This window comes from Melozone crissalis, unplaced genomic scaffold (genome assembly GCF_028551555.1).
Source record: "Melozone crissalis strain CALT ecotype California unplaced genomic scaffold, PUWL_Pcris_2 ptg000005l_1, whole genome shotgun sequence".
Lineage (NCBI taxonomy): Eukaryota > Metazoa > Chordata > Aves > Passeriformes > Passerellidae > Melozone > Melozone crissalis.
Window position 1 is genome coordinate 64,673,500 of NW_026535783.1, and position 72,089 is coordinate 64,745,588.

General features: G+C 39.6%; 1 protein-coding gene across 1 annotated transcript; it reads right to left on the reverse strand.

The window, feature by feature from the left end:
- Positions 1–15,787: 15,787 nt before the first annotated feature.
- On the reverse strand, positions 15,788–29,030 carry SLC25A46 (solute carrier family 25 member 46). The gene is made up of 8 exons (XM_054285997.1): positions 28,703–29,030; positions 26,865–26,907; positions 25,547–25,604; positions 24,975–25,052; positions 24,173–24,273; positions 21,472–21,528; positions 20,957–21,014; positions 15,788–17,907 (listed from the first exon to the last, which is right to left on the reverse strand). Exons 1-8 carry the CDS (start codon positions 28,953–28,955, stop codon positions 17,329–17,331), a joined length of 1,227 nt encoding a protein of 408 aa, XP_054141972.1. The 5' UTR covers positions 28,956–29,030; the 3' UTR covers positions 15,788–17,328.
- Between the last annotated feature and the right edge of the window lie 43,059 nt (positions 29,031–72,089).

The following is a 72,089-nucleotide window of genomic DNA, read 5'->3' on the forward strand; positions in this document are numbered from 1 at the left end:
GCTTACTAGAGGTCTTGGAGGGAAAGGATTAAACCTGAAAGCAGACATGCTTTAGAGTTGCCACAATTGTTTCCTGTAAATATAATATGGGAGAAGGAAAGGTGGAGAAGAGAAACAGAGAAAAATAGCTCTACACTGGCTCACATAAACCTTTGGGCAAAGGCTGCAGGAGTTTGAGAGAAATAGTTAGATATATCTTATATTTCCTAAACCTGATGCAAAAATTCATATTGAGTAAGAAAAAAGAATTACAATTTTTTAACTTTGGCTCACACTTTACATGGCTCACACATGAAAAGAGTACCTGGGAGGGTGATTAATACTGCATGTGTGAAAAGCTGTCTGAAGAACAGATATATGAACCCTCACAATACATTTATTGATGATCTGTATGCTGCAGTTGGACACACCATTACCAAGATTTCTGATGCTACCAAACTAGGAGGTGATCACTGTCTTGAGGGACAAGGTGCCTTGCAGAGGAATCTAGACTGGAGGAAGAGTTGGATGATTTTCATCAATGTGAAACTGAACGAGCTGTTTCCAGATTCAGAAGGAGGGCAAGTCCCATCCTGGGTGCATCAAACACAGCGCAGCCAGACAGTCAACAGAGGTGATTGTGCTGCTGTATTTTCTGAGAGCACTTCTGGGCCTCACACTTGAGGAAGGGTGTGAAGGCGCTGGGCTGCACCCAGAGGAGGGCAGTGGGGCTGGTGGAAGGGCTGTCCAGTGAGGGGCAGCTGAGGAGTTGGGGTTTGTCCATTTTGGAGAAAAGGAGGCTGAGGAGTGACCTCACTGCTCTCTGCAGCCTCCTGGGGAGGGGAAGTGGAGAGGGAGGGAGGTGCTGATCCCTGTTCCCTGGGATCCAGGGACAGGACACATGGGAAGGGCTCACAGCCGTGCCAGGGGATGTTCAGACTTTCTTTGTTGAAAGGAACAGGCTTCCCAGAGAAGTGATTGATGGCCCAAGCTGGTCACTGTTTAACAGGCATTTGGACGTTGCTCTTAATAATTTACAAAAAAAACACACACTGAATCTGAAACTTAATTTAAGGTCCAAAGGCATAATATATCAAAAGTGCTTTTGCACTTGAAGAGTTCAGAGAGTATTAAATTCACATCTGTATCACAGAGCACTAATTAATTACCCTGACTCGGGGAAGGAGATTTGTCCAGCTGCAATCTATGCATCCTGGATCATGTGATTTCTGGCTGGTTTAAGAGCCATCATCTATTATAAAGGTCTAATTTTTTTTGTCTAATTTTTGAGATTTCTAGGTGGTGTCTGTCACATAACCTTTTAGCAGGCCCCTTCAGTACAGTCATAAGTCTCACCATCACACCGACATTGTTAAATATGAAGAAATTATGTGCAAGATGAGTTCAACCTCCTGGTGTTTCCTTTTTGCTAACACACTGATGGGTTCCCAGTATTTGCCCTGGTGCCACAGCTGGGTTTATGTTCTCTTAGTTACTATTATTACCTTCAGAGTATAACTGGCATGGCACTGTTCCTGTCTTGAAAAGGGATAGATAGTTGCTCTTGGATGAATTGCCTTTTTACAAGCTCAATGAAGTGAAAATTGTTGCCATGAGACCACTCTGCTGCACAAAATATTCATATGCAACTTTCTTTGACAGTCCTCTACCATCCAAAAAATGTTTCTGGTATGATTTAACACATTTGCCCAGCCTTTTGATAAAACTACAAAATAGCTTTGGCCAATTGTAATTTCTTTCTGCCTTTTTCGTTTACATTTTTTTCTTTTTTCCCTATTTTTTTTTACATTTTTATGGTTATTCTTAAGTGATTCCAGTTTCTAATTTATTTAATATCATCTGCATCAGTCAATATGTTGTTAGCTCAGTAAGTCTTCTAGATCAGTGAAGGAGGAGAGTAACGGGGAATAAGACAACTGTCATAGAAATTAAATATCATAGTGATGATTTCTGTAACATCTACATTTAAATTTTTACCTTAGAAGTCATACGCACCTTGCTAAGTAAAAAACTCATAATATCATGTTGCCTTAACATTGATCAAAACACTATTATCTGTTCACCATATAAATTTTTTCATCTGCTTATTCTGGAATGGTAGACTAATTTTACTACAATTTAACACACTACAGAGATATTTGCTCTTCCAAGTTATAAAAAATTTATATTGTAAAAGCCTTTTTATAAACTACAAAGGGTATTTTTCTTAATGCCCAGCTTAAAACTATTAATAATTAAAAAGTATTCCAATCTGTAGAATTTCTAGTAGTTATTGGTGTGTCCTCTTTCAAAAACTCTGCTTGCAAGTAATTTCTATGTGTTTTCAGCAACTCTTGCATGCAGTATGCTCTGCCAGTGTATGAGCCAAAAATCCTGTGTAAAATTCAGAGATGTGAGAGCATTGTCCAAACACTTCTGGAACTCTGTCAAGCTGGTGCTGTGACCTCTTCCCTGGGGAGCCTGTTCCAGTGCCCAAACACCCTCTGGGTGAAGGACCTTTTCCAATGTCCAACCTAATATCCAACCTAAACCTCCCCTGACTCAGCTTCATGCCATTCCCCCTTGTCATGGCTCTGGTCATCACTTCCTCTCTGGTCACAAGTTGCCTCAGTACTAAAAAAAAATTATAAACTGGCATGTAAGTGGCATAGTAATAATAAGAATATGCCATTGAACATACATAGCACAGAAAAGCCAAATTTAGCTGGGCATAATGCAGATTTAACTGGGGTAGAATTTGGTTACTGCTCTCTGCCAACTGTTCTTTAATCTACATCTCCCTAGTGCACAGTGAGACCTAAAGGAGGGAATCCCAGTGTTTCATGTCTCCAAGCTTTTAATCTATTTGATCTTCATGAAAGAAAGACCTGGTCCTTTGCTTGCTCCATGGAAAACTTCCTGCTCATTTAAGACCTTGATCTCCCACTGTTAGAGGTTTTCCAATTAATACACCTATTTGTGAACACATAAAGAAACTTTTCGTTTGGAAGTGGATGATAGTTGGAATTGAGTTCTTGAAATGAAGAGGGGGGAAGATGTGGAAGGGAATTTGTTTTGGTATTCTTATAGCTGCTGCCATGAAAACTCTGTTTTCCAGGTAAAGGCCATCTAAGTGATGCACAGGTAAGAAGATGAAGGATCAGAGTAAATTGCATTCCACAAAAATACCAGAACTCTGAGACACATGATATGGAGGACACTAAATTACTAACCTGTAATGAGGACATCAGTTTAATTACCATTCTTGGGGACTAGAGACAGGAACATGAGCAGAGTAAGGCAGCCACTCCTAATTTATATGCCAGTGACAGCATTGATCAAGACGTCAATGTTTAACACAACCAGTGACTTTGTTTCTCAGGAAGAAAGCAAAAAAGAAACATCCTACAAAGCAAGAAGAACTCAGTGAAAAGTAAAACGTAGACCATGTGAACAAATGACACAGTAAAGGTAAAAGGAATTGTTAAAAAAACACCTTTTGAAAAATTCTAGTTTCATTACAAATTAAAATAGATGACATCACAATCAGAGATAGAAGAAAAGTGAAAAACATAGCACAGAGGTCTAGGGAGATAGAGAAATATCTCAAAAGGGACATAAGAAAAGAATAATCAGTCATCACCTCAATTTCCCTCCAACAGGAAGCCTGTCAGAGAACACGGAGCACCAACAGATCAGGAGGGTGTGAAAAGGATAGCAGAAAAAGTGGCCTTCTCAGAAGACAGGAAAGTTGTCTGTGTATGTGCTCACAGTGGAAGGGCTTCCAGCATTTTCAGAACCTCTTCTCTGTGGGTGTATATATCAGAAGTGGTAACTCAAACTTAGGCAGCAACAAAAGACCTTACAGAAAAAGCAAACAAAATAAATAGCAACAACTGCCACACTTATTTCCAAGCAATTAAAGAAAGACAGACAATGAAATAGTTGAATTAAGTGGCTTCAGTACATCACCTCTTAAACAATTCTTTGGTACCTGAAGATTAGAAAGTAGCGAAGATGATGTTTGCACTTTTTTCAAAACTCCATAAGGAGTTACTCAGGAACCTACACATAGTAAAGACAACTTCTATTCTGAACAAAATAAGTTAAAAAATCAGTAAAGAACAGAGTTAAAGGTCTTGGCTTTTGAATATTGCTTGAATCCCTTCAGATGACAAAGCCAACTCCTAATCACAATCTCTGGAGGAAACTTCCAGGTCAGTACAGGTTTCTCAGACACTGCCATTTGATGGGTTCTAATGTCACCATGCAGCAAAGTAGAAGGCAAGTTCCCTTTGTAGTGATGACTTGATACCCTCAGAGTGGGAAAAGACTGTGGCTGTACAGTATCGGTATAAAAGACAGACACACTTTTGTTTTCCTGCGCCAAGATGACAGAAGCACAGAATTGTGCTAAGCACAGCTGTTCCAGCTGTTTTTCAGGAAAGTCAGCACCTGCATTCAGACCTCATCTGATGCTCTTCCTGATGCATTTGGTAAATGACAGGCAAGGAAGTGCATGCACTGGACTGAAAGGAGAAAGGGGTCAGAAGAGTGCAGGAGGCACTAGTTTGACTTGTTCCACATTGGCTTGTCCAGACATATAGAACAGTATACCAAGAAGAGGAGAACGATTAGACTTTGAACCTTTAACCTGATCTGGGCACTTTGTGGAGCAAATCACGAATGAATTTGTCTTGATGTCAGAGAAGAAACTCGTTGTAAAACTAGAAGCAGGACACGAAGTCACCTCTGGGTGACTGCGCCTCTGCTCTCAGATAAAAGCAAATGCCACTCCTTCTGCACCTGAAACCTCACTCGTCACTTCTGCCCAGACAATCATATTCATATTTCATACAAGACATTCCATAACCTGCCTCTGCTCCTCCACCATAAAAAAAGAAAGTAAAAAATATTTCAGAGCCACTATGTCCTCTACTGAAATTGTAAATTAAGAATGCTAACACATTACCTACCAAGTGGTGGGTAGTCCTCTTGGCATCAGACAGTCACCCATTATGGAAAAACTTTGTGAATTGCAGATCTTTGATCAGCTGCTGCTCCTCACTGTGGTGAAGAATGACCTACACAAATCTTTCTTTCCTGTTTCTTGTGTTAGTGCCTCCCTCCCACCCGAGTGCTGGCAGCTCTGCTCTCCAGTTAGTTATTGACTCTGACCATGTTTCCAGAGCAACAAAATAGTCCTTCCCCAGGGCTGTAGTTGTTGCAGCAATTGTCATTCATTCTCTAGCAGGCAGTAGTCATAAATATTTAACTGCCCATCCCTGATTTAGTACCAATTTGTGTACATACTTCCAGGTTGTTACCTACATGTGTACCTACTTGGTGTGCTACCCACAGATTTGGTTGAGGTGCTAGGTACAAAAATGATGGAAAATAAAAAGAAGCTTCCATCCTGCCCACTCATTACAGAAATTATGACTTGGCATCTAAGAACCTGGTATTTGTTTATTGCTATGGTTAGTAGTGAAAAGGCAAAGTCCCACTGAATATATGCCTGAAGGTGTGTTGATAGGCCAGAAATTGGTTTAAAATGGAAAGTTTATCTATTTTAAATAGAGATAAGCATACATTGGTTATCTGGGCATCATTGTCATGCAATGCCTCCTGGTACTTGGTGCCTCCTAATGCAGTGGCTCATGATGACAAGGTTGTTGAAAAGCTAAATGAGGAACACGCATTCTACTGTTCTTTTCATAAGCCAAAGAATTAGTGTCTTTTAGAAACATCTTCAAAAGTCAGTGAAGTTTTGAACAACCCCAGTGGATTTTTGAAGGAAATTACAACTGTGTTTCTTTCAAACTACTATCTCACTTGTTCCTAAACTCTTAATCCATATAATCTCTGTGAACAGATTAAATTAGGGATTGGAAGACAAAGGGATTTAAGGAGACATATATGTGTCTGGAGAAGTGGGCAAACAGTATCATGCGAGCACTGGATAAAAAGAAAACCTCACATTAATGTCACAAGACAGAACACTACAACGTTCTTTTCCCTACAAGGCAAAATCACCCTGTTATACAGTTGTTGCAAAAATGCAACTTCTTTTTCCCCCAGTGAAATGCATTTTGGTTTACGTGATTCCATCATTTATAATTTTTTATGTAATCAATCACTAAGCCACATTACTTTTAAATCTAATTAGTCGCAGTTCTTTTATAATTAACCAGAAACAGAGTTGCCCCAAAACTACCAGTTTAGCATCATTATGATGTTGCTCTGTTTGGCCTGATTAACCAGTTTGATGACATCATTATAGCTCTGGGTAATTCCCCAGGATTGATTTAGCATGGACAAATTGCTTCTTCTGGTTTTGTCTGGGGTAGAGTTAATTTTATTCATGGTAAACGAGCATGGGGCTGTGTTCTGGATTTGTGCTGGAAAGTGTTGATAGCACAGGGATGTTTTTGTTATTGCTGGGCAGGGCTTGCACTGGGCCAAGCCCTTTTCTGCTCCTCACCTCCGCAGTGAGCAGGATGGGGGTGCACAAGAAGCTGGGAGGGGACAGCCAGGACAGCTGATCCCACCTGACCAGAGGGATATTCCAGAGTGTCTGACATCATGCTCAGCATATGAAGCTAAGGAGAAGCAGGAATGGAAGGACTTTGAGAGCAATGATGGTGTTTGTCTTTCTGAGTCATCACTACCATGATGGGGCCCTACTCACCTAGGGATGGCTGAACACCTGCCCAGCCAAGGGAAGCAGTGAATGAATTCCTTGTTTTGCTCTCCATGTGTGTGCCTTCTGTTTTTCCTATTAAACTGTTCTTATCTCAATCCATGAGTTTTGTATTTTTTTTCTTTTCCAATTCCCTTACCCATCTGACTACAGGGGAGTGAGTGAACAGCTGTGTAGGGCTTAGTTGCTGGCTGGGATTGAACGATCAAAGTACTTAATTAACAGTAAAATATTGCTTCTGGTGCTTGAAGAGTAGTCAGCTGCAAGGTGCTAAGTCAGAACTCCTGTGGAAAAAGAAATAGACACTGAGGGCAGCAAACTAAAGAGCGCAGGACACCTGTGACCACACCACAAGCAGCATTAAGCCAAAAGAGACTGTACTGAATAGAGTCATTAACAAAAACGCCTCCCTAAGAAAGGCAGACAGATCTCAAAAAGTAACTGGGGACCAAAGAAATGGTTATTGCTCTAGCTCCTCTCAACCACATGCTTTTTTTTTTAACAGGTGCAGTCACACAGAAAGTAACTGCACATTGTTTTGTTGCTCTGAGGAGCAAAATGTAAATTAAACAGCTTCTGGCCAATGAGAACTTTTATTTCCCTTATTGAGGGCTCAGCAAATATTTCTGCACCCCAGCCAGATTTTTATAATCCCATGACAGAATTTGTTCATGTGATTGTTACACATCAGTACTGGGAATGTTATTTCCCTTCTTTTTGCTACAGCTATTTAAGTAAAATAATTGCAGACAAAGACTGTAAATGCAGAAAGTTAGGCACCTTTTAGAAAATTGCCCCAATAATTACAAAGAGTATGAAACAAACTTCTTTTTAATATCTGCAAAACTATCCTTACCCAGTTCCTGCATACCTGCATACTTCCTGTTACAGCTGTAATGCAGCCATTTGCATATATGTATGTACAGTGTATTTATATATACATATGTTTATATGTAAATATATATATACATATATGTGTGTGTGTGTGTTAAAATACAGCTGTAGCTGCCAACAGAACATTATTTAAGACCAACTCAGCTACATGACCTTTAATCCCAACCATCTGAAGTGTTAAGGGAAGGTTCATCACCCTGTGAATTCATCAGGGCAGAGGATGCTCAATTTGTATGTCCAGGTGACAGTTTCTGGCAAGTACTCTACGAGCAGCTGTGGGCAGCATCATGCACAGTGATGAGTACCCAAAGTGCCCTTCATTTAAAGGAACATGAAAATAGGGGCTGGATGTTTCCCTGGGGAGACATACAGAACAAAGACAGAAAAGGCACCTATGAAAACTAAAGAGACAGAGAGAAAAATTAGAAAAAGGTGAAGCGAGGGTAGACAGCTAGTACATAAAGAGGTACGGAAATGATATATTAAGCCAGACAGGAAGAGGAACCCTAGAAAAGAGAGGAGAAACCAAGTATATGGAAAGTGTCTGCTGTCAAGTACAAATACTCCCTCTAACAGAAGTCATTAGTTTAATAAATCTTACTATACAGATGCTTTCTACACAGATGTTTTCACGGGATTTTAACTTTAAGGATCAAAATGCAAGACTCAATTTTCCCCGCTAAACATTGAAGCTATTGACCAATCCTTTATACCAATCCATGGTGCACACAAAGCCATGGGCAATGATCAACAAGCCATCCTGGACACTTGCACAGAGAAAGGAAGCAGATGACCCCTGTGCAAAAGAACAGATATCAATCATTTATGACTCTGTCATTTGCACTCCATGTCATATGGAGAACACAGACCCAAAATGCTATGGACAGTGTGCAGGAGGCACAAAGGAGAAAAAGTAGTGTTTGTACAAACTCCAGAAGAGGTATGTTCTCATTTCTTTGGCAGCTCTGCTTCCCTTTGAGATCACTGCCAGCACACCCACCTCATCCTTCACATCCCTCAGCTCTGCAGGAGCTTAGGAAATCCAGCCACCACTCCCAGTGTCATTTTTGTGATGATTAATACATCTAGAATTATCCTGATCTGGTAACTGCACAATTGGCAAAGTTTGAATATGTGAGGAGTATCCATTGACATTTTTTTTTGATAGAGGGGAACAAAATACCTGACAGATGACTAAAAACTTGCAGCTACAAAGACAGAAGGAGGTGTACACCCAACCATCATATTTTGAATTCCCTTTTCTTTCCAGAGATGAGAAGACTGCATATCTGATGCACATGCTGATATGTGTTGGTATGTGCTGATGGCTGTCCTACTGTGCAAGCAGGAGCTTTAGAGTGCCAAGCAGTTTCAGTTACAGAGCTTCCCAGTCAGTCCTTAAGTACAATTCCAACTTCTTGTATTGCACACTCTAAACTTCTACTAATTAACAGGGCAAGCATATACTGATCTTTGTTCAGAAATTCAAAAATTTTTAAGTTGCTGCAGGTCAGCAGCATGTTTCCTTTACAACCTAAAATATCTTGGTTTTTATTCCCATTGGGAAAAATTCTGTGGAATCACAGAATGGTTTGGGTTGGAAGGAACCTTAAAGATCATCTACTGTTGGTGAGGACACCTTCCACTATCCCAGGTTGCTGCTCCAAGCCCCATCCAACCTGGCCTTGAACACTTCCAGGGATGGCGCATCCACAGCTTCTCTGGGAAACCTGTGCCAGGGCCTCACCACCCTCACAGTAAAGAATTTTTTCCTCATCTCTTATCTAAGCCTACTCCCCTTCAGTCTGAAGCCATTTCCCCTAGTCCTGTCACTACATGCCCTTTATCTTTCTTGTGAGCTTCCTTCAGGTACTGGAAGGCCATAGTTAGGTCACCCCACAGCCCCTGTTCCAGGCTGAACAATCCCAGTTCTCCTGGTCTTTACTTGTATGTTGAAACTGTATTTAAATACACAAATATTTCCCCTTTTGTAAAGTAATTGTAACCATTTCTCAACAGCAGTTTTTATGATCAGATCAACAGGTGTCACATTGAGGAAACTCCATTATTAAAGAGCGCTTATCAGACACAGATGTATTAGAGGAAAAAACACACAAATGAGTTTCTAGACCCATTATGTTGTCAAATTAATACAAATAAACTGCTTAAGAGAACACGACACATTAATTCCCTTGATAAAAGTAGGCTTTATAAAGTAGCTGCTTTTTATTAAAAGAAAAAAAGTATTAGCCAAAGTGAATATTATTTAGTTAACTTCAAAGAATGTCAAAATTGTTATGCAACAGTTACCTGCTTCACAGCAAACTTTTTGCCAGGTTTTTTTTTTTTTTTTATTGTATTGGAAATAAAAAAATCTCCATCTTTCAAAGAAAACATTGTAGGCATTTTTAAGCTCCTGAAATACAAGTAGCTACATGATAAGTCTCCTTCCCCTCACTGTTCTCGAGTAGCTGTTGAAGTGACACGTATCTCCTTGTCAGGGTGCCCTCAGAGGTAAGCACATACTTGGTTTCAAGAATCCCCTTTTCCATGCCTTTGTTTGGGTTTTTTTCATGTATCATTTTGCATACACAAAGCTAATCCATGGGAAGAGTGTCTAACAATCCTGCCCCTGCTTGCATTTTGCAACAGGTTTAGACTGATACCTCTACCCACAGAGACCATAAACTTGTCAGGGGGCTGTGTGGACATCAAAGGTGTCACATCACTTTGAGTGGCACGGAGCTGAGCTGGTAAGAGCTAGGAGCTAAGAGTCAAGGCATCTGTGTATATTGGTCTTTCCTCCTACAAATAATGCTCAAATGCATTACATACATGAGAATGTATGTAAAGGTATTACATACCTTTACTCAAAGGTATTACATAAATTCAGGATCCTATTTCAGATATCAGAAACTTCAGTGAGTTTCGTTCACTGCTGCAGGAAAAGCAAACCTGCTGTTTTTCTTTTCTGCAGACATCCTGAAACCAAGAATCAGGAACACCAGTTTACAAGTCTGTTGCTTGTAAAAATTCATTTTGGGAAAGACACGAAGCACCTTGGCAGAACAGTCAAGTTCCAGGCAAAAGGTCCTTTGCTGTGGACTTGCCTGAGTGCTAAGCATAAGACTGTGAAATAAGAGCAAGACTCAGAATTTCAGGTAAAAGCTAAAATATCTCTTTCAGTTTTATTACTTTGGTAGGTAAGAGTCATGTTCTGCTCCTATGTTTTGAAAACAAGGGAAGAGTGATGCAGTATTTCACCCAGATCAAGCTGTTACAGGCAATATGTACTGCAGCCAACTCATTAGCAGTTTGAATAATAACAAACAAAAAAATCTGTAGCTGACATATTAGACCACTGTATGATGGTATTTGCATTCATTGAAAGAGTGCCTTGATTTGAGTGGAAGATGTAGAAGACCTTTTTTTTCCTGTTGAAAAAGCTGAAAAAAATAGCTGGCTTTTTAGTCGAGTCAGTTTCCAAGTATCAGGAGAAAAAAAAGGTATATCAGGGGTTAACACATTTTGTGATTTTAACTTATCTTCAAAAACACCATTTGAAACATAAAGGCTGAAGTAGACTTCCAAATGAAACCTGACATAAATATGACATAAATACACATAAAAATACATTTGGACATAAATGCTATACATATACATCTGGACATTTCTACACTTTATTAAGCTTTTGCAACTGAGAACATTAATCACAGAGTTTTGTTTCTCTGCATTTATGGACAGTCTCTAAATTCCATTTTCAATATTGCTCCTTTTCTGCCCTGAAATTGTGTTCCCAATTTGCCAGGCTGTCTGTGGGGAGGCTGGAGAGCAGAAAGTAAAGAACAAATTATCTTTATTCTATCAAAAATATCTGAAGATACAAGTTTTTTCAAGTCCTTAAATACAGACTTGCTTTTGAAGAACACATGCTAGCAGCTTTGATAAAATTAAGATATTCCCTTCTTCTGCCCTTGCTGGAGATATGTATTACATATTCAGAAGCAAAATCAAACAAACAGTTTATTCACATTTTCCTACCACCTCTTTTGTCATTCCAGTGAGGGAATGCTCCCATTATATATTGCTCTCAAATCTCACAGCAACAAATCATTTAGACAAAAAATTTAGTGTGTGACCCCTTCTCCTTGGTTATCACTGAGGAGGTAAATAGTTTAACAGTGACCACTGCTAGCCCTGAATTATACTGATAAAAATCTTAGAGCTCAGCAAGAAGGTGCATTAATGGAGGGACAGGCCTCATTTACATCATGTACATTGATTACGTTTTTCAGGTGGTTTTCAGTAACTCCCAAAATAAACTTCCCTTCCCTATATTTTCACTAGGTGCTGAATGTGTGACTGACAGGCCTGCAGTTTCCAGAGTCATGCTTCTTGCCCTTCTTGAAAACTGGAACAATGTTCACCAGTTTCCAATCAACTCAGACTTCTACAAATTCTCAGGAATGTTCAAAAATCATTGAGAGAGGCTCATGATGACATCAGCAGCTCTTTGAGTATTCTCAGACGAATCCCATCAGGCCCCATAGATTTGCAGGGATCCAGCTGGAGCAATGGAACCTGCACAGGCTCAGGGCCAGCTGGGAGTTTGTCACTCTCACAGTCGTGGTCCTCCAGCTCAGGGCACTCGGACCCCCTCAGCCCATCAGCACTGTTGGAGACAGAGGCAAGGACAGCATTAAACACCTCTGCCTTGTCTCTGTCCCTGTTCAGGAGGTGACCACCCTTGGCCTGTGGTGGGCAATGTTACCTCAGCACTGCCTTTTACCATTAATGATTTAAGGAAACTCTTTTCATTTTCACCCACAGTTCTGGCCAACGTCGTCTAGCCAAGTTTTGGCTACATGAATTTTCTTCCTCACAGCAGCATCTCTATTTTTCTCCCATGGCACCTGACCCTGCTTCCACCGGCCATACATGTTATTTTTCTTGCTTTAGCTCCAAAAGACCCCTGCTCAGCCAAGCCGGCCTTCTGCCTCACTTGCTTGACTTCCAACATTCTGGAATTTCCTGTGCATTTAGGAGGTGGTGCTCAAAAAAGTGACCAGCACTGATGAACTCCAGCACCTTCTAAAATGTTTTCCCAGAGACCTCAAAACTAGTTCCTGAAGTCTGCTCTCCTTATGTCCATGGCTGAGGCTCTTTTCTTCCTGTCTAGAGATTTTAAACTCAATCACTTAATGGTCACACAAAACCCCTTCTGGAAATGAGCAACAAATCAAGGAGGGCACTTTTCCTACTCAGTTCTTTTACTATCTGTGATGCCTTGGTACCATGAAGCTATCACCCAGGAGCTTTAGGAATATTCTGGACACATGAAGGACAACACAGTCATCTGTCACAACCAGCATGGCTTCATGAGGGGATAGTCCTGTTGATCAAGTGTGATTTCCTTTTTTGACAAGGTAACCCACCTGGCTGATCAATGAAAACCAGTTGATGTAAGTTTTTTGGACTTCAGTGAAGCTTTTCATACTGTCACTCACAAGATCCTTCTGGACAAAATGTCCAGCCCACAGCTGGAAAAAACACATCATGTGATGAATGAGCAACTGGCTCACCAGTCAGGCACAAAGGGTTACATACAGTGACTGGGGTGACATTAAACTGGTGACCTGTCACTTGCAGGGTTCTGCAGGGCTCCATCCCTGGCCCTGTGCTCTTCAGCATCCTCATAAACAATCTGCAGGCAGGACTGGAAGGGAGAATCAGCAAATCAGCAGATGAGACAAGACAGGGAAGAGCTGTTGACTCCCTCAAAGGTAGGGAGGCCCTGCAGAGACCTCGATGAATCAAAGGGCTGGGCAATCACCAACTGTGTGCAGTTCAACAAGGAAAAATGCTGGACTCTGCACCTGGGATGGGGCAACCCTGGATGGATGGAAAGATTGGGGAATGAGAGGCTGGAGAGCAGCAACATGGAAAGGGACCTGGAGATCCTGGTCTGTGGCAAGCTGAAGATGAGGCAACAGTGCCCTGGCAGCCAGGAGGGACATCCCTGTCTTGGGGGCATCAGGGACAGCGTCACCAGCTGGGCAAGGAAGGGCATTGTCCCACTCTGCTTTGGGCTGGGGTGGCTTCACCTTGAGTCCTGAGGGCAGTTTTAGGTGCCACAATATAAGATATAAAGATATAAAAATATGAAAGAGTGTCCAAAGGAAGGCCATAAAGGTGATGAAGGATCTGAAGGAAGAGCTTTATGAGGAGTATCTGTGGTCACTTGGTCTGTCAGCCTGGAGAAGACTGAGGAGAGACCCCATTGTAGTCTTCAACTTCTTTGTGATGGGAGGAAGGGGGCAGACATTTAACTTTGTCTGGTTACCAGTGACAGAAAACAAGGGAATGGCCTGAAGTTGTGCTGGGGAGTTTCAGGTTTAGTATTATGAAAAGGTTCTTGCCTCCAAGGTGTTTGGGCACTGGAACAGGCTCCCCAGGGAAATGGTCTCAGCACCTAGTTTCAAGAAGGTTTGGACAATGCTCTCAGGTACTTAGTGGGATACTTGGGGTGCCATGAACTGAACTTCGATGATCCTTGTGGGTCTCTTTCAATTCAGCCTATTCTATGATTGTACTCTGTGTTTATAGCTGCAGGCGTATATCCAGCTGAATGACCATGTGAGATGAATACCTTCCATACACTTGCTTTGAACTTGCTGTTAAAGTCAGAGGAGCTAAGAAAAACATGTAATTTTGAGTCTTACAAATTCTGCATAGATCTATAAAACTGGACACTTCACTATTATTGCAGTGCCCAGAGGCAGATCAAATCATGTGTGCCTCAGAGGAGAGCTGCTAAAAGGAATGAACACAGCTGGAACAATCCTGGAGAATTTAGTATTGGCAGCAACACTGGATCTAAAAGCTCCATTGTAACACAGCTAAAAGCCAAGTGTCATCTGTGCACTGTCCATGAAAGAACAGAGGCAGATATTTGCCTGCTTCCAGGAGGCCTCCTAGTTCAAAGTTTTCTGTCTGGACTTTGCCAGTTAGGGGACATGAAGGCTTTCCTTGTAAGAGACATGGAAAAGAAGCCACGTAATGCTTTGGCGAGGGGAAAACATCAGAATCTGGCTTTCTTCAGGAACACTGACCTCCTTGAAATCAGCTCTCTTAAGGTATTAAAAAATGTAGTAAGAAAAACAAGGTACAAAAGATTGTTTGCATCAGGCACAAGAATTAGAGCAAGAATTCTTGAAAAGAATTCTTCATATTTCACCACAAGCTTTCTACAGACAATTCAGTATTTTGTAGTTTTCAGTGGTATCTATTGCTGAAACCACCTACTGGCCATTTGTGTGAGCTAAAAATTGAGTACTTCAGATTTAAAATCCAAATGAAAACCAGAAACACTTAGGATTTAAAAGGTTAAAATTACTTTTTTCAGCCCATACTCATTTACATTTTTGCATGGGCAAAACCTTAGCAACTCTGGACAAAATGTATTAAGTGTTTTGGAAGATAAAAAAAGTATACATGAAAAATCTAAGCATGCTCATTCTGGAAAGAGGACCAAAAAAGTATAGCCATAACCAAAAGGTTTTTTCCACCAAAGAACAACTGCTCTACACTGACAGCATTCTTTCTCAGCCTGCTTGTAGATCTGAGAACCTAGACTACAACTGCAAAACTGTCAGCATTGAAAGCAAGTCTTTGATGCAATAAAATATTATAGCAGTCTCTAGTGTCACTCTTGAGAATTCACCTTCCCTCTTGAAGGATATATCAAGGCAAGTCCTCCATTTCACAATGGAAAAAGGCCTAGAATTTTATTCCTAGAAAAACAGGGCTGGCCAATTTTACAGATACAACTGGACTGCAAGATGCACTTAGTTATTGCTTCAAGGCAGTTGTGATAAAATTGTTGGCTACAGCTGAATTTAACACATTTGAAAAGGCCAGTTTCATATATTAGAAACTTGACTGGACAAGGGCATGTATAAGACAATGCTGTCCTTGCTTAGAGCAGGAATTTGAACTGCACGACATGCTGAGGTCTTTTCCAGTCTGGATAACTTTCTGGCATGGCCATCTTAATACTCAGAAATTTTTCAAGAAACCAACCCAGGAACTGAGTATTTTACCTAAGCTCTTGCATGTAGTTTAATTCATCATGTTCTTGCACTTGCGAAGTTGAGGAACTTGAGAATGCCACCCTGGAATCTATACAGTAAAACAACACACAAAACAGGATTCCTTTACATGCCTCTTTGGTGAATTATTTTATAATACTTTCAGTGAATTCTCATTTTATTTAATACACTATACACTAGAATTGCAATCAACAGTATTTCAAAAGAATCCAGTTTCCAAGTTCACCATACTTTCCATTTTAACACTTAGGCATTTAAAATACATGAAAGTTATAGATTAGTAATAAAGTAGACCTGATATGAAGTCAGAACTTACAAAGAGCAACATCTTTGCATTATTTCACCATGACTACTTTCCATAAGTGGTAACTACACAATGATTAATGATTAAAATGCAGATCAGTTTACAGCATTCACAAAAACAGACTTGCCACATGAATGTGAAAAAAGCAGCAGCCTCTCATAATTTAAAAGTGACTTTCCACATGCTTGTTCTATTTGCAAAAAACATCTCCCAACCCCCATTATTACCGATGAAACCAAGGATTAGGATGTTCAGAATGATTAAAAATCATTTCAGGCTGAGTCTGAAGAGGGAGAGGGCAAAAATGATTTATTTCAATAGTTCCCTTGCACATGAACAGACTTAGCTCTGCTCCACGGAATATTTAAACTAGCAGAGATTTTAAATTACAGACATCAGCGCTAAATAGTTAAGGAGACAATTTTATACACACACCCCTCCAATCTAACAAAATAAAAACTCTAGGAACAGCCAATTGTTTTCTTAGGCTTTCTGTACACTTTGAACACCACTACAACTACTACTACACAGATTTGTATGATTATTACACTCTCATATGGAGCATTAGAGTAAAACTAAACCCTGAAGTTGTCAGTGGAAAGTCAACTAAAAATGGCACTTACACATGCACACATCAGTTTCTATTTTGCTTTATTCACACACTTAGTTATTTTAAGCCTTGCAAACAAACTGCAAGACAGTCAAATTTGCATTCTGGGCAGCTTTGCCCCAGACCCATTTTTTGTTGTTTTTATACAAAGCAAGAGATTCCTATTTGTCATCTTCTGCCACACTGCAGCAAAATAAGTCTTCTACAAACCTGTAAATGATAACATTTAAGTCTACTTAAGTCACTTTTACAGTTTATATTTTACTCACAGCTCCATTAACAGTGAAGTTGGAAACATTTTTAAAAGACCATCAGTCCCCTAATTGCAAGTTCTTATAACTTAAGAAAATAAATTCCTTTCAACTGCTTAACAGTCCATATTAAATATCAGATGTGATGCTTACAAAGCAGATACTAACAATTCATATCCATTCCTTATGTCAGTGAACTGGTAAGAGGAAAAGTAAATCCTCAATGCAATCACATTTGAAATCTGATCCCCTTTGTATGACTGCATATGACATATTCAATTTGTGTCTGTAATTTTTAAACAGTCTTTTTTAATTACACTTCGGAAACTATATCCCCATTTTTAAAACAAGTTGTTCTACAGTGTAAGGAGAATCCATAGAGTGGATTCTCCAAAGTTCACTTTCTAAGCCATTTAAACAATAACTAGGTTAGCAAGTCAATCATGTCCAATGTGCGGGATCCAGACCTGGACAGATTAAGAAACATTTTGAAGCAGTGTTGAGTAAATAATTTTGGTAAGCTGTAAAACTGCCACATGCAAGGTATACTGTACTATAACAGCTCCAAATCCTTTATAAAAACCTTGCACTCCTTCTTCCCGTTTTATAGTATTTATGCAGTCTTTCATTCCCTCATACTGAGTATTGATTGGAAGCACTTCATAGCCAAGGTCTGTATTGTCAATTATTGTGCGTGTCCCTTGAATATGAAGGCGGTGCAAAACTGTTTCCAGTGGGTAAAGCATGACATCAGCACAAAGGCTAGCAGCAAAGCTAGCAATAAGTTCTGGAAAATACGCATCCAGCATGCTCTGCACAGAAGTGGAGCTCTCAGTTGGAAGATTGTGGGAATTATCCCTTTTCAAAACAAACAAGACAAGCTTCTGGACGATGGAACTGATTACGTAGTGAAGAACTCCGTGCAGAGCAGTGGGAAAAGTGAGGACCATCAGAGGAAGGAGACGTTTGCTATGGGGTACTCCCAAGCCTACAACTCTCCCAATTCCTTCTTTCACGCAGTCCAGGATGCCAGGGTTGTCTCGAATGATTTCACTCTACAAGAACAAACAAGGAGTTACAACTCGTGCTGAGCAGTTCAAAAACATCCCGACATCCACTCTGACACTTTATCACTGCTTAGCGTTTAAAAAGCATTAAACACTTGCATGCTATTATGTCTATACAGCTGTACAAATAAAAGCCGCTTTTTATAACACTCTTCACAGCATTCAATTAAGCTTTTTTTTAAAGAATGAACCCATCTTGAAGAAGTGAGGGTTTTTTAATTTATATTGCGGTTATCTGTGTTTCTAACAAAGATATGCAACCTTCAGCCTATTGCTGAAAGTATCAGAATGCAAAGCAGTCATGAACTTGCAATGTCTACATCTGGAGCAAAATGCCAGGAAGGATTTATTTAATTCAAAATTCCTTTACTTTAAAGACTGTGACTATAATCTTTGAACTTGAATCTACATAGTAAAGATTTCTATAACTAGTGTTGAAAGCTCATTTTCTATATTAATTGAATAGTTTCAGTTTTGAATGTTTTCATGGCATTATATGCATTTAAAGTAGTATTCTTTACCCATGATGTCTCTTAGTGAAGAGAGAATCACTGTATTCATGTGCTAAAAATAAAAATTCTGTAGTAATTATTTAATCTGTTACAATCCACCTGTGAGGGTAGCATTAAGTTAAAAACATTATTTCCCCTACTAATAGTGTTTTATCCTGTTGTTTACATCCAAAATTCAAGATTTTGGTGTTCTCCTAAATGTCCAAGTCTCTGAGTCCATGTGGTCTATGTCCTGACCTCAAGCCAGAATAAACCACCAGAATATTCCTCAGTATTTGAGGAAATACTAAACAGCCTGCAGAGCCTTGATGGTCTTTTCTGTGTGGGTGAGAACTAGTTTAAATGCCTGAGAACATAATGTTGTTGCAGACTTTAAGTATGAGTTAAGCAGCACAACTCCTTTTCTGTCCCACATCACTACAGTCACTGCAGTTTAAACCATTCCTGCTTTGGCCTAACACGCCACCATGAGGTTTGAGATGCTAATGACAAAAGAACAGCTAATGACAAAATGTGATAGCTACAAATTTCCACTCTTTACAGCTATTTTGGTGAAATGTACACTTGGATAAGTGTCAAACAGACACTGTTGAACACCATGGTTTACCAGAATTAAGACAGTTAAAGTCAACATAAACCTGCCAGTAGGAAATCTAACAATCCCGAACTTTTCTGGTTTGCCATTGGTCACTGCATTCTTGCAGCACAGGAATGTAATTCAAACCTGGCAAGCCAAGCTGCTCCCCTGCACCGATTAATACAATATAAAAATCTTCACAAATGCTATCATTACCTCTGCTGTGTTTCTAATAAGTTTATGATGATGTTTCCAGGAACTCAAGAACACATTTTGTACATAATATATAATATATACATAATATATACACATACACACGCTTGTTGAGTAAAATATTTGCAAACAGCTGAAGCTACCAATCTTAAAATCCTCAGATCTCAGTGGAATTTTCACAACCAATCCATTACAGAGATCACCTACCGAAAAGGCCAAGAGAGATGCTATTTTGGTTTTTTATTGTTTTCCTATTAAGTTGCTTTCTAGCAAAGAAACTTTATACTTACTTTGCAAACAGAAGACAGGCTCTAAATCATGTTCTCTTTTATTGCTTAAAAATTTACCCATGCCCAACACCACAGGTAATGCAAAATCCTTTCAGACAAAAATACGAGCAGCAATATATAGCATTCCATTCTGTGGCTGGCTATGACCTCCAGAAATATTAACAGTGTTCCACCACTGTTTCTAGTTCCAAAATTATGGCATGGTCAGGGTAGAGCCATTCCCCACCAATTAAGAATTTGAGTTCCAGCCAGGTTCCCATTATGACACCAGCTAAGTCTCCCAAATATTCCCCAAACCAGAGATCCCAGGAGGAAAGATGGTTTCTAACATACAGAGTATCTTCAGAGGAAGTGAGTTTGTGGTTGAGAGTCTGTCTATAACTCTCCCTGCGCAGACGCTTAATCCCACCTGCCCTGTTAATCCATAATGCAGCCAGCTCAGACAGAACAGCTCTCCTAGTACCTTTCGGCTCATTTCAGCTTGGATTGTCTGCCCACAGCAGGATCCTGCCCCTGTCCATGCCTCTAAAGACATGCTGAAACTGAAAAACTGCAGAAGTCAGCCTTCTCCCCAGAAAAAACACCATTTTGGACACATACACCAGCAAACTAGTCTTGACAGTACATACAACTTGCCCATGCTATAAATGAAAATTATTATTTTGATGACTCAGTGACACAAGAGTGACTATGCTGCATGCTCCATATGGGAGCTCAATCAACAGAGCTCCATTAGCTGCACAGAGACTCTGTCACGTCATCTAAGAGCAAGTCATTATACAGACAGGGCTGGGAGAATTACCCTGGACGTTTCTGCACAGCTAACCCTTGCCTTTCTCCAGAAAGAGATGCAACATCTCACTGACAGGCAGTCTGCAACACAGCACTATGGCCCACTCTTCACAGTTACAGAACCAGCTAAGACATACTCTAAGTGACAGATTTTAATTTTTGTGGCTAAGGAAGAACTAGATGAAGATTAAAACTAAAAACCTGATTGAATGAAAACAGTCCTGAGAGGGTAGAGTTGAGTATTTAATTAAAAATCTCCAGTGAACTACTGGAAAAACCTTTACAGTTGTTGTAGGGGACAGATGTCACTGTAACAACATGCCTAGGAAAGCAAAGGTTAAAAAACTTGAGATTGAGAAAAACTTCTTTCTGTTTTATCTGCTGGAACACATAAATATAGCATGTCACTCTTTCATATACAATATATTCCAACTATCTACATTAAATGTCCTTTCTAATTCTAGATTTAGAATTACGATACACTGATACACCCTACATAGGGAACATCCATTTCAGCTAAGTCACACAGCCTCAAGCAAAACAAATGCAACTACTGCAACACAAACCAGAATTCAAAGATTCATCTCTCCGCATAATCTAATCTATAAAGTCTAACAGTATCTCTTAAAATGTTCCAAACATATTTAAATTACCTGTACAGTTTCAATCAGGCTCGCAGAATAAAAAGGCATTGCTATCACATGTGTTAACCTGTAGAAATTAACAATGTAAGAATTAACATAACGACAATATTAGAATTTCAGCCAAACAGGCACCTGTAAGTTCATAAAGCTATCTACCAAATTATCCCTGAGAGAAAACTAACCAAGTATAACTCAATTACCAAAATGCAGATCAACTAGTTGAGGTAAACTCCAGTCAAAAGTTTAGTTAAATTCTATTTCCATGTGACCAGACTGATTAAGGTCTAAAATAGTCTAATCTTTTAATTCAGTGGAGTTCCATAGACACAGGGATCTAGTACGAGAAAACCTGTGAAACTGGTGTATATAATCAAGCTTGTTCAAAAAATCAGCATTTGAAAAGTACTGTTAGCATCCTGTCAAGAAATGACTGTTGGCATCTTGTAGCAGCAGACTAAACGTATGCCCATTTGGTAGTTTTATTGTATTTAGATAGTAAGACATAAGATACATGCTATACTTACCCTTTGAGTAAAAGGTGTCCACCTATCTGCTTGAGATTCCATTTATGAGAAAGCTCTCTAAAAAGAGAAGTATTTACCACAGTATGAATAGTCATCCACACGTAATTCTCAAGCAATTCTTCCATGAGTGTCAACAACCTGTTGTCAGTTTTCATATTGGTGTTCTATGATTCATGGTGAACTATTTCTCATATTGGAAAGACACAGTGAAACATTTAATAAATCATGCTTAAATTAACTTCAAGTAGTTTTTCGGGCTTGTCAGATATCCTATCAAAAAAAGTATTCAGTCATTGATTCATAAGATGTTTGCCGCTCTCACAGCAACTGACTTTATTAAGTTTGCCTTTATGTAGCAACCTTATGTACAAGCGCTTAAAGCAACCTTCAGGGAAAAACGGAGTATTTTAAAATCTTCCTACTCTTCCTTTATCAAGAAATCATTTTTATTTCATTTTGGTTTGGTTGCGTTCCTCTGTTCTTTAGGTTATGTTTACCCTGTTCTTATTTCTTTCAAGAAAATATAAATTATATTCAGGTACAGTTAGATAAGAACAAATCAAATACAAGAGGTCAGGCTAGAAGTTGTGCAGTAATTCCATATAGACATAATTGAAGTTTTTTGTCCGATGACCAGTCCTTAGCATATTCTGATAAAGAAGAAGAAAACCCATGTATTTAATACAAAGGTGACATCAATAATATTTCCTTGAAATAGTATTTCTAGTTACGCACTTCAAAATACAAACAGCAAATGTTTACAGTCCACTTGACAGAAAACATAAATCCACCTAGCTCCAGATACCATTCCAATACCACATGTACTGACAATGCATATGGCCAATATCTAGCTATGAGGTATAGATACTTGTCTGTAATGCTGGGCACACTAGACCTTGCATTTTTAATAACAAGCTATAATGTTTTCAGCTTTGTTGTCTAGGAATCACAATCAGACACTGCTTGTAGTTAACCCTAATCCAAGAAAGGCAAGATTTTACTCTTTCTGAAGAATTGCATGTTGTTACTAGCTTTCACATTTTAAATCCATAGGTCAATCACTAAACAGGAACAGAAGATAATTTTTACCATTATATATTTCAGACACGTGGATCACATCCACTTACCATAACAGTTAAATGATTTGGAAAAGTAAAACAGCCAAACTAATGTGTGAAAGCCTAATCTGTCAACCCACAAGGCATAACTGTGCAAGAACAATTACGTAAGAAGTTTGCCTAGTACAAAGCGCTCACACCCATTTCTGGGCTCCTAAAACAGGGGTACTCTTTCATGTAACTATAACACAGAATTAGAATTGACATTTCACGTCTCTGTGTTCTTTGGACCCTGATAATGCAGTTAAGTAACCTTTTAAATTAGACTTGCTGGCACTGCTGCTACAAGCAATAACCTTCTCCTCCCTGTAACCACCCAAAGATGCAAGCCACCATTAAGAAGGAAGAGAGAGCATTCAGGAGAAAATTGTGGGGTGGTGCATGTATGAGAAAACCACTGAGAAAGCCAGATCACTTTCACAGTCCAGGTAATTTCCTGACTGTTCACACATTGTGTTTCCATAAAGATGGGAGTAGCACAGAGGAAAGAATGAGCTGGTTCCAGCAGAAAGGTCTGATTCTTTTGGCAGCAGCACCAGCTTACTTTCCAAACTGCTGAACTGACCCACAAGAAGAAAAACATTGCTTATATTTTTGAGAATTCAGAACTATGAAGATATAAACACTATATCACATCTCATGAACTTAAGCATACCCTAGAGCTGTATCTAAAACACACTTGGAGGAAAGCACACGCCTGGAAATTTCAATTACCTATGAAACAGAGCTGACCAAAACTCTTAAATACACACTATACAATTTAAATATGAAATACTTTTGCTAAGGCTTTTGAACTTGCAAATGCCTACTTTTATTAGTCTGGATACATGCATCATCACAGTATTTGATTCATCCTAACCATATTTCTTCTTTTTAAACCCAGGGTAGTTTCCATGTCCCTGAATATTTTTAGTAAAAATGACTAAATTTCTGCAGCAGAGGGTTGACACTGTGATGCAGAATGATGAATACCTCTTTAAATAAAGTCAGTAATTTTTAGTGGTAACCTCTTTGTTATGAGAATACTGAACAAGGTACATATAGCTGTTGGTCAAGGAAGGCAAAAGACAAAGCTGCTGTTACATGGACACCCATTTATCATGTCTTCTCATTTACTAATGCAGGCCATTCTATTCTCCCTCCTACCAACGACAGTGCAAATATTTAGCAAAATGTCAGTGCTAACTCATTAGCTGCGCAAGTCTTCTGTATTTACATTAATAAGACCAGGAATTCTCCCCTTAGGTATGGTAATGCTATTACCACACAATAAAAACCTAAAAAAAAGAAGAAAATTATGGTTTTTTTTTATTACAGAGTTGAATACCAAAGACCAATTTGCCACAGCATTTCTAAGCCAGACAAGTAAGCAGACACAAACAAATAAAGTTCCCAGAAAGAATCCCTCACTATTTATGGATTATAAGGTCGCCTTTTCCAAGACAACCATACTGTGTTTGGAAACACCTATTTATTGTCTGGCTGTTCTCATGAAGTAGTATTTTTCAAACAGCCTTACTAACACTTTGAAAATAAGTCAACAACTTACTAATTTGTTAGAAGTGGTAAAAAACATGCAATACCTTGGCAAAGGTGTAAATTCACTGATGATGCCTTCTGTTCCCAGGGTTATGCCCTGAACAATGAAAGTGCTGCCCATTCCTTTCCAAAGAGCTCTTGGACCCTGTGCGTCAAAATATCCAACACAAAACTCAAAAATATTTTCAGCTTATTATTAAAAAATTTCAGTAAATTCAGACCACACAGGGCTACAATTCTACAGTTTTAACTTTATCATTAAACTTGGGTAACAACTAATTTTTAATCTACGCAGAAGTTTTTGTTTTTCAATAATTTCAAAGACCTATCAATAACTTTGGAGGCACGTCTCCCACTGTTAACAATCTGCATTATAAACTTAACACCATTTTTTATGGACAAAATGAGCTTAACATGTCAAAAGTGCATCCATAAGATATTCAGAATTATGAATTTCTTCCTGCCTTCTAATGATGTGAGTTTAAGGATTGCCATACCCCTGCAGAATTGGAAATGTACTCAGTACTACCTTTGGAAGGAGTCACTTCAAAAATAACTTTATCCACATAATGATTAATGATCTTTCATAAACCTAATGAAAAAAAAATTCAGGGACTTTTTGTTTTCTAACATCCATAAATCTTTCCCCACTAAGTATTGTACTTCTGAAAAAAAAAAATAATGGTTTACTTGATCTTCTTGACACATTTTTGTAACTATAAAACTAACAAACCCTCAACACAGCCATGCTTTACAACACCACCTACATAAACACTCAGATTTCAATGTACACACATGCTGTAGGTACTCTCAGTGCTCACATACAGGCTGCCACCAAATACTAACCTGTGTCTTATTGATGCAGTACATGATATTGACAATACTAAATGGGGTGAGATGATAATTCCGTGCATGATAGTTAACCTGTTAAAATATAAACAATGGCAGTCTTAGAAACACACTTGCAGACGATACAACTCTGAAGGATAAAGGTGTTTCAAATATAAGAATTTTATTTCTGTAAAGATCAGCTAAAAATATGAGCAAGTTCTCACTGAAATTTAGGGAAATGGACAGCCCTTTTAAGTATTCATATGAAAGTTTAAAAATAAACTTTACATAAATCAGAACCTATGAAACAAAGCATCCTGCTTGTAAATGGGGATTGGAAAGTTGCTCTGCAGACCCCACAACACTTACTTGCTGTAATTTGCTTTCCACTGCCCAAAGAAAAATAAGCAAGATTTTTCAAAATAAGCTAAACTGCAGAACAGAAAACATGTATTCTACAAGTAAACACTTGTTAATGTAGCAGAGGCCCCCTAAAAATAAAAAAGCTTCCTATAATACATACTTTCATTCAGAGATATGACAGTACACAGGAGCTTTGACTGGAATAGGTAATATAAAAGACATACCTGACACTGACGGCGTAGAACAATGCAAGGATGTGCCAACACATTTTCTGTAAATAGGCTTCAAAGGAAAATTGTATTTAATGCAGGAGAAGTCACTAAGAATTCCTTAGAAAAGGCTTGTTAATTGTCTCTAACAACAGCAGATCAATATTTGGAACAACAATATATTTTCTAGTGAACTAACAAGGCATGTTTTTGATGGCTACCCAACAACCTCCCAAGGAACAAGTTACATGAAATCTGACACACACATTCACTACGAAAAAGCCCCATATATACGTAGTATGCACATATTTTTATATGCAAATAACATACAAAATTTCTTAATCTCATTCTCTTCAAAGTATCATGGTACAAAACAAACCACAACCACAATTATGAGAGGATTAGTTCCAGTTTTATGCTAATTCTGCATACTGTATTAATAATCAAGACTCTCTTTAGGACGGCCAGAGAAGGACTGGTAGTAACAGCTGACTACCTTTTCACCACTACTGACCCAAAACAATTCTCCTGCCACTGCCAGAAGTCATATTTCAAATCAAAACTTCACAGGAAAATTCTCACTTCCAAAGCTAAATTCCTGGTTCATTCAGAGAAAATATTAATTTCATCTCAGAGTGCCTGAGTGATCAGAGTACTTACCTGTACATTGTTCAAACCTGGGATACAGATTAGAAAAGTAGAATATCCAGGATTTTTACAAACTCAAGCTACAGAATCATCTCTGGTAGGTTTCTGAACTTCCGACAAACAAGTGGCACAGAAAAATACTGCAGTTTTTTAAATATTGAGCTAATTTGTAGTTTGCTACTACCAAAAGAGGTAAAACTTTCCCTGGACATCAGCATCTTAAAATTCAGCACTTTCTCAAAAACACTATCAATAATAAGACAACACAATCACTATAATAAGAATAAAATGGCCTCCAGACCAGCTTGGTTACATGAACATTATGGTTTGAGGATACTTTGGTAATACACTCGAAGACATTTTCACTTTCTTAAGAAATATTTGTATTGATTAAAAATATTAATAAAAGTTGCAAATGTCAAAGAAGTTTTCTGGTGTTACTTTCAGATTACTTGGACAGGGTACACACATCCTGGGCATTCCATATGAAAAACTGTTTCTTACATTCATGTATTTTTTGAGCAACAGTTAAAGAAAACAGAAACCTAAACAGGGGCAGTAAGTTTCTAAACGCATTCCAACTACTTATGGCTGCTGGAATAAAAACACATTATAGAAGCGTATGTAGGGTTTATAAGACAAATATGAGCTTTACTACTGCTTTGTCACTCAACACAACTCTTACCTTGCAAGGCCAATACCAAAGCCAGCAAATCTGTTCAACTGCTCTGAAAAAGAAAAAAAACAAAACAAAACCAGATTATACAGCAGTGATAATCACAAAATAGAGAAAATGCCATGCACAGGATCTGAAAAACTAATTTTATCCTATACTTGCATTAGAAAATTACAAGCACTAAACCACAATACTTATGGCAGCTGAGCAACAGAGGATATAAAACAAGTATTCCCCCAGGAATATTTGCACTTTGGACTGCATTTGAGTTTGTACATACTCTTATATATAAAATTATGCTTTTCTTACAGGGGAAAAAAAGAACAGAGAAAAATGAACGGTAAAACAGAGAGTATTTTAATATCTAAAAAATCCAACTCAAACCAACTACTGAAAGATTTAGCATGCATGAGTTTACAGTAATTCTGAAACATAAATTTAGATAATTGAAGTGAAAATAATCTTAAAACAGTAAGAAGGCAAAATTTTAGGAAGTTACACAAAAAGCCATGGATAAAGTAACAAACGACCACATAAGGCAAATTTTCAAGCCAGCTGTTTATCTCCAGTCCTTTGCAAAAATCTAGTTATTGGAGAATTACAAAAGTAATTAATTCAACTCTTTGTTGCCTGCACCCAGACAAACGTTTGCCCATTGGGAATTATCAGAAGGGATTTAAGATGAGCATCAGAACCATAAAGGCATTTTAAAGTTAATGCTCAGCCCTACAACTGCACAACTTCAGAGTGCAAGCAGTCTGAAGGCATGGATGAAGTAACTTCAGTGGGGCTCCACACAAATGTGGCAGGCCTCCTAAACACGGTAAGATAGCATTTGCAGTTGCTGGATTCAGTGATTACAGCAACTCCGTATCAGTGCTCCAAAGTGCAGAATGAACACACCTTCCACATGTAGATAGGGGGGAAAAAAGTCTCCAGCTATGCAAGGATACTTAAACAGTGCTTCAACCAGTGCATCCATGGATGGAGTCCAGCTAAAGGCTGTACTATTTATAAAGACACTTAAATAAAAACACTGCACTACTGGTCAGAAAATAATGACTTGCCTACTAAAAAAATTCGATTTCACGTAAATTACTGTTTCATATATCTTTCGATACTCAAGTGTCGATAACCTCCTCCATTTATTTAAAGAAAGCAACATACAGTACCCTACATACAGCAAGTTTTCCTTAATTCACCTCAGTTTCATGAAGACCTAAAATTACTTTATTTATGGAGGCTTATACTCACTTTCCTAGCAATTACTGAAAAAGCCCCGTACTTAGTTGCTAAATCCTACCAGTCCCACAGTTCCCTCGCAATCACACGCGGACGGGGGAGGTTTACGTCAGCAGTTCATGTTTTAAACCCGAGAGAAGCCACGCAGTCCGTACCACCACCACCACCACCACAATAACGCAGCACTCTGAGAGCCGAGAGCACTTCCTGCCCTTAAAGAGGGCGGAGTGTTTCCGCAGGAGATTGTTTACACGGGCACTGAGGAGCAAGCTGACTGCACACTGCTCAACGAGAAGCTGCGGGCGCGCTCTGACACTCTCAAACCATTTTTGCATGGAGTTGCACAGTGCCGGAGCGCAAGAGGCAGCCACGGAGCAGTCCGACTTCTTCTAAAGGGCTTTTCCCCCGGCGCTTCAGCACCGCCAGTAAAAAGGAGGGCCGGGCAGCGCTCGGCCTGGCCACGGCACAGCCCGGGGCCGCCGCCCGCCCGCCCTTGCCCGGCGGGTCACTGCTCGCGGGAGGCGGGAGCCGCGGCTCAGCGGGACCGGGGAGCGGCGAGAGGCGGGGGCCGCCCCCCGGCTAGCCCAGGCCGGGCCCTCCCTTACCGGCGCCGGGGCCGGCCACCCCGAGGTTGACCTCCTCGTTGGAGCCGACGCCGCCCAGAGGGGTCCCGGCCCCATACGGCGGCGTCTTCTCGCCCCAGTGCAGGTTGCGGCTGCCGGGGATGTCGGGCGGGCTGGTCACCCAGGAGCCCAGCTCCGAGCCGCTGCTGAAGGGCCTGGAGCCGGGGCCTAGTTCGTCGCGGCTGATCCCGCGGTAGCCGAGGCCGTCGAAGCCGTCGGGGCGCCGCGGGTGCATGGCGGGGGTGGCTGAGGGGGCCCGGCGGGGCCGAGGGGAGCGGGAGAGGAGCGGGAGGCGCCGCGCTCGGGCCGCACCGGCGGCAACGGACCCGGACCCGCCGCTCGCCCTGGCACTTCCGGCCGCGGTGAGGCCGCGCGCGTGACCGCGAGGGGGCGGGGCCGCGGCGCTGGGCCAATGGCGGCGCTCCGCTTGCCCGGCCCGGGGCGGGGCGTCCGCCGCGGGGGGCGGGCGGGCGAGGGCTCCCCCTGGCGGTGCGGCGGGCGGAGCACGGCCCGGCCCGGGCGGGCGCGGGGGAATCCCTGTGGCGGCTCCGCTGCCGCCCCCCGTAGGGGAGCCGTGAGAAAGATCGGGAGGTCGCCGGAGAAAGATAAGGTGGCCATGCCGACCTGAGACAGCACTTTCCGGGGAAAAACATCCTTCTTATCGACCCTGGAGATGAGCACAACACAGACACGGCAGGCGCGGGGATGAGGCCAAGGAGGGCCGGGAGAGGAACACAGAGCACCCAGGATGCCCAAAGCCCTCCGACCCATTTCCGTAAATGGTCTGACAGAACCGCCTGCCCATAATAACTGATTGCATAGAAAGTGAGAAACACTTCAGTACGGTGAAGTCGGGCCATAGAAAGTATCTCCCAAGCCCGGGCGGTGCCCGCGGGATATCCCGCTGGCTGGATGGATGCAGGTGGATAGAGTCTGACACCAGGACTGACATCCCTTCAGCTGCATCAGTGCTGGAACCAGGAGCGGTGATCCCTTCTTTTTCTCTCTTTCTCTCTTATCCTTTTTAGTTCACCTCTTTTTTCTGTCTTCCCTTTCACACTACTTCTTTGTAAAGAAGTAAAGTTGTAAAACCCATTGCCACATGCTTGTATCGTAGGTCAAGGACTAGAATACCAGTTTCCATGCTGAGTGTGTGATTTACTAATGAAACTTTCTGATTGTTTGCAGACCTTCTGACTTTTGTTGTTCCTTTCAACCATGAGCATTTATGAATCTTCCTTCCCCTTAGGAGTGGGGGCTGCCCTCTGTGGATTTAATGATCCCCTAGCTCAGAATCACAGAGTCCCTTAGGTTGAAAAGACCTCCAAGATCACCAAGTCCAAACTTTGACCATGTCAACCACAGCATGGCATGTCCAGTCTTTCCTTAAACATTTCCAGGGACAGTGATTCCACCACCTCCCTGAGCAGCCCGTTTCGATATCTGATCACCCTTCCTGTGATTTTTTTTTTTTTTCTAATGTCTAGTTGAAACCTCTCCATGCACATTAAACCATTTCCTCTCCCTGTGTCATTTGTTGCATGGGAGAGGAGGCTGACCTCCCCCTTACTACAATTTCCTTCCAGGCAGCTTCTAAGAAGCTCATCGAGTGGGTCTTAGTCTGACACACAGGTGTTCTCATTTTGTGCTCTAGGTTAAGCCAGCATTAGTGCCTTCAAGTCTAAGTATAGCATGAGTCATCCACATGAGCTTTGTGAGAGGAAATCTCATTAATGCATATGAGTATCTTAACGGCAGGTGCCAAAGGATGGTGCCAGACTCTTTTAAGTGGTGCCCAGGGACATGAAAAGGAGCAAAGGCCATAAACTAAAACACAAGTTCAGCACATAAAGTTACAACACAGCTGTACTCTGGTTTGTTACACAGTTTTTAGTCCTCTGAAAGTTGTGGAAATCATAAAATCAGACTAATCAGGATTGAAAGAAATCTTTAAAGGTCATCTAGACCAACAGCCTTGCAATAAGCATGGACATCATCAATTTCCAGCAGGTGTTTAGCGTCCTTTGCAAACTGAATTAATGTTTCCAGAGATGTGGCTACAGCCGCTCTGGGCAACCTTTTCCAGTGTTTTACCAGTCTTATAATGCTCTTCAGCTGTGTCAACAGCACTATTCAGCTTTGTTTCATCTCCAAAACTGCTGAGGGTGCACGCAATCCCATGATGTCCATGTTACTGATAAAGATAATGAATAGTAATGATAAGAAATTAAATATTAGTATTAATTAGAATTTCAGGTGTGGGGTCCATATCTTCTACACAGTGTCCTCAGACCATTCCATGGGTGTTTGACTGTGCTCCCATAGCACAGAACCTGTTTTCACATGATACAACAGAAGTTTGGGCTCCCTTCTTTTCTTTGAAAGAAAACACAAAGAAAACAGTTCAGAAGTTTACTTTTTACAGTGAGAAGAAATTGGCAACAGCCTAAGTGCACTGAGCAGCAATTACAGTAGGAGACAAAGCTTCTGTGCTAATGATCCCTTAAATTTAATTTTCATGTGACTTAATATAAAGCCAGGCATGCAGTTTCCATGCTTGGTCTTGGAAGCATGAGCAGCCTCCAGGAGAAAAAACCAGAATGAATGTTCTCAATAAGAGAAACCAGTAAACCACAGTTCCTCAGAAAAAATAGGAGAAAGAGTGTTGTTCCAAAGAAACCACAATCTTTTTCCATGCTGGAATATGACGTGGCTGTTGGAATAGCCAGATCTGCTGCTTTTTCTAAAACAATATTCATTTACTAATATTGGGTTGGACTCAATGATCTTTCAGGTCTCTTCCAACCTAATAATACTGTGAATTCTGTGAATATGTGTGACATGGAAAATTGTTCAGGGTGAGGAAACTGTATTCAAATTAAAATCTACATTTCTCTTGGAAAACGATGCTCGTAGCTGCTGCTTTGTTAACCAGTTAGCAAAGGAGTGCAAAGCTGCTGACTCAGATTTGATTTACACCATGTCTTCGAGATCTGCACAGTGGGAAGCTGCCCTCTTGTTCATACAATGGAATAGGGCAGCTGTATTCCACAGCAGCCTGGGGCTTCCAGCAGCTCAGCTTGAAAGACAGTTGGATTGGGTCTCTGCACTGGGCCTGTGTGACTGCAGGAGTGGTGTCTGTGGGAAGACATCGAGAGCTGCCCCTCTGTCCACCACAGTCAACTCCAGTTGGCCTCCAGCCAGACCTGCCATGGCCAAAGCTGAACCCATCCATGATTTTGGTAGCAGGAGAGGATAAGAGAAAGGTGCTTTTTCCGGTGTACTACTCCATTTTAAACTGGTAATAAAGTAATCTTCTCCAAGTGGGTGTCGGATTTGAATGTTAATTTGACAGTGGCCTAGATGGGACACACAGTAGTGCTTATGTCATTTGGGGTCTTCACCCCATGCTCATGTTTTGCTTGCCATAGTGATTCAGGATGAAAACACAGATGCTTGACACCAGCAGGAGGCTCACACACCGCCAAGGAGAACAGCAAACTCACCAGCTTTTCCTGGGTCCCCTGGGCCTGACATCCATAGTGCCCCTTGTCACATCCCACTGGTGGATGTCCAAACAGCTCTTTCCCTTCAGCTGCTCATCTGTTGAGCGCTCTCACAAGAAAATCTTTGGTTTGCCTCACGGTTTTATCAGGCACATAAATAGACCCTCAAGCAAAAGTCACCCCAAAAGGGCCTGCAAAAGGGAGTCTGGGGTTTTCACACCAGCTGGAGGTCTGGACTTGAATACGTGACCTTTTCCTGCTGCACACCTCTGCAACTCCCTCAATGACCCAAACAGGAAGCTGGAAGGTGCCACAGGCTCTTGGATCCCTCCCTCACACTGACAACTGGCACCCAGTGTCTGTGCTTTGGCTGGCTTGTTCCCCAGTGCCCATCATGAGTGATCTGAGCAAGGGGGAAGAGCCTGCAAATTGCCTTCATGGGAGAATTTTCATTTCTCCGAAAGCTGAACAGAAACAAGCCTGGAAGTTAAATGGGTCTTTGCAGGGTTGTTTCCCCTCATAGCTGAGTCTAAGGTGGGTGGCTGGATCATCCTTTGCTGCTCATGCAGTAACACATCCATTTCAGTCTTCTTTTGTGTACAATGTGTAGAACGCCTGGAATATTAGATACACCTCCAAACCATAAGAGTGACACCAAATTGCAAAGCCAATATATGATACTATGTACAGTGATTAATGCTCTTCTGATGGTTTTGACAGCGGAATACTGAAGTCTGTAAAATACTGCATATATGATTAACAAATACAAAACCATGAATAAACAAAGTTCAGAATCTGTTCCTCAGCTGAGCTGAAGAACCTTATATGGGAAATGGGAGTCAGAACAAAAGAAATGGAAAGATTCATGTTGTTGTAGGTTGTTACTGGAGTAAACCTACTTGATACAAAGCGGTGTTATCCTGGGGGGTTTTGTCATGAGAAAAGTGCATTAAAGAACTCAAAGAACTTCTCTGTGATCAGGATTTGGATGTAATTAATTTTAATTCATCTACGCTAGAGATGTGCAATGGCATATGTGTACCTGTGGTGTGCATCCCCTGCACTCCTCCTGGGGCCTCACTGTGATCTGAGAAATGCTCATTAGGCCTCGATCTTCACATACAGCACCTGGGCTGCACTCCTCCTGAGCTTATCAAAATCAGTCTGTTCCCAGGAACTAGTACTGTCTAATGAGATCCTGATTTTTAATGAGCAGCCTTGGAAACTGATTTCCTTACCTGGAAAACAACCCAAGCAGAATAACAATTTTGTTATCAAACTTTCAGAGAACCTACTAGCCCAAATTGCAGTCAGGATGAAAAATGTTTATGATTGAAGCCCACTCTCTTGTGACTCTACAAGCAATGCTTCAAAGTGAGACCCTTTGAGCTCTCCTGGACGTCAGAGACTGTGACCAGCACCTCCCTCTATGTGGGGTCTCTAAGAGCCAGGGAACTCTCAAGTTTGCTAAACTTGGAGAAATTCTGAATGACAATGATGGAGCCTGGACTAACACCCCCACTTCTCTAGACTCAACCCTTTGCCCATTGCAAAGATCCCAACGTATCAGATGTGTGTCCTTCACCAAATTTGAGGAGAATTTGTCACATGTACTCTCTGGGTGTCTTGTACAGACTCTTTAGGACTGTGTGCATGAGGGTCTGAATATGCTATATAGCATTTGTACAAGGAATGATGCTCTCCTGGGTTCTTAAGTACTTCAGATTTGTAAATTAGGTTCATAAGTCATAGTCAGTTCTATGTGAATCTTTAGATAAATTGTTTAACTTAACCTGTCAGATAAGTGCTCTTAAGTGCTGTTAAAGCTATAGGCCTAAACTGTTGGTTAAGTATGGGGCACAGTTTAGCAAAGGGGCGTACTCTGAAACTTGTGGTGCAATGGGAGGGTCTTCCTTATTCCTGTTTGTCCTTACCCCTTTCCTATCCTTAACCCCAGCCTCCACAGAGGTAAGTTTTGGGTTAATTTTGGATTTCAATTGGCTGGTTTTTGGTTTTAGTTTGTTCTTTTTCTGTGTGCTTTAACCAGAGCATTAGTAGTAAGTAGTAGAGGGAACCCTGTACATGAACTACATCACACTTCCTGTTTTGTATTAAACCTGCTTTCACCTATGCCTTTGCTGTGATTCTTTAGGTGACCTTAAAACACTAATTTGCCACAGAACACTAAGAAAAATAAACACGTGCGCGCGCGAATCAATACGTTTGCACAGTAGTAGGTTTCTGTTGCTGCCAACAAAGGCTTAAGTTGTGCAGTGGCTGAGCAGCAGCACCATCTTGTGACACAGGTGTGAAACTCTCTGTAGGCTCACACACCTGGGGCTTGGCTCTGCACTTGGCAGGTGGGGGACTCGGCTTCTGGCCTGAGCACTGGCCACTGATCCCCACCCAAGTCGTTCTCTTGGCAGCTACTTCAGCCTCACCCTGTTTCATTGATGCTTAATTGAGACCTGGACAGATAATTCAGGTATTGATCAGCTCCCAGAGCATCCAGGGAGCTGCTGGCAACTGGGCTTAAGGTCTGGTCATTTTAGTTTGTTTTGGAAGCTCTACTTCTGTCATTATAGATATCCTGCTGTTATATTAAGTTTCACCTGGTGTACTAACTCTTATCACTGTTAAAATCACACTAGGAGTGAGACTAATCTGTCTTCCTTGCTGAGGCTGAGGAGAAATGCAAGCTGTGTGTGTCATCAATGAGGCAAAGTCATGGGGTTTTTGAAGTTTATGGACTTATGTCAGTTTAGATGCTGAACTATAGGTAGAAAAACTGTCAGGCAGTCTGCTTAATAGACCCCCCATCTATTAAAAAAGATAATTCACACACTCTCCTGCACATCAGTCCGTCTTGGAGTATGCCATCAGCTCTCCATGAATAGTAAGTAATAGTGATAATAGCAAGTAATGCAAGAAAATCATGTTACAGAAAGGAGGCTGCGGCTGATGGCAGAGCAAAGGACAGAGATCTGTGGGCTGAATGTCACCTGTGGCAAGGTAATGAATCCGTCTAATTTCCATCTGAAATGCCTGATTTCATTTCAGTTTCTTGGGATTTCGACTCCTTTCAGAAATGAAGCCAGCCCTCATGCTTTATAGGCTTTTTGGCCCAACACTAGCATCTAAGCAGATGAAAATAATGATGATTGCTGCCAATCCCTGGTACCAATAATTTTTCAAAAGGTCATGTTTTCTGTCACTGCTTTAAGGAGGGCTGTGAGGCTTGTTACAAATGCTCAGATATAGGCATGTTGTGTTAAACCCTGACATGTGGAGTGTCCCAGGGTACTTGTTGAGCCCATCAGTTCAGAGAGACACTATTGGAGGTCTTGTGTCACATCTGCTGGCATCCTCTGAGTGGTTTGTCTGAGCAGAAGTGTCTGAAGAGTGCCACCCCACCTGAGTGCTATTCCTGGGCTTTGGGATTGCTGAGGTTTCCTTGCCCTGACGCAGTTTCCAGGTCTTCATCATTATATGACCTTGTGTGGGATGAACAGAGGAGTGCTTCCTCACCTCAAGGAGGTTGTGGGGGAAGGAGCACACTCAGAACCTCACAAACATGCTCATTTAGGATAGGTAGTATACATTTCCAACAGCTATGACAGTCATTTCACAATATTATTTCAACTTTGTGGCATGTTTTTTGATCGTGCTGAGGACAGACACAGATCCTCTTCCAAGGAGCTCATAATCTGTGAAAACAAATGACAGATGGATGAAAAGCATGCCAATAGAGTGACAAGGTCTATGAAGTACCTTATACACTTTTCTATGTTATTTATTCAAGTAATTTATTCAGATTTTTCTGTTGATTCTTTTATCTTCCAATGTTTAGTGTTTTATAGCTGTTTATTAGCTATCCTTGCAGTACTACACTGAGGCTGATCACCTCCAAGTTAGGAACTTGAAAATTGAAAGAGAGGTTAAATCTTCTCAAAGTCTCACAGTGAGACAATGAAAGATTTCCAACCAAGTTAAAAGACAGGCTCCAACTATGTACAGCTTTTTTGCAGTAATTGCTTCTATTTATCATGTGCTTTTATTTTCTTAAAAAGTATATAATTCAACCAACTTTACAACATATGTGTTTCCTTTACAGATCAGAGTTATCACATCAGACTGATCTTGCCCAGCCACAGATGCTCAGGAACATTCCACGCCCTGTGAGCTTTGGTGACCATTACCTCAAATTTTGTCTACTTCTTCTCTTCAGCCTTCCATGCCAGCCAGCTGCTCCAGAGTGGGATGCTGTCTGCTCCTTAAAATAAACCCTTCTCAGGGCATTATCTTGACCTGGGGTAATTTTCTAATTTTTTGCAGCTGAAATCTGTACCCCTTCCTGCATGCAGCATGTCCCTGGTGTACGTCCACGCTGTTCCTAGATGAGAGACCACTTATACCTGCCACATAGCACCACTTTCCCCACACTTCCACCCTCTACCCCACTCCCTGTAGCCCTTTCTTACCCTTGCCACAGACAGGGAAATCCCTGGCAAGTTCTACCTGTCAGGGTCCTGCCTTGTCACAGCACAGCCAACATCTGAGCTAAAAAAAAAACCCCAAGCAATTTAAGGCAATCTGAGTCATACCATGTTAACAATTGGATTCTTTGGATCATGCAGAAGGGTTGCTGATGGCTTGGGGCCATTTGGTACAAAATTCCCAGTTCTCCATCTGGAATTTCTAACACAGCCTTGTTCCACCTGTGCAACCCTTCTGCTCTGGTCTCTTTATTCAGGCAGCCTTATCCTATTTAGAGAAACCCTGAAAGCAGGATACACACAAGAAGGGCATCAAACTGTGGGAATGTGTTCAGAGGAGGCCCACTATGAAGGTGAAAAATCTCCAGGGCCAGATTTACAAGGAAGGTCAGAGGTAAATTTGTTTGTTCAGCCTGGAGAAGAGCAGGTGATGGGTGACCCCATTGCTTCCTCATGGGGGCCAGCAGCTGGAGAGGTTCAGGATGGCATTAGGAGAAGCTCCTTCACTGAGTGTCGTGGGGCACTGTAAGGACTCAAGGAGCACAATTGCCACTCTCAAACACTGCTGCTACAGAAGGACTTTGTTATGAGATAAGCACAGATGGGTGCAACAGGATGGCTCTAAGTCCAAGCCTGGTGTCATTGAGATCTGGCTAGCACATCCTGGGTAATGGATGCAGACAAAAAATCCCACTGTGGCAAACTGTGTAAAGAAGCAACTGCTCATAGGGTCTAAGATCCCCTCAAGATATGGAACAGATTGCACCTGTGGCCACTGAAGTCCCCACTGCCAAATATGCCTACGTGGATACCTGAAACCTGGGCTGTAAATTAGGCCACTGTAGAGGAAGAGATAAACAAACCTGGGAGACAAGAATGCTACTGAAAATGGACATAAAGAATGCAACCACAAGGACAGCTAACTCAGCAACTGTGCTGATACAAGCTCTGAATGGCAAAAGGTAATTCAGGCAGGGGAGATTGTGACTACAAGACAGAACCTACTGACTCAAAAGAAGAGAAAGACTGAGCATGGGACTAATTAGTATGAGAGGAGAAGGAATCATTTAACCCACAGATTAAGACAAATGTGTAACGAGTTGTGAGAGACTGGAATGTTAGTGGTTAATGCTCAGATAATCTGCCAATTGAAGTGACTGCCCAGGCCCAGAGGAGGTGCACACCCATCTGCCAAGGCAACAGCTGAGTGTTGAACAAGACAAGTGGGGAGGCTGATAAGGTATCAGACAATTCCTGTGAGTGAAACAATGCTTTTTATCATGCCAGTGTCCATACACAAGTGGCTCAGCTGTGAAGACTCCCCTCTGGTGAAGCATCAGGACATTCACAGTAGGTCTGATGGCTTTAATTTCTGCTTAAGGGCCATAATTCGCACAACTGATAATACATGAATTTAAGAGGCAGCTGTAAAGTCTCAGAAATTGTCATAACCCATCAAAGATTCCCAAAATATCCCTTGATCCTCAGCATTACATAATCCATTGTAAAACTCACCACCCCAGGGGGAGCACTTGGGTGTTCTCACCGAGCCTTAGCCTATATTAACCCACCAGATTTTGTGTTTCACGGGCTTCCCTCACCTCAAGGGATCAAGATTGTGACCATCACTTTGACAGGACTGTGACCAACAAGTCGACCAATGGACATAAAAACTGCAAGAATCAAATCTTGCCGCAGAATCCACAGGTGGTGACCATGTGCCTGTCTACACTTATCCTTTCTCTTTCTTTCCTTTACCTTATACATTTTCTTAAGTGCTATTTTTATACTTTTATATTGCAGCATTTCTAACCAAAATGGCCATTTCTAACTACTTTAAAATTTGCCAAGGACCTTATTTTACGGCTATGTTCTAAAGTTTGCAAGGAAAAGTTTGTTATTGAACCTGTGGAGAATCTTGTTGTTTCTCCCGCACAGTGCCCAGAGTACATCAAACAACACTCCCCTAAACTCCCCAAGCAGACTGGGGCATAACACCAATGAGCACTAATTAATAACTATTTTGTTGTTTGCTAAAATGTATAAGTAGTGAAAAGTTTTGAGCAGCCTCAGGACTCCCACTCCTGAGAAGCTCAGGGTGATTAAGGATCAACAGGATGCCGCTGGATCCTTGCGTGGTGACTGTTTTCTGCTTGATCTGTCTCCCTCCTCCATTTTCCATTTCTTTCTCCATTTTATTGTTCAGTTAAATCCATTAACTTTGGCACATGGGTCACCTTTGCACCTTAATTCGGGCAGAGGCATCTCTCAGTAATAGGATCATATCAGGCACTGGAACTGGCTCCCCAGGTCACAGCATTAACCTGGCAGAGCCAAGGGACAGTCTAGATGATGCTCTAGGTCATGTGGTTAATTTTAGGCAGTTTTGAAAGGAGCAGGGAGCTGGACTCAGTGATCCTTATGGCTCTCTTCCAGCCTGAGGTGTTTTATGGCTCCCACCACAGCATGTTCTTCCAATGGACAGAAGCACTAAGGGCACAACCTGGTTAATTTATACCAAGGCTGCTTTCTCCATAGTCACAGCAAAAAGAAGAGGAATCTGGATAAGTGGCCTGACAGAGACATGCACACTGCTATTTTCTCCACCTTGCAGTGTTTTTGTGGCAAGAGACTTTCTAAAGCTGGACAATATTTCAGGTTTATTTACAGCAAGGTCTCTATTGATTAGTATAGACATTTCAATTCAATCAACAGAAGTGCTGAAACTGTACTTGAAAAAAATGCCTTTTGCTTAACTTTAATAGCATTTCTGTTTGGGAAAAATCAATGCCAAACAAAGAAACTGTCAGTGTCAGCCTTACCTAAATTTGAATCATGTTTGATCATGCTGTAACATATATTTGAAAAGTACTTCCAAATTTTAGAAGAGAGTAGAGGTTACGTATCAGCAAAAATGGGCAAATGCAGCTGGTCACATCATAGACAGTTAACAATATTATATAGATGTCATGCTCTTCCATAGTCATTACTGCAGTTTTGTCTTCAAAAACTGGGAATTTGTGGTAAGTTTGACACAAACTGTCACTGGAAATGAAAAAGAGAAATTACAATTCTGAATGTGAGGATGGAAGTATTTGCAGACTGATATTGTTTGTCCAAACCAATAGAAGAGAGCAAATGATTCATTTTTGCTGGCTTTATTTCTTAATGAATTAGTCACAGTGAAGATTGCAGCTAGGGAAAAAACCAAACAAAACTCAAAAACCAACACACTGAAATGGAAGAAAATGACCAAACAGCAGACTCACACAGAATGGTAGGGGGACCACTGGAATTTTCAAAGCATCATTTTTTTGCCATAGTGGTTATCTTGCGAAAATTATTACCTTGCTTTTTGTGGACCTGATGAGGACAGAGATGGCAAAATGAAACTAGATGCTTAATGTGTCTTTGTCAGTCCCTCTTGTCATAACATGGAGATGCTGTATGAATATTTGATTCATACTTGATTTCAGATTCTTTTTTACCCTAAACACCTTGCACATAATCCACAGCAAACCAGTCCTGAATGATGAGAATTGAAAGCAGGTCTCTGTGGAGTGATGAGTCTATTTCATCTCTCTCTAAGAATGGTTTCTCATCTAGAGGGGTGGAGGAATTCAGCAGAACTCCTTCCAAACTACTGCCCACCCTTCTCCTTGGGCTTTGTATCATTCTGTGGGTCCCCGAAGCAGTTCCTGCTCCTACAGGAACACCATGGAAGGAGGTAACACCTGGTGCTTTGCAGTGGGAATACCCACAAAAAGCAGAGTATCCATGGACAGCAGTGGATGCCCTGCAGATCTGTCTGGTGTCTAAGCCTTTCCGGACCTTTTTCCAGTGCTTAAATTCTCCCCACACCAACTTGCTCCCACACCATGCTTAACTTTTGATTACTTTCCCCCCCTTCCATGCCCTGCCCACCTCCATTCTGGCAGCATTTCAGGTCACCAGCCATTTGGTGGCTGCTAGTTAGCAGCAGCAGCTTATTCATATGCCTACTTCCATCTCTTGTATCGTGTTAAGCCCACCTGAAACCTTACCTTCATATTATGCCTCTGCTCCTTGGAAAGCATTTAAGCACCATTACTTCTGCCTTTCCTCCCATTAATAATCTGTTTTTTTCTAATCAGTTTAGGATGAAGCATTATTTCCTTTATGTATTAAATAGGTTTAAAATTCTATTATAATAGTAAGAAACTTAAATCTAGTGATTAAGGCAAATAAATTCCTTTGGTAGTAGCTTTTAATCTCACCAAGTCAAACGATTACACAGCTATCATGGGAAGGTATTTGCTAGTTAATGTGGATTTACTTCAGGAGGAAACTCCATTCTTCACTAATACTCTGACAACTCCCCAGTTTCTCACATCATTTGCAATGCTCTAAATGCACCTTACCATCACTCCCTGCATCTACTTAGCCACCTGAACTCTTGCAAAAGTTCTTCCTCCAGAGAACAAACTTGTTCCCTGCTACCTCCAGTCTTTTGGTTCTGTGTATGTGTACTTGTATAAGTTCACATGGGGCTGTAGTCTTTCTGAGGCCAGAAGATTTCCTTGTTGATGAATATAAAGGCATACAAGATTGTCATTCTTTGCAGACTGGAGGAATTAAAATCTGACTTGCAAAAGGTTCAGGTGGTGATTATTTGATGAAGGAACCTTACATTGCAATATATGTGATGCAGTAGTTTTTATCTCCCTTGTCACTTGAATTTTTTATTGTGATGTTTGCCCTTACTCCTTTGTGTGTTTCTAGTCCCTTTCTAATCAATAGCCATCTGTTTTCCTGTTTCTTAAGTTGCATCCTCAAAAAAATTAACATTTTTGATTTTATGCTTCCTTTTAATGTTCTTTTAGCATTTTCTTCTTTTACATTTATGGAGGAAGAGACGCAGTTAATTCTCTTTACTTTGATCGCCTCAGGTTCTCTCATGTTTTTCTGCCTAATTTTTTTCTTTTAGTCAATTCCATTCATTATTTTCTTCAGTGATCAAGACATTTTTCTAAAGAACAAACACAGCTATTACCAGCCAAGTGTCTCCTTACTACATTCCCACTGAATGTAATGAAGTCATAGCTGCTCCTCCCTGTGAGACTTCATTCTTATAGTCCCAGCCCCCATGGTGAAGTCTGGAATATTTGGAAATACCATCCTGCAGTTCCTCCCTCCCTTCCTCCTTTTGTTCTTCCTTGCCTCCCACCCTTGCCCCCAAAACTTAATGACATTTAAATATTTAGATTTTTAGTGCTTTTACCAATGGCAGTAGGCACTGGGTTAAGGCTCTCTATAAATTCTATTTTAATCATCCAACAGAGAAACTGAGGTCAAGCCAAACAGAGTTCTTGTACTCTCAAAGGAATCCTACCATACCAGGCAGAATCCTAGAAGCAAACCCAAGCAGGATTTAGTGCAGCCCTGCCCACTGTCTGTCTGCAAAAAACTCTGTGTTACTAAAAACACTTGTGGCCAAAGATGGCACAGTCTCTGACTGAAAGAGGACAACTCTGGGAGTCTGTAGTAATGTTACCATAGTGTTCACTGGTGTGTGATAGATCAAGCATCCACAACCCTAAATAGCGTAAAATCTTTGAAGAATCAAAAGCTTGTATAGTAAGCATTTTTTTACTACTTATTTTTGTGTATTTCTAGTTTTAAAGGGTGGCACTCATACATTGGCAGTGTCTTGACACTGTAATGAATTGCCTTAGCATTATGTTCCATATTAATTATCTAGAATAAATTTTCTTATGACAGATTGTTTTGGTTTCTGAAGTTGTAGTGCAGAATCATCCGAGTACTTTAAGAATATTTAATAAGAGAATATTGCTCTAAAAAGAAAAAAGTATATCCCCAAACTAGAGTGAAAAGCAGAGTCTACACTTGCTGGACAATAACTGCATTTCTTCAAACTGAAAGTACATAGCCATTATAAAAGAAGTTTGCTCCAAACATATATGGCTTATTATAATGTCTTTTCAAAAGTCAAATTCTGTAAGAACAGAAATATTGCAGTATATTGGCATTTTAGACCCTACTTTTGAATGGAACTTTCTTGTGCTATTAAGGCAAATTTCAGAAAAATAATTCAGAGGAGTGTAATACAATTAATTTTTTTCTAATTCAACCACATCAGAATATATTGGCTTTTAAAATTCCAGTGTTTATAGAGTTACTGTACTGTCTAATAAATCACAAAAAAGACATACAAAAGAGAATTCTGGAAGAGGATTTTAAAAGTTCTTTACATAAAACAAAGAAAGGAAAGCATAAGTAAGTTGCAGCAAAAAAGGAACTTAAATGTGTCTAAAATAATTTCACTAAGATTGTTGAACAGCATGTGGTTAAAATTTTCCTTCCTGTAAATCATTATATTCCAGCAAAAACTTCTGATTTAACTAAAGTGTTAACATACTAAATGCCTTTATTTTTTGGTTCCTTAGGACTCAAAAATAAAAGACATATCCTTACTGAAAACAAAACTGGTCTATCTGTACAAAATAGAGAGATTCTCAATGCTGTTTGCTCTCAGATTGCTGTTTTCCTTCTCCATCAGATTTTTAAGAGTTTAAACATGAGACTGTAAAAGCTGTAGTTATACTGACTTTACCAGATGTGGTGTGTTCAATTAAAAAATAGCATGGTCTTATTTTTCTTACTGATTTGAAAAACTAACATATTTTATTATTTCATAGAACATACCACATCTTGTATTCGTGCCTGCTATGTTGGAGTGAGTGTGTCATGACCTCTGGATGAACACTGGTCTCTCTAAAACTTTGGGTCAACAAACCACTACAGAATTTCTCGTTATCTAATTATGCTAAGTTCAACATGGTCTGAGATGACTGGTGATAATCCTGCCAGGCTTGTAGATTCTTCTACTTGTGTTGATAGATTACTTTTCGTCCTCAACTCTGTAGTCCCAGGACCTGTGATCTTTGAATTTCAATCTGAACTTTTTAATTCAGAAGTTCCTTTGCTGCAGTAAAACTAATCTTTCAGAAACTGAAGGTTTTAGATTATCTTTGCAAAGAGCCAAAACGTATATATCATTTTAGAGGATACAATGCCATCAGACATATGAAAAGTCAAGGAATTTGAGTGACCAAAGAATTTGCTATAGAACTTTACTCTCCAAAACCTGTAGGCCTGCTGGTCTATACTGTTTTCTTTTCTGTTAAAACAGAAAAATAACAAAACAGAACAAATGTTTTAACATAGAATTTATATTAGTACTATATGATTTTTTTTTTGCCCGTCAAATCATAGCATGGCTTTTCATAGCAATTCTATATAAAGGGGACAAATCGGCAGCATGGCTTCTCAGGAGGATATTGACTAGACAGCAGGGTTCCTCTTGTAGCCCATTTGCTGCCAGTGGGACAACTGGCCTGGCAGTTAACTCAGAAATGGAGCAGGGCAGCAAGCCTTCAGAAAAACGTTAGGCCTGGGGTGATATACTTTTTCACTCTCCGCCTGAATTTGCCTCTGAAGCATTTTTTGTGGAGTCATGCCATTATAGATCCATCTCTGTGGGAAAAAATGACCCAAAACTGACCCAAAGAACTGCAGCTGTTGCCCTGTAAAGTTAGTGTCATAGTAGGGAAAAATGGGAAACATTTCTATTGCAATTTGGGAAAAGAGTGACTGAGAACCTGTGGAATTGTTTTTTGTGCTTTAGTCTTTCACAAAAATAATCCAAGCATTCATTAAAAATATAAAAGAATTATTAGAAAGACAGACTAATCTCAACAGAACTAGTACAGATCTTTTAAGACAGTAAAATAGTAAATTAGTAATTTATTTTAAGGGTAATAGGTGTGTTTGATTTCGGTGAGCTTTCTTTGTGCCATCATGTCTATATTTTGAAATAGTGACAAAATATAAAATACTGAATCATCCCTGTTTCTAAATCATCCATGTTTGAGAGAAAAAGCATACCTTTACAGTCACGGGTAATTGTTTTTGAAGCCTGCCAGCTGTGGACAATGGATCACTGCCAGCTATAATTATTGGCTCAAAAGCCTTTGACAAAATTTTTGTTAAGATTATATTCTAGAAACCAACTGCAAGTAGGGTTAGAAGTGTATGACTGGTCTGGATAAGAAATTGGCTAAGAGATTGCTGAGAGCTGGCTCCTGGGTTATGTTCAGCATTGCAGAAGCCCTTTTGTGGCATGATAGAAATGATGTTGCCTAATATGTTTATCTATTGCTGGATAAAAATATGTGATCAGTAAGAAAACAGATATTGCTGAGGATACATAGATATATTGGCTAGGCAAAATCAAAGAAAGCTATGAAGCAACTCAGGGAGACCCAGTGAAGTTAGATGAGTTGACAATAGAGGTAAAAAAAGGCATACTGAAAAAAGTATTCTGAAATAGCATTAAAATATGTTAAAAAGGGTAATGGAAAGAAAATCTAACATAGTTCGATACATAATGTCAGATGCTATTATTACTTAGAAGAAATATCCTTACAAAATCAAACTGGAAAAATAGCTCTACTGCTTTTCCCGAGTCTTGGGCATTAAGTTACCTTAAGAAACAAAAATTCTATAGTTATTTATGAATGTTTCACTAAAAATACCCTTTCTCTATATGGGACCATATACAGAGAATTCTTCATGTGAAATACTGTAATCAGTTTTGTTGTTCCTTTCTCAAAGTGAAACTGTGTTAGCGATGTTGTCTGTCAGCAAATAGAAAATATTTGTTGGCATGGGCTAAAATAAAGAAGTATAAAAAGTGGTAACTATGTATACTGTGCACTTGAAACTATCATTTTTTTAAAAAAGGATAAGAAGAGATGCCAGAAGCCACGGGCTGCAGAGGAGCTCTTGCCAAGCCCTGGCCAGCAGCAGCTTTTGGTGGCTCTTGCCAGCACCTTGCGCTGACTCAGGGCAGTGTGGAGAGAAAGGCAGCAGAGCCTGGGGCATTCCTACCTGGGCTTCCTGGCCTGCCACAGCCTCCCGGGTTGTTGGCATCTCCTGCCGTCCCTCCTCCTCCTTCTCTTCCTCTAGGACTGCTATTCTCCATCTCTGGCCCAGGCCTTCCCACTGTCATTTCCTGCTGGGTTCCTCCACTGGGGTAGCCTGCAAGCCTTGACGTGCTCGGTTGGATTAGATGGGCAAAGCCCAGAGGCACGAGACAAGTTCCTTCTTGTTGCAGTCAATGCAAGCGCCTTTCACCTGCGTGAGTCAGGAAGGCTCAGGGGGCTTTGGCCTCAGCCATGGCCTCCATGGAGCTCTCGCTCTCCTTGCTTGGAGGCAAAGCTGGAGGCACCTAAAGCAGAAATTCTGGAGGTGTGTTGCATTATTGTAGACTATTTCTGTACTTTTAATTTCCCTCTTATTTGTCCTAATTTTAAAATCTTTTTAAAGAATAATTATTGATGAGCTTTAGTTCATCATACATGCTTGCTCATGTTTCTGGTTTTGTGACATTTTTTTTTTCCACTCCACTGCATTGAATTCAATGTCACCATTTGTGAAGCCTTTTTTTGTTTTTTGTGCAGTTGTCAGCGACTTGTTAAAAATAGCTACATTATACTGCCATTAAATATTCATTAAATTGAGTTGTGGCAGGCTATGAGAAACATCCAATTAAGCAGTTCACTTTCTACACAGAAGTCTACAAATGAGCAGTCTTCTTTCTTTTCAATAATGCATCACAGGCTGCCCTTAGTATCTGTAAAATAATTGATAAGGCAAAAGTTATTTGTAAAATACATACTAGAAATAGAAAAGTAGATTAGAGGGGATAATTTTGCCTTCAAACTTTCTTCTGACTGTGGGAAAAGCATTGCATACTTTGATTTAATTTTTACATAGCCTGGGGGAACCTGAAATGCTGCACCTAATAATTCAATATTTTTATATTTCTGACATGCATTATATTTTACTAGGTCTTAAAAACCAGAGAGGAAAACATATCATGAGCTTTATTCATCCTGAAACCATTACAGAGTAGTAAATATACCTGGGTCCTGGGCAAGGCACAGTGGTGTTTTGGATCTGTACAGTTGATCTTTTTTTGTAGCTAACGCACTGATGCACCTGTGGATGCGTGTGTGCCCAGGCTGCAGCTGGAGGAAGGACTGCCATCTGTGCAGGCAGAGCTGAGCTGGTTGGAGCAGCAGGCACAGCAGAGGTGAATGGGCTCGGGCTGCAGCCTAAGAACACCTCTCTGAATTCCCAGGGCCAGCCCGTGCTGCTGCTGACCCCTCCCTGGCGCACTGACTGAAGATGTTAAAGCTGGCTAGGTTTGCTGTAGACCTTTTCAAACAGCTCCCTCCTCTGCAGTGCAGAGCTGCCCAGACCCTACCCTAGTCCTGCCAGAGGGGTGAACAACCTGCAGTGAGGCACTGCAGGGACCCAGGTCTGTGCCCTGAGCAGCTGGGTTCTGTGCCCTGGCTCCATGGGTAGCAGTGCCACAAGGCAGTGACTTCAGCTGGAGGCAGTCTCCTGTTTCTCCAGCCCTGGGCATGTCCAGATACAATTCTAGGTAGGCCCCTGTATCCCATGTGTATCAGGTTATGCATTCCATGCCTCTTGCGTAGCACCCAGCAGTTTCTATTTTGCTTTGTATGTATTTTACTTGCTGTTGCTACTTCATTATTTCTCAGCTGTCTTCCCTTACTGATGTTAATTTTAAGTCACCCCTTTATTTAATTTCTAATTCCAGGGGATTACTTCCAAATGTACTTTCTGGTTGTTACCAAAGCCCTGTGTACATGCTGGCCCTAAACTCCATGGGATATTGGTTCACAGAGCAGAAATTGTTTGGCCATTTAATTCCCATTTGAAATGTAGGATTTAATAGACTTAAAAGGCACTACAAGTACTTTTTTTTCCCGCCCTCTTATTTTTTTTTGTTTACCTTGAGTTAAAATTACAATTACTTTCTACTTTCTTTGTTCCTACAAGGTGTCAAATATTACACGAAGTGTAATATTACACAAAGTGTAATATTTGAGACACAAAATCTTGTATCAGCCTTGCATGGATGTTGGAAGAGGAGTCCTATGAATGTGGCAGCAAACAATGACCACGTAAGCCTTTCGGACAAAGGAAAGAGCCTGGTAAGGGACCTAGCTCTGAAGGACGGTGTTCTTTTTGATGTGGTTGAGAACCATCTGCCACTGCAAACCCCAGCCAAGAAAAAGGGGTGAGATCCTGGGAGAAGGAAAGGAGAGGGAAATTTATGGGAGCAGTGGTAAAATTCCTACCAGAGAAGCAGGATTTCTCATATAATAGAAGTGAGCATGCATCTAGGCAGCAACAAGCTCATTCTTTACCAAATTTTCAAGTTGCCCTTGGGGCAGTGCGCAAGAAAAATACTTTGTGAATATTTCGATTGTTTAGTACCCGTACCAGTTAGTAATAGTATTGCTATTAAAGTTACATCTCAATTAAAATCTTATTTAAAACTATGAAAATAATACGTTTTATATTATAAATGGAAAGCACAGAAAATAACTCTATTGGAAATGAAAAGTAAAGCTGCATATTTTTTCCATGTTTTCTAAATTTTTACATTTCTGCATTTTTACATTTCTACTCAGGAAATCACAGACAAAAGCACTCAGAATTCCAATGTATCAGAAGGTCCATGCTTGTCAGATGTATATGAGATGTATATATACTGAAAGAAGAAAACAACTTCTCTGCTATCTACTGCTATGTATAAATAATATGCATTATTTATTGATTTTCACTGTTCGTTTTTCATATCCATCAACTGTTTCTATAGAAGTAGAAACAGAAGTTTGGAATTTTAATAGTTAAAATGCTGAGACGATAAAAGCTGTGACATAAATGAAACAAAATCAAGTTGGACTGTGGTCTTGCATACTGGTATGTATGGAGACAGTGGCATTGTTCCTTATAAAAGGCTTTTATGGATTTTATTCTGTGAGACTTGCTACAATTGTGCCTGGATATCAGAAGAAATCTTCCTGCCAGGCATAATTAGAATTGCCAACTTTTGAAGTTTGTCTCAGTATTTACAGAGATCAACTAAAGCCCAGTCAAATCAATGGAAAAGCTCCTGGGATGTGTCTCTGCTGTGCCAAGCACAACAATATTAAGCAATGCCTGCCTTGGTGTTAAGTGAGCTGCCTTGTGCAGAGCCATGCAAAAGGCAGCGATCAGGGCTAGAAAGGAGCGCAGTGACAGAGCAGGTTAAGCCTCAAACAGACTTTGGTTGCAGGGGCTGCTTGCTCTCATCTGGTGCAGCACCTCCCTGCAGTTCAACAATGCATGGCTTGAGCGCTATGAAGCCATGAGTAGTTTGGCCTCCAATTGAAACTCAGGCAGTGTCTGATAATGAAGTGTCTTAGGGTTTATGTGCTTCTCACCCCATTATTTACCTGGTTACCTGCAGGAATATACCATCAGTAGCAAGCAGAGGGTGTTTGAAAAGTCAAGTTACTGCTTGATTTCTAAACTGCCAGGTAATGCATAATTCCTTAGACCTCTTATCTGAGGTACCAGTCCTAATGCTTCCATAATACTTTAAAACTTCACAAGAAAGTATGCAGATTTTTAACTAGCTTGTAGTTGTATAAATACAAACTTGTGCAAGAGAGTTTTTAGTAATATTATGAGGAGCAGATTAGCTGTAATACTACTTTCATGAATTTTATGTTCCCTTTTATTGTACCCATTAAAATCCTTGCAACTGTTTAAAAAGGAGAAAATAGTAACCACCATATTCTGCAACCCAGAATGGTTCCTCATGGGCTTCTTAAGACAAAATCAGATAATGCATAGAAACAGAGTGGTCATTCACATTGGAAAGTTATTATGAAAGTGATCCATTTGGCATTTAGTGAGCTTCACAGAGAAGGTTGTGGTGCAAATATAATTTGTCCTACATTCCAAATGGAAAATGCAGGGATTATAAAATACATGGAAGAGCGTATTTGCAAATTATGGGCTTTCATTTTGGGAGTTATCCTTTGTGCTGTATTTCTTAAACTTGGCAGGAAAAAAACATTGGCTGAAAGAGCTCAAAAAACTCTTATAATTGGCACCCCAGAATGGGCATCTTAGTGAGCTTTCACTGCTTTTGGGCTTGAGTTTAGCAGTCCATTTTTATCCAAATAAAGCCTGAATTCATTTCAGCGCCACTACGCTTTATAGCATATTCACTATAGCATAAAGAAGCAGCATTCAGTGAATCAAAACCTAGAGATGAAATAAAAGAGCCTCGGCTTTGTGCATTTACTGACAATGTTAATTTTGCAGACTTCAGTTTGAAGTGGCTCGCTTCTTCTCAGCAGTGTAGACAAAATTGTATTTTGTGGCCTTAAGGTTATGAAAAAATAAATAAACTATACTTCTTGTTTGGAAATAAGATGTGGTGCAGCTGTGAAACTGTCCTCCTCCAGCAATCACTTTTAACTCTGCCCTGCCCAATCTCATTCTTAGGCTCCCTGGCAGGAAAAGCTCTTGGCTTGTCTTGTGCAGGCAATGTAGGTGGTAGGAACTTTTCTGCCCTTTCTTTACCTGGGTTTGACTCCACCACAGAAAGCTGCCTGGTTTTCCTAGCCTTGCAACTGGTCCAGTCTTTTGTGTCCAAAACTGCTGCCTTCTCATTAATTACACCAATGTTGAGAGAGTGATCATATTTTAATTTCATAATAGTTCATAAATTTCATAAAAATGCCATTAATTTCACTGGTGCTTGAAGCCAGCTGTTGGTGCCAGCCCTGAGCATCACTTCTGGAAGGGTGGTCACAGTAAAAAGAAAGTTCTGGCTCTTTTGGTTTTTATAGGAATTGCTGATCATATGCAAAATGCTAATGAGCTTAATTATTATGTATTTTCTCTGTTTAATAACCAGTATGTGCCAGCATTTTGCTTCATGTGGTTATAAAACACTACATAAGAGGATGTCTACCGACAAAAAAGTGCTTTGATAGGCAAAAAGTGAATGACAGAACTTCAAAGTTGACAGGGTAATGCATTTTCAGATTTTCCAGCCATTTTATTGCTGGACTGGTTATCAAAACAGTAGCCTTGTACTACCTTGGCTGGAGTTACAGATTTATTAAGAGGTGGTAAATAATTGTTTTTGTTGGAACGTGTTTAAAATGGGTAATAAAGCTGTAATTATAAGCTGTTCTTACTGAAGTTCTAACTCCAGAGTTTTAACTCTCATGCCTCATTAATTCCTGCTCCAGAGTTTTACATCAGCAAACTCATTTAATGTCCCTAAAATATGCAATTTTATTCCAAATGAAGCTGCTTTTTCTGCATGTAAGAAAGATGTTCCATCAGATAAATGAATAAAAAATTGTTTAAACTTTTCTTTAGCCTTTTACCCTTTTCCTTTAGCCTTTACCCTTTTCTCTGTTTGGAGAACATTAGGTCTTAGGACTTCGTATTCTAGGGAACATATGAATTTTCCAGTAGCCCAGAATGAAGCCATTATGCTGTCTTAGTGCAAATGTGAAACTCAAGAAGGTACAATTTTCTTAAATTATATTTCTGTTAATTACTCTAAGCCTTTCTAACTAAGCTGTGAAAGGTAACTTGATTGCTCTCAAGTACAAAATTTGGAATAAAGCCAAGATGAAAATGTCTTCTACTTCCTACTTGAAGAAGAAAATTTTAGAAAAACAAACTGTCAGTGTCAAAGTAGATGCATTTTCTGTCTAGACCTTCTCTTATTCCATTTAATCTATCAAATTGCAAAATCATTTTCATTCAAGCACCTGTCATCTTACATTTCTTATGAATAATTTCTTTATTATCCATTCAGAAATAACAATAAGTATCATTAGAATGGAATGTAATGGTACCAAACTGAAAAATTTTAAATAATTTCTTATTCATGCTTTTCTTTAATTATTCTTATTAACAAAACCTCTAAATATTGAGATATTACTTAAAATATAAATGTTAACTAGTTTACAGTTTGGTTTTACAAGTGATGTTTTTTTATGTAGTGATTATGTGTCTTTGTCTATGCCCTCAAAAACTTCTCTCTTCAGTTGCCTACTGTAAATCAAACTTAGGGTTTCAGAGTGGGAAGCTGCTGAGGCTCTGTGCAGATCAGAAGCTAACTGGAGAAGAGGATCCAGTGCTCTGCTGTGGGCACCGAGGGAGGAACAGCCATAATTCAGAACCCCATCCATTTTAAGAGGCAGGAATCAGATGCCTCAGTCAAGATGTGCATATGAGGTGATGTCTCAGCACTTTGACAGCTCCAGGCCAAAACTGGCATGTGCTGGCAGTCTGTGAGTCAAGGAGGAGGGGACTTGGGAAGACACAGGGAAATATTGTGAGGAAGAAGAAAAGGCAAGGGCAATAGGAGGGTGTTGAGTATAGTAAAAGTATTGAGGAGTTGCTTGGAAGGTCCAGATAGAAATTCACAAACAGGGAAGCTTCCTGTTGTGCTCTTTGTGGAGGAACTCTCAAGCACTCTGAAAACACTCTTGGTTAAATTGTATGCACTCACCTGAACAGCAAAGCATATTTACTTTCACATGGAGCTTTATGTAGAATAAGATTCATGTAAGAAAAGCTTTATTAAGTAATTTAAAACAGGTTTCATATACACTTTAGGGGTTTTTTGGCAGTTGTAGTGCAAACTAAAAAATGTGATTTACTGTTGTAGAGGGGAAAAGAGAATGATGGATAATGTGTATGCAATGTCCATGATGTACAGTCCACCAGGCTGATGTGTAGGACAAAGCAAAGTCACTCAGATTTTATTTTGTGGGAAAATAGTGCTTTGTGTTATTTTAGTCTCAGGGACAGGGTAGTTCCCCAATAAAAAGGAACTTCAAAGGGGCCTGAGTTTGGGACCATCGTTTGCATATTTTGCCTTGTTCAGAAAGTCCTGATGTTGACAGGTGCAAATTTTAATGACAAGAATGCAAAAAGACCTGGACTTCCAGTTTAACTAAGTGTATATTATTGTTAAAATATCTGTTAGAATATATACTGAGTCAGAATAAAACCTTAGAGATCCTATTTACTTAGCATGCCAGTAGAGTGGTGGCATAAATCTATGGACATTTTAATGGTATTGAAAGATAGACTTTTGTGTAGGAGAATAGACTGACATATCTACTTTTTGAAACATTATTGAGGAGGGAAGGACATTTGTGTTGGTAATACATGGATTCTGTTACCCAGCAAGTCAATTATCAACACTTTTAAAATCAAATCAGTCCTCTAAACAAACTAAAGAGTGTTCTTATCACCTGCCTACTAATTATATGAATTATATATTTAAGAAATAATAGTAATGCACTGTTGTGCCAGTGAATCATTGATCCTTAGTTTAGCCACTTGTGGACTGTGTGGGAGCTACATGAATATCAGGCTGCACAACTACAAAAGAACATGCAATTGTTAAATACTCTGCTCTTCAAGAGTCCTCTGAAGCAGAGAATGCTGATTGGGAGGTACAAGAGCTTGCTTTCATCTTGCAATAAATAAATTAATATCCCCACTGGCTGTGGGGAGAAAAAACTTAAATAATATTTTGAAATCAAGGATGATTTTTTTTCCCATGTTGATATGTTGGAGAGGAAAAGACCATAAGAATTTTACAGAACATCTCCAAAGAGTTCATGCAATGTTCACAAACATTGTACGAAAAAAAAAAAATGGTACTGGGATTCTTACTCTGAGGGTAGAATTTTTCTGACTATGAGTAGATTTCCATATTTAGTATAGAAATCTTTCCTAAAAATGAGCTTCTGTAGAGTTAGAATTCCTCTATCCTGTCAATGTAGTGAGTTGAATCTGGAAAACTGTGCTCCCTCTGTGGTTTATCTTTATGGAGCTGTTTCAAGGTACCTGTGTACATTTCACACTTGTGTGAAATACGTGTCCTGGACACCTGGCACTGAGCAGCAGTTAATCTCTTTTACAGATCTACTCCTACTGGGCTAAATCCACTTACTGACATAAATATAGCCATATGGAGAGGACTTAGGTGGGGGAGGGATCAAGCAATGCTAAAGGAATTGGCAAAAGGGGCCTTAAATGTGCCATCTAGGACTATATGAGAAATAAGAGCTGAGCTAACTACTTACATTCTCTCAGATTTTCACAAGAGAAAAGTTAGGACTGTACATTGGGGATCGTCAAATTTGCAAAATCTTTTGTTACCAACATACCTAAGCACATTAAAAAATGTCCCATAATTCGTAGTAGAGGGAGTCTCTCCCTTCCATTCTGATGTTAAGAAGAAGTACAATATCATTCAAGTGACTCACTAAAAGATCAGAGCCAATCTCTATACATTTCTGCTATAATACTGAATATTGTTGGACCTGAGAATGAAATGTCATTTTTCACCAGGAAACAGCAATATTTCTCTGCATTACTAGTTTTTTGTTTTTTTTTTTTCTTGCTTGCTTTCTTTTTCATTCCCTTGTAACAACTGATGACACACTAGACTATAGTTCAGGTTATGTTTCGATGCAGGCAGCACTGTGCCACTCCTAGCAACTCTCAGCTAGCTCCTCTGTGCTAGAAAATGAGCCTCAGCCAAGTGCAGGTGGAGGCACTTTGGCAACTAATGAACACTCATCTGCTTCAATGTGTTGGACCTTCTCCCCATCTTTCCTATGATGGTACAGAGAGAGGTCCAGCATTCTCACATCTGTCACAAATTCTTGCAGTGGTCAGCATCAGAGTCAAAGGTCCTGTGTGGGGGAACATGGTGTGTGGGATCTCAAATTTCCAGAGCTCTGTTCTTAGATTAGGAACTCTCCTGATCCTTGTTTTCTGGTCAGTCCAGTGGTCTAGAGGTTCCCAAGCAAACACTTCTCCCTCTCACTCTGCTTGTCACCAGTGGAGCTCTTGCCACAAGAGAGGAGCATAGCTACAGTGCAACATTTCTGCTCTGCGTTTCCCAGGCCAAGTAAGTAGATCAGCATGGGAAAATCTTCCATGGAACTGATTCAGCTTAAAAGATCTGCTTATGATCTCTAGGAGCCTGTTCCTGCCTAGACCATCTACTGTGTTCACCTTACTGCATCCCGAGAACAGTGTTTACACTAACAGGCACTCACACGTGGATTAAAGCTAATTTCTCCAAATACTCCCTTCCCAAGAGCTTGCTGTTTTTAGCAATCATTTTAAGAGCAGTGCTTCTCTACTGTGTGTTCAAGGCAATGTGGCCCTGCTGCAGGCAGTCAGGGACAAGCAAGGCTTTTTAGAGCTGATCTGCACAAACTCAGCCTTAGTAGTGAAATTTCTGTTATTAACATACCCATAACACTGCCTCAGTTGGAAACTATAAACATCAACTATAAACTCTGGACGAAATTTTGCTGCCACTGCAGCTCTTGCTGATGCTACTATTACTATCTCTGCTTGACAGCAGTAGCAAGACACAGCTGTGAAGAAATGAAGGTAAAGTCTGAAAGGAAAAGAAACCCTTTCCTAACACTATCCCTGCAAAAGTGCTGTCCCAGACTTCACTGAACTGTCTGGTGTGGTGCCATCTGCTCCATCTCCAGGAGAGGGACCATTCAGAAGAAAGCAGAGCAAATGACCAATGAGATGAAGCAGACAGTCATGAATTCATGACTGTTTTTTTGTTTTCTATGATAACACTATTTACATCCAATATCACTTTTTCCACTCAATTTAATTTCTTTTGCTAAAAGGTTTCTCATCTTCCGAATCAGAACTCCCTTGATTAGGGCTGCAGCTTGTGGCTACACCCAGTAAGCCACTTTAAATCCTGTCCTGCCTTTGTTGCCTGTGGTGCTGGAAAACTTCTCTCTTTTGTACCCATGGATTAGCCTGCTCTGCTCCAAGAACTCTATGTAACTCCAAGGCAATTGTTTGTTCACCTGGATATCTCTAGTTCAGTTTTCCCTCATCCTTCTACATGACGGCTGCAGCCTTTTGGCGTGCAGATACAGCCAGTGGTATCTAAGGGTTAATCAAGCAAAAAGTGTTATGTCCGTGTTCTCTTTCTCTCCTTGAGAGTGGTGTATGAAAATAATGTGCGGTTAGGTGAAAATGGGGGCATGCCATGGGTGTTGTCCCAAGCCAGACTTTCCTGTCTATTGCTCTGCCTCTACTCACAAGACATAGCACTTTTAGTTGTCCTGGAAATTATCATGCCTCATGTGAACCCAGCTGGGTCACCTGCTAAATGGAAACTTCCCCTTGCCCTGAGTATTGTCTGCCCCAAATTCTGTATGGGTTTTTGTGATTCTCTCTTTTTTTACCTGGAGTTCCCATGAAGTCCATTATATTTTTCTCTTCTTTACTTTTGCTTCTTGAACTGTTGCTGATCTGGACACCAGGTGCAGGCATATGAATAATTAAGAGATTTTTATCACACGGAGTGGTGCCTTGTTCAAGAGCTGCCCAACTGGTCCTGCCATTACAGAAATTACTATAAAAAGATACAAAGACCAAAAGCTTATTGCAGCTGTCAGCATGCGAGAGCTGAATGACCAGTTTTGGCTAAGGTTAAAAATGCACAGAAAAACATGGACTTCCATGGAGAATCTGTAAACAGTCAGATCAGGAGAGTCAGGAACAGTGACTCATGGAGAAGAAGGAAACAGTCCAAACCATATCTTTTTGTGGACATCTGAATATAGTTGCCTGCATGGGAGTAGATAGCAAAAGTGTTTCTTGATGGGAGAGAGGAGCCCAGGTGAGCATCCTGCAAACAGCAAACCACTTGAATCAGTGCTAGTAATCTACTTTTAGAGAGCTAAATTACACCCTGACTTCCTGTCTCACTTGTGATCTCTAGGTGTTGCTGTGCTATGGATAATAATAGCACTTCTTTTGACAAGAGAAGTAGATTGAGAAATTAACTAGGAGAAAGACTGGGTTTTTTTTCACCTTACAACATATGGATGATCAAGAGAGGGAAGAGAATGTGCTGAACTTAGAACGTTTGTGCGAGGCTGTGGTTCCACTCTTCCTTGCAGGATTTGTGACATTTCTTTACCCATGCAAAAGTTAGCAGTTAAAGCAGATAAAGTAAAGATTAAAGCACAATGACAGGCAAATTTGGAAAAATTTGCATAGTAACTGCCTAGCTAAATCTTGCCTGTGAGATCTATAAATCTGTCACTTTCATGAACATAAGATTCTCACAAATCATTATCCAAAAACTGAGACACCCTTCGCTAATTTTCACAGAAAAAAAATAGTTATAAGAACAATTTAACTATCTTTCCAATCATGAAAATCATTCCTACCTTCTCAGCTATCATTTTGTATGGCTGTGTTCACAGGCATTACAGAAACAAAAATCACTACGTCCACTAGTGATTGATATTACACAAACTTTTAAAAGATGAATAGAAAGGTTTCATTATACCCTCTCAATAAACTCTTTGGTGTTTATTTAGACAATTTTGCATAAAACTCTGAAACACCTCAGCACAAAACATCAATAGTAGTTTGACATATTTTATCGAGGAGAGAACCTCACTTCTCAAACAGCCTATTTTACCTGCTTAGAATTTAACTACTGTAATATGATATAATAAATCTGCCATAGATTCACAAGGCAACCAGTATAGAATTTCATGAATTAATTTTTAGGGTTTTTTCTACTGTAGAAATCTTAGCAGCACTTTTTTATGTGTTTTAATCAATGCTCTGATGAATCCAGAACACATCTCCACCTTACTTTTTATTGCAACGTCTATTTTATTTAAAACCACCTATGATGCAGGACAGAAATTGTGCTTACATTCAAAAAACTCCAGGTAGCAAAGATTGTGAAATTTCTAAAATTGACAGTAATTATCCATTGTATGTCATAGCCATCAATACTGAAACATTAAACTGATTTTTTGAAAACTATAGAGATTCATAACTTCAGATTTTTTGTACACAGAGATATAACTTCAAATTTACACCTTTACAAAATTAGTAGAATCCAGTAATTTTGATCATGTGCTTCCATTTCAGTGCTTGAATTTTTTTGTCCTATTTGCTCACATTTTGAGTTTATTATCTATAGTGCTGAATACTTGTATTCCTGGAATTCTAAATGAAAGCTGAAAAAAATGTCATTGATGATGTAATTGGCAGAGGAATATTAAATGTGTGTCTATCTTTATATAGATTTTATCTTGCTTTAATTGATGGTGCTTCCTGATAAACTATTCGAACTTTTTTCCTCATACCTGCACTATCTGTCAAGAAGAGTATCAGGGCACCTTTTTGAAAATGCATCTGTAAGAAGAAAGAATAATTCCATGGACTGTTGAACATCCAACACATGGGATAAATCCAAATTACAGATTATTTCTCTAAAATTTTGAGGAAATATTCCAAACATATTTAAGATTTTATTTATGTTTATATTTGGGTTTTTTGCACAAGTCCGGGAAACATTCTTTTTTCCATTTTTCCTCTAAAGTTTTTCTTCAGGATTCTTTTGTAATGTAACTGCTACAGTGAGAAACAACATAGTAAGAATTGTGTTGATGGCTTATATGAGCACTTAAAACCAAAATTAGGTGGTTTTTTTCACCAGGGTGAAAGAAAAGTAGGATTAGGTGTTACTAAACCTTCTATTTTGCTATATCTCTTCACCTTTCATTAAAAGCATTTTGGCTGAAATAAATTTTGATATTTTATGGGAGGTTTAAGCAAGAGAAATTCTGCTATCTCATATTTGTCTTGAATATAAAGGTGTGCTGTCCCCACTCATCTCTGGAAGAACAATTTTCAGACCTGTCAGCTTTGAAGTTCAGACAATACTGAGTAATCTATTTTGAGCAGTAAACCGTGGAGAATAAAGTACCTCTCTGTGTATGCTTATAGATACAGAATGAAGTATTTGTAGCACATGTCCATGAAGACTGAATTAATTTTACTCAAACCTTTAGAAGGATATTCACCTTTCAGCACGGCTTAAACATAGAAAATATCACCTTATAAGATGTCACATGGAAAATAAACAGCTGCAAGTAGATTTTTTTTGCAGTCAAAATAGTAGCCAGGAATTTATGCCATCTGGACTTAATTTAATGGGAAGATACCTCAAAATTTCCATAATACATTGACGCTGAATTAAATTGAAAGCTTACTGTGGCAGGAGAAGTGCATGTACAAGTTCTTATGGATCATGAGGCTAATAAACATTATGGAAAGAAAGATGATTTTCAGGAATAGTGAATAATCATTTTGTTTTCAGTTTTTTGTGCTATACAAGTTGTGCTCATTGTGTGAGAGCTGAGGTTTGTCCCTTATGGTGTTTAGCTCAGGCTTGCAAGATCAACATGTGTTTTAGCACACTTGTCTACTTCCCAAGCTTTAGAAAACTCTGTTACAGGAGCCCATCAGAGCCAACAGCTGTTTTTTTAGTAAGTTTGACTTCTTCTTATAAAAATAGTGTTTACAATGAAAGGCATCTAACAGGGATTCTGCAAGAAGTTTCTCTCCTTGGCAGTATGTATAATTCTGCAGGACAAGTCTGGCTCTTTCCAGATATTTCTTTTTAATATTTTAAAAGATATTATACACCAGGGAGCCCATTTGAAGTGAAATTTCCTCTCTTTCTTCTGTTTAAGATATGGAATTAGGAAATTAATTTACTTTCTGATTTTTTTTGTGTCAAATGAACAACAAGAAAAGTGACTGGAGAGCCCAGTTCTCATCAAACTGAAAGCTGTAAGAGTTTCTGTCACTGACATACAGGTGAACAAAATGGAAAGCTGAAGAATATCTCCCATTAATGCCTTGAATCTACTCTCATGTTAATTGCTGTGAATCTGAAAAAGATGAAAAGTGGGATTATTAAAATAAAAGTGAGAAACAAATCAAGTCTCATGGGTTGATCCCACAGTCTGCATGAAGCCTGCTGCCATTAGAATTTTAAAAAGTTAACTCACATCAATTCACTTCAATGCTTTCAAAATTGAGGGGTATTGGACGAGCCCTTCTGCCTTATGCACAGACAATGGCAAGGAAAACCAACATCATGACACTATCAGTAATAAGGGAAAAGAAAATAGAAGTACCCAAAGCTCAGGAAGAGTTTGCCTTCAGGTCAACCTCTGTCTTCCCCTGGCTGTCCATTCTGTCTTGTAAAAGCTCTTCAGGCCTGTGGGCAGCGAGTGCTGCAGCACCTGGAGTGACCCGGGGAGGGCAGTGACAGCCGCCCCTTCTGTGTGCTGCCATTTGTGTCTGCAAGGAGCTGCAAGTGGCAAACAGCCTGTAGGGCAGGAGAAGCAGGTGGGGAGATAACATCTTGCATTGAAATTTGCTGGAGAGGGTAAGAAATGCAGAGAGGCATAAAGGGCGTGTGTTTTTTGCTGAAGGATTCCTACTAGTCACCATGTCAGAGAATTAAAAAATGTCAAAGAGAAACAAAAAAGTTTGTTTAAAATACTTGTGAATGTTTTATGCTTTTTTTTAGTGCTTAGAGTTTTTTATGCTGTTTTTTAACGCATAGGATCCATTCCTGTCTAACTGGAAATTGATGAATGGGAAGTCAGATACTAGAACTTTTATTACAGGGACAAATTCTATCACTTGTCTGTGTTTACAGGCTCAAATCTGAGGCTGAAAAAAATATCTCCCAAGGTATTTGTAATAGAAGATATCCATTATTTCCCTTATTACAGCCAAAATTCCCTCTGTCACCTGCATCTATCACAATAAATGAGATTGCTCCTTCTGTACGTTGCTTAGGGGTCTTACTTGGAGCCCTTGTTTTGGTTCCCCATATTCCTCTAACTTCCTCTCATTATATCTTCAGCTACATTAATCCACAACATATTTAGACCCTGCTTTTCCAGGAAGCGTTAAGTTTATTTTCTCTAGTCACTTGAAGGTGTCCAACCATTCTAACATTTAAAATTGTAATTGGTTTTCAGAAGTTTTCAAAATCATGTTCATTTTTTGTAACAATGGGTATGAAGATGCAATTACTTCTCATGTTCTTTTTGCAGACTTTATATTTTATTCACACAGCTCGTACTTTGATCTGTAAAGCCACATTCAGGTCTGTGAGCCATCAAATGCAGAAGATGATTCTTGTCCTTCAAAATGGGCATGATCACATAATCTTATTGACCCTTCCCTTCCCTTCCCTTCCCTTCCCTTCCCTTCCCTTCCCTTCCCTTCCCTTCCCTTCCCGAACTTTCCTTTCTTGAACTTTCCTTTCCCCTAAAATGTAATAAATTCTGGAAGTTTTGTTTTTCTTTTTAGCCTTGTAAAACTCCCCCAGAAATGTTCCCAAGCAGCACTGTAACCATGCTATAGATCCTTAATGAAAGCTGAGGATCCACAGTAGAATAATTAATTCATTCAGAATTACACAATATATGTAAACTTCAGCCAGATTTTGGGTTTTGTTACTCTTAAGTGTTTTCTTTCTTCAAGGTGTTCTTTATATACACACATCAAATGGTTTGCTGTGCCATCAAAAAGCTTGAAGTTTTTTTCTATTTTCAGTTTGAATGGCTTCTTGATAAGCTGGACTTTTAAGACCTCTTTTTTTCCCACCTTTCTGGTAAATTCAACTTTTACACAGAATTAAAAGGTAAAGGACATTGCCAGTACAATTCAGGAACAACCACTGACACTGGAAAGCAGTCAGAAGTTGATACATGTTAAACTAAGTGCAGTAAAAAAGAAAATATGGAAGTGTAGGTAAAAAAGGGAAAGAAAAATCAAAATCACGTCACATCTCTGCATTATTATCTTGAAAAATACTGTACTGCAAGTAGGAGAGGTGAGTATTTTTTAAAGTTTAATCAAATTTAGATCCTCCCTGCAATGTTGTTAATGCTAATTACTTGTTAAGCCATTTCTGAAAGTGTTCTTAGACATCACTGTGTATTTCAAGTAATGAGAGGAAACTGTTATAAATAGGAATAAGAAAATGACATTGTGGCATCCTTAAGCTTCTACTAGCTTTAAAATTGCAAGGTGTCATTCAGGGGGCTGAACAACTTGGGCTACATTAGAAACAGAAACAAAGTTGTTTCTGGTGGATTTATTGAATGAGTGTTTCTGCTGTGACACCGTGGGCAGGTGCCCTGTGTGGCTCCAGGGCTCTCATCCTCTGGGTGCCCTGCATGCAGCACATCCCTGGGTTGCTGCTGCTGCTGTGCTAACACTGCAGAGGCATTGCAGTCTTGCTGCTATCATTGGTTGTCATGGCCACAAGTAATATACAACACGAAGCACAAAGATTCAGATTTTTTTTTAAACCCACTTTTCCCCTGGGTTTTTTCCCCCCTTTTTCTTTCAAAGAAGATTTATGCATAGTTATAGAAAGCAACTGCATACAGTAACAGTGCATTTGTAACTTCCTTTGCTCCTTAAGGAATGCCAGTACCTACACAGATATTTAACATCCAGTGATTAAGTTTGCAGTTGCATTTCTTTTATACATTTGCTCTTGGCATGGGTGCACTAGATCTCCTATGTGTACAATCAGATTGATTAACAAGATTGCTTGTTAATTGTCAATTTCTTCAGTGACAAACATTTTAATGATAAGTATGAAGTGGCATTTTCACTACCAGCTTCTTTACATAACTACTGAACGTGGAATTTGAAAATCATAATCCAAAATGAAAAGAAAATAAACTAAGGATAGATTAAGTTAATGAAAATTTAATTAGCTGGTAATTAAAAGTTATCCGAAATACATGCATTTATTAAAGGACTGTGATGCCTTAAGTTTTAGCTTTCATATTTTTCAGATTCTGTACTCCCTTGGTGTGTAACTCTGAACATAACATTAAGTGTTAGCAAGTTCTCTTCATATTTTAGTTAGACAAAGCAATCCTTTTCCAGCTTGAGAACAGAGGACACCATTACATCAGGCCCAAAAAGCATAAACAATGGCAAGTTGAGGAGAGCAAACCAGGAGGATGGGACTTCATAACCTGGAGGTATCATTGGACAATTAACCCCAGTATGTAAACGGACCAACACTTATAAAAGTGTGAGAACTCATGACCAGTTGGCCGTCTTGCATTGATCTTGGGTCTGCCTTGGGCAGAGCCCTGGCCAGGCTCTTGTGCTGCCCGAGGTGTATCCTTGTAAGGCCTTTTAATAAATACCTACTTTATTTCTTTAACTCTGTCTAGCCTCTGTTCCAGAAAAAGGCCTCAACTGCAGAGAAATTAATTGTTAATGAAAATTTCTCAGACAAGAGTTATTCTTTGGTTAATAGAAATCTGTTAATTGCCTGCCTCATCCAGGCACATGGGCTGTATGTCGATCTCAGGTTGGATGAACGGCGTGACACATGGACGAAGTGTGTAATATTTAATTGCACCACAAGAGGTCACAACACATTTACAAATCCATGCAGTGGAAAAATGGATAATGGCTCTATCTGCAACAAGGTGAAGTTAAATCTCATCCATTAAGTAAAAGACAAACAGAACAAATTGTAAAATAGCAGTAAGATATTTTTTTTCCTGTTAAAACACTCTCAGCCTGTGTTGTCTGCTGTGAGCCATATCCAAATAGCCTCTCTCCTACACATTTCGTGCTGAAGACCGGGAAAAACATATGCTGAGCTGTGGTACCTTCTGAATCATTACCAGCATATGATGTAACCTTGGAAGAAGGACAGAATCAGTCTCTCCTTGGCATGGTGGGTAGCACAATCAGATGATATGTGTTGCATTGGATGGGATTACAGTGATCAAATAAGCATGTTTGGCAGCTCAGTAAGAAGTATTAAAGCTGAGTTTAGCTGGACAAATTACTCCTAGTTCAGCAAAATGATAGACACAGAAAGATTTTATTTTGCAGACATTACAGCCTGAATTTGTGAAACAAGATCACTTCCTAAAGATACCATTCAGAATTTTCAACAGAAGTTGCAGCATGATGCAGTGTTGTGGTTCTTGCTCTTTTGTGTGGCAGCAGTACCCCTCAGTGATTCCTGTTTGCTCTCACTAACTCTGGGTGAAGCAGAGCTGAAGAATGGAAGCAGTGTGGTGGGTGGAGGAAGCTGGAAATTAACGCAGCGCCACTCTGCAGCGCCCAGTGACACGGCAGGACTGAACAGCCTTGCTGCCAGGGGAAACAGGTCTGGGGGGAAGTATGAAGAAGCTGGTTCTTCATTGTCTGCCCGAAGGCAGACCTGCATAACATGGCCCGGGCAGGGAGATGGATGCCCACGCCTCACTTCTTCCACCACTAACCCTTCCTTCTGGAGGGCTGTTGGACCACGTCACGTCAAGGTTATTTCTGAGTACTTTTTCTACTTTCTAAGCTCTGTCTCTAGTGGGGAAATGATAAGACCATAATTATTTGACACCAAATAGCCTATAGTTTATGTAATTTAAAACTGCCTAATTATGTGCCTAGCTTACAGTCTGTTATAACTTCAGCAGTGTCCTTAGGGTAAACAACTCTTCTTTCACTCAGGTAAACATGCAATTAGCAAAGAAGGAATAACCCTGGGAATGAGCTGACCACTAGTCATTTTGGCTTTCTCCTCAGAATTTAAATTAAAATGCTATTTAATTAATTAATAATTTCTAGTTCTTGCATTTTTTCTTCTAGGAACTCACAAAGCTTCTCAAGAAGGAATAAGTGTATTTATCTCTTTTTTATGGCCAGAAAAACAGAAGTAAAATTTAAACTGTCATGAGGAATAAACAGCCCCTAAAGGCAAAACCTATTTCAAACTTATAGCCTGAAACAGCTTACCAAGTTCTCTTTTAAGTGCAGTCCTCTCTATCCTAAGAAAGGTCACACATAAATAATGTCAATTATGTTCTGTTCTATACAGTTGGTTGTATCAGCTTTGACTTAAAGTTTGTGCACATAAGCTGTACCCATTGCAGCTCTTCAAGGAGCATGAGAGAGACTACAATTATATCTGGTTTTCTGTTTCAATTTCTAAAGTAACTTCTCAGGACTGAAGACTCTTGGACATTTGCTACTTACAGCAGAGGAATGATATTTTCTGGAAGTACTTGATATTCAGTAAACCTTAATGTGATTGGATGAACTCAGTTCTTGAATGAGTAATTTAATATCTTTATACATTAATTTGCTCAATTACCTCACTTTTTTTTCTCTGAAAGACATTTAATATCTTTATGGTTATTGGAGGAAGGAGGATAATAGGTAAATACACAAAATAATGAGCTGCCGCATTGACAAAATTGACACTCCTCTCCAGAGAGAATTTATTAAAAAAAAAAAAAAAAAGAAAAAGAGAATTAATTCCTAAGGAGAAGGGAGGACTGTTTGTTAGAGAAAAGCAAGGGATTGAAACAGATGGGAAGAGGAAGAAAGTGTCACATCCTACAAGCCTTATGTCAGGGCAAGGCTGTAGAGGGAGATTGTGAATATTCTTCTCTCTGGAGAGCTTGCAAGACAAAACAGACCAATTTAAACCTAACCCTCCACTTAATCTCAAATCTCCAATACCATGAGGAGAGAGTGTCAGTGACATGACCAATACTACATAAGATTTCAGGCAAATATTGTGCCTTGTTTCCAACAGTTGTCTAGCAATTGAGATATTTTCATGAGAGTAACTGAGATGCACGGATAGGAGGCCTTGGGAAGTGTTTATTGCAAGGCTTTTGTGTGAGGAGGAGAGGAACAGCATAAACAAACATGAGCAGAGTGGCAGCAGCCTCACAGCAGATACCTTTCACCTCCATTGATGACCAGATCCAACATGCGAAGAGGTTGCAAGCAAAAGTGAAAAAATTGAAACTAATTAGACTAATTCACTCTGAACAATTTCCCAATGAGTGTGGAGACAAAAGGACCCTGAGAGCTCTCATAACAGTGGCTTCTATTTATTAATAAGCATGTCTTGACTACATGGATCTTGAGAGAAAGAAATCAAGGGAGAAATGAGTAGTCTGATACCAGGACCTTCCTGGCGTGCTTTGAGATCCCTTCAGCTGCAGTAAGTGCAGGAAATGTCTAGCACACTGCAGTGATTGTCCATCACTAACCTTTATTGAAACATGAAACCATTTTAAAATCTAAAATAACATCAGCATCTGGCATTTGAAGAAATCTCCTCTGAAACCCAGATATGTCTAAGGATTTTGAATGTAACCATTTCTCCAGACTATGCTGCTGATAAATTATAGACGACACACACCTACACTGTTCAACAATAGATTTCAGCAGCTTATTCTGTGCCTATTTTTATTTTCCTTATTTTAAGGTCTACTGTTCTTTGTCACAGTTACAAATCCCTAAGTAAAAGTAACAAAGCTGAGTAGAATCTAAAATATTAGACAAGTTCAGGAGAGACAGATAAAACATATCATAGAGGTAAATTAATTATTAGAGCTTAATTTTTGAAATGTTTAGAAGCACTCTGTGTAATAAATTAAAGTACTCTGTAATAAATTGTCCCTCATGGTTTACCAGAATGAGAAGTAGGATGTTTTGTCATGCAAGAATGAGTGACCTCTGAATTACCCTGGGTAATTTAAAAACCAATTTCAATCTAAATTCAGTTCTCTGATTTTGCTTAGTCCCTGATTCATGTATACAGTCCCTCAGAGGCTTAATACAACCTGTCAGCTGCATGAACTTATGTGCCTGCAAAGTGAGGACCATGAGTTCATGTGCCTGCTTTCCATAGAGCTCTTGTGAGGTTATTTAGAGTGGGAAGTTCAACACAGTTGATGTTTCCTGTGGAAAGACTCTCTGGCAGCAAGAAGTTCTTTAAGGACAGGATCCTATATATAGTGGCAGAAAGTTTCCCTATTTGGCCATGCAGAGTGATTGCAAATGTATAGTCATTCTGAACTACTTTAGTTCAAAGCCATTTTTACAGTTATAAGGAATTGGACCTTCTGAAGATGTAATAATTGATGATACTTTTCTGCAGAAGAATATTCAGTTGCATGTTTCAGGGTTAGAGCTAATTTTCAGTTCTTTGAAAGAAGGATGAGACCAAAAGCTGTTGGAAAATTTCCACATGTCAGACATCAAAGGGCTCCATCATGCCCCAAGGTCTGAATGATATAAATACAGTTAGAAGCAAGACATTAGGCTAGCAGGACCTTTTGAGCCTGGTGTAGATAATCTAACTGATCTCAGCTACATTAGTGAGAGTACAACACCACTGACATGCACATAATTGATTTTAAAATGTATTTTTTCTCACATTGGTTGAGTGAAACACTTTGGAAGGGGCTTGGGGCTTTGCATTTGAACATGTAAATCCTCAGGCAATGATGAGTTTTGTTTGACGCTGTTTATTTAGTTTATTTATCCTCTTCTACTTAAGTGCAGACCCTGTGAAGTCTCTTGAGCTGCTGCAGATTCTTTAAAGAATAGGTGGTAAAAGAATTCTGGCACGCAAAGTAAAAATACCAGCATTTAAATCACATAGCTGAAATAAAAGTGCTTTGGACTATGTTTTTCAGTGTCATAAATGCAGTCTCACAGCTGTGGTTTTACCACAAAGGAGACCTATGCATGAGCAGAAGGGTGTGAGAATGGAGATGTGACTGCAGACGCTGAGGCTGAAGCCACCTTGGTCACTGCTGGTGCTTAGCTGCTCGATGCCTTTGCACGGAACAGCAGCAGCACTCGTACTGCCCCCAGGTGCTAGGGGTTGATAACAGCTTTTAGCTTATCCACTGTAAACTTCATTTTCATAAAGCTCATATCTGAGTAAAGAAAGATCCCGCAGTGGGTAGTCTTGTGACAAAAGTGTGTCTGTAGAAAAATAAAACTTCATGCTAGACACAGCAGGAAGAGAGCAACCCTAAAGAAAGAGAGTGGGCAGTCTTTTTTGAGACACAGTGTGAAAGAATACTTAGCAAAACCTTTTTCAAAACCAAGAGAGTGTGTACATTTAGAAAACTACAGCAATTCAAATTCACATAAAAAGATCTTACTGGTGAGTTTAACTTTATTTGTTTTATTTTCCTTAGAAACATAACCTGTCAGTAACCTATCATCACAGTTTCAAGAAGAAGAGTGTGAAGCTGAACACTTTCTTTGACATAAACAAATGCAAAAAGCCACAACTAATGAAGCCTCGTCTCCTCTAAGGATCTTACACTGAGCTGACCTGATTCCTATAGTAACAGCTTTTGTGTTTAGAGGTCAGTAACTCTTACCTACTTTCTGGAAATTATTTATAATCTCAGCAACAAAAGCAGATATGTTTAAAATATACTTCAAATATTTCACATACTTCATATACGTTTAAATTATACTTCAATATATTCATAAATTGCTAACTTCCTTTTTCTTTTACTTGAAGCACATAAAATCTCTTTCAAGTTTGTTTTTATTAAATTAAATTTGTTATTGATAGGAACTCTTTTCCTGCACTTTAGGTTGCCTTATTTCCTGACTTCTTCACAGAAATGAAACATATTATTCTTCTGAGAACTTAATTAATCTTTGATTTTTTTTTAAATCTGTACTTGTGAATTAAAACAAAGATTAATCTAGAATTAATAAAATTAATTTTTCATTGGAATACTTTCAGATATGATTTCTGTTAATTTAATCATAAAATATGTAACATCAAACTTAAAATCGGTGTTGTTCAGCAATTTTAAAGCAATTAAAAATCTCCACAGAACAAATATTACAAATAATAAATGTAATTATAAATATTCCTTTAGAAGGCAATATGTTTATAGAAGGGTAGAAGATACTGGCTTCACAACAAACATCAGGCATCCCAATGATCAGAGATGCTGATTTCTAACACATTTTAAATGTGAAAACTGTAGTAAATCACATCCCTGGAAATAAAAAAATCTGACTCAGAATTTGCTTTTACTTCATTTTGCTTCCTTTATTTTGTCTAGCAACAATAACCCAGCCTGTAATAAAATGATATATCCTAAGACTGAGACTCCTGTGGGAAAAATCTCTTCTAACCCAGCCGAAACCAGTCCAGAGTGAATTTTCTAGGCCTGAAGACAGAGAGAACAGAGACAATCCTCTTGCAACAGAGGCAAACAATCCAGCTCAGTTTCTCATACTCAGGGATAAGGACAGAAGGGTCACCAATGGTTCCAAAAGCCCTACACCAGGGAGGAGTATGAGGCCATGAAACTGCACACCTTGCTGCACGTGTGACATGTGCCTCTAACAGAATCAGCTGTGTCAATGCTCTGTGATCTGAGATGCGATGGCATGAAATCACAACCAGAAATCACACAATATTCTGAGCTGGAAGGGACTGAGAAGGATCAAGTCCAGCTCTTAAGTGAATGACCCATACAGGGATTAAACCCCAAATGATGCTATCTGGAAGCTGAGTGGAAAAGTGAGAACATGTCTCTCTGATGTGCAGTTCTTAACACAGGTGCATATTAGTGGGATTACTTTTCTATTTGGCTGCCTGTGTCAGAGTCCAGAATTCAGAGACAGAGCATGACTGTGTGTATGAATATGTACCCACAACTTATCCAGATATATACATATAGACTTTCAGCATCTCAGACCACATTTCCTGCTGCATAACAATAATTTTATGCCTTTTTAGTAGCACATATGTGTGGCAAGCACTGCAATGTAAGTAAAGTAATGCTTTGGCTTTACTTCAGAACTGAATTAATTTACGATTTAATAACTTTTAAAAATCTTCCCATTTCCAAGTTAGCTCCAACCTTCAGTAGTTCTTAGGCTTTAGTAACCTGGGTGTACAGCTCTGTATACCCAGTGTCTCTTTCTTTAGAGACACTGACAGTGCTGGCAAGATCCTGGGAAAAAACACAGGCACAATCAAGATTCAGACTAAGATTCTTTCTTTTATTCCATCAGGCCTGGCCCAACACCTGTTGTCTTTGAGCAACTTCATATTCAGAAGATCTGTCCTGTTTTGACCAACACCAGCAATGAGCCAGCTGACACTTCTGCAGACAAAACTGCTCTAACCACCTCCACATGCTTTTGCTTTTTACAAACTGTTTGCTGTCAAGAAACATCTGCTGCCTCTGTAGAATTTTTTGCATATTTTATTGCTAGGTTTGGCAAACAGAATACGTGCAATGGGTTAGGGAACTCTGATACATGCCAGAGAATTGTTTTTAAAACAGATATTTGAGGATGTATAGTGCCTGCCCCATTATTAGCTTTTAGCAGTCGACGATTTGTATCTCAAGCAATAATTGATGACTCCTGTAAAGCTAATAATTAAAATAAGCCAAATTCACTGCTTCTAAAATTGGGTCTGTTAGACATTTAATCATGTCTTGTACACGACCTCTGAAGGGTAAATTTATCCTCCCAAATCTTCCCTGCCACTTATTCATATTATTCATTATTTGCATTATTTATTACTAGTATATGTTAGTGACAGCTGGATATTGGGTGTTGTCCCAGCTTTGAAAGACAGATGCTCTGAAGAGTGCATTTGGACTCTCTGGAGCTCAGAGTAAAAAAATTAATAAACAGTGGGAATTTAAAACATATGTACATGTGTATATATATGAATCAGCTAGTTCTGTGGAGGCTGCAGAACATTGTAATGCATTTTGTTTAAACAGGTGAAAAATGGTTTAGAAATATAATTATTCTATTCCCAAGTAGGGCTGTTTTTCGTTTTTGTTGTTATTGCCTTTAGTATGCTTTCAGACCTTAGGGAAAATTGTATCTGAGCTGCTGCATTTTCATGTGTGGAAATAATGAACTAGCTTGAAAATGCTGCTGGAGTAAGATTTGGTTTTAATGTGATCCTTAACATGAAAAAAATCTCCAGTTCTAATTGTACCTTTAAAAGTCTTAAAATTTGCAATAAATTAATTTGGAATGTGAAGCAACACAAAACAGAACCAAAGAAAAAAATCTGAAGTCTTGGATTTTTGTTCATTAACTTTATGAGTGAAGAGTTTCAAAACCAGTAATCCTGGAGATTTATTTAATCTTGCCTCAAATTTTATTGTCTATACATGGTCTCTGCACACTCGGTAGCATTTGATCAACTTCCATTTGCATTTGGTAACATTAAGATCAAATTTCCAAGCCATATCTTTAGTCATGGGTTTTCCATGTACAGCTAATAAATACATAGACTGAACTGCTTTTCCTTTTCTTTTTTTTCCCTCTCTGTTGCCTGTGTTGGACTTTTCCTTTTCTGTGTTGGACTTTTCCTTTTGGTGCTGGTGCTGTTAACAACATTATTCTGAGCCATCACGGATTTTGCTTTTCTATGTGACTACACTTCTTTCTCTTATTGTCACATATTATTACTGCTCACGTGTCTCTCTTTTTTTTTTTTTTGTTTTGTTTTCCTTATCTTGGACATATAATCAGAAAGAAATTACAAAACAATTAAGACAACTACAAAGTTCTCATTATGTTCTGCTTTGATTATCCACTGCTTTAAATAATGTAGGCCAAATAGTGATCTCTTAAACCTGCAAAATAAGTCTTAAATGATGTTTTTTTAGAGAACAGGTCTGACAAATCTGGCCCAGGGTAACTATGTCCTTGCTTGATGGCTATTTTAGTATAAGGTCTTACTTACCTTTCCATTGACCACCAAATAAGTTTCAGTCCAGATCCATGTAAGGGTATTGATCATCTGCTGAAACACAAATCAGTCAAGACAACAGGCAGGCAGAAGATTCTGAAAGTTAGCTATTCAAAAATGCCAAGGAGAGGATAGTGTTTAATACCTCAACCAAATACAGCCCTAAATTTTTTGCATTTATGAAATGGAAGTTCACAGCCTGCAAGGCTATCACAGACTTGGATTCCTAATGAAACTCTTTGTAATAACATTTTCACAACTGAGAAGCAGAAGTTTACAGTGCTTTAAATGATCTAAAGATAGTTTTCCCTTCTCCCATGTACTCTCTCTTTAGAGTTTCTACTTTCATTGCTAATCTTAATTTTCCTGTGCACTTCTTTATGATTTCTTCATAAATATAACAAAAACATTTCCTCTTCTGGAAAGTTCAATATGTAATTGATTCTGAACACATTGTTCTGTGACTGTAGAAGTCTGTGTGCAGCCATACAATACTGGGATTAAGCCATTAATTCTTTTCATGAGTGAGTGCCAGGTCACCTTAATTTCTGTCAGAGACTGAGAAAATAGACAAGTCATGAAATGCCTATACCCCATCCAGGTCTTAAGTCTGACAGAATTACATAGGTCCTCTTCATTGCTCAGGGATTGATCTAATTTGTCTTGATCAATGGCCCCATAACCCTTTAGTGATATGTTTGCTGAGTCACAATATCCTTAAATAGCCTAGAATTTGTCTAGATAATGCTATTAAGCTGTAAAATTTAAACAGTGTTAAAACATATAATGGAAAATAAAACTTGTCTATGCTTTCAAGTCAAATCTAAAATGATTCTGTATGCTGGTTTTTGTATGTTGCTGAAGTGTTTTTAACAGAACATTGTTACTATGGACTCTGTTGACCTCAACATCCT

Bases quoted from the DNA above. Each gene is read 5' to 3' on its own strand.
- SLC25A46 (XM_054285997.1), bottom strand. From the start codon at position 28,955: ATGCACCCGCGGCGCCCCGACGGCTTCGACGGCCTCGGCTACCGCGGG. The intron at 24,274-24,974 runs GTTAGTATTTGG...TTTGACGCACAG, and splicing joins ACTGCATCAATAAGACACAG to GGTCCAAGAGCTCTTTGGAA. The intron at 17,908-20,956 runs GTAATTTAAATA...TTGTTCTTGTAG, and splicing joins GCCTGATTGAAACTGTACAG to AGTGAAATCATTCGAGACAA.